Source organism: Lytechinus pictus, chromosome 1 (assembly GCF_037042905.1).
Source record: "Lytechinus pictus isolate F3 Inbred chromosome 1, Lp3.0, whole genome shotgun sequence".
NCBI classification, from domain to species: Eukaryota; Metazoa; Echinodermata; class Echinoidea; order Temnopleuroida; family Toxopneustidae; genus Lytechinus; species Lytechinus pictus.
The window spans coordinates 10429149-10501237 of NC_087245.1; the positions used below are offsets into that span (position 1 = coordinate 10429149).

Here is a 72089-nt window from a genome sequence, read left to right on the forward strand (position 1 = left end):
TTTACTTACCAACATGTTTTTTTTTTATTCAAGGGAATGTTTGACATAACTTGAACAGCAGATCTGGGGATGGTTTTACAAAACTACTTGCTTGCGACTATTATGGGAACGATTGAAAAATCGCTCACAGAATTGTGAATACTGATGATAGGAAATGTCGGTAATAAAGAAAAAAAACAAAAACAATGGTAGAAATTTTCGCTGTAAACCAACATTTTAAGGGGAATGTTTGTTTTGCCTCAGTACTGATAAACTAATCAATCGTCATATCTTGTAAATACATCAGGGAGCTTAAACTTCTGGCTTTCACTTTGGAAACTTCGGCTGTAAAGTCACGAACAGTTTTACGAACAGTTTTATAAAATATTATACGTCTTGGTACGAATCACAGACAGATTGAGAACCCCAGAGGCAGGGCTTTATCATGGAGTTCATTGAACTTGAAGTTGTGTCTGGGAATTCACAGAAAGGTAGGGGTTGTGGATGGGGACTGGAGGTCAAAGAGGAGGAATATGCCTTGCAAATTGTAAGAGTAGAAAAAAGGAAAGAAAGTAGGAATAGAGAGGGGGTGGAAACAGACAAACATTACATAATTATGGGAAAGCAAGAGAAATGAGCCTCCTACAATCGTGTACAGGGGATATGAGGAAGAAAGAAGAATAATGTCTTCGCAGGGGAGTTTATAAGGGAAACAAAGTTCAATATATATATATGTAAATAGAATGTTAGCATTTTAAGAATCGATAGAAAAGAACTTCCATTATTAGGCTAATTGGGAAGATTTGCCAATGGGATTGGCTGGGATGGGGGGGGGGGGAGGAAGAAAAAAAAAGAAATTTATCAGACTTACAGAATATGTATATGAAAATTGGGCAAAATGTAGGAATTTTGAACGAGGAAAAAAAAAGGGGTGAAAGAAGGAGGTGAAGAGAAAATAGGGAGATTGAAGAGAAAGGAAGTTGCGGAAGTTTGGCCCACATGATTGGTATTATTTGAGGATTATGTTTTCATTGCTGATTTCAACCAAGAACCCCCAGGGTTATATACTAAGCGCTCTGCTAATTGAGCCTTGTGAACTGAGCAAACAAAGCGAAGAATGAGCGGGAGTAAAAGCCCAGAAGGGGGTTACTGAAGAACATTCATTATTTTCATATGACATGAAAAGGTTCAATTAATACATAGTTGTTAAGTGTTCATTTTACCCTTAACACATACTTTATATAGGGAATTGTTATGTGTTGATCGTGTGCGCCTATGAACTTACAAACTGATTCAGAAATCCGTGGTTCGAAAAAAAAACACCACCCCTCCCTCAAACAGTCTTATCCCAAACGGATGGGACAAGCCTTGCTAATAATCTTCACTAAAATGTTCGAAAATAATGATGTTAAAATGTATTTCATGGTATTTTGTACGTTGTGTTAGTATCGCACCAATTGTAAACCAGCTACCACTATCCACTATGTCCACCTGTAATCTTCTTCCATATCGACCTGCTTACCACCCAATCAGCTCATCTAAATCCCTACCTATCCCTAGTTCATGATCTACTTCAATCTCCTAATCAAATTTGCAAAGATTGAAAGTATGATATTACATATACCTAGAGAAATCTTCAAATCCCTATGCATTGACATGTTATACTTGAATGTCCACTCACTGAGTATATATCATATCACAACCCGTCTGTATTTCATATTCCACGGGAAGCCGTTTCCAAAATCATGAAAATAAAAGTATCAAATTGTTTAAGCGTGATAAAGACAGGTGAAAACGTTTTAACAGTCAGACCGCAGGTCCCTATGCTAATGAGCAAAAAGGCCAGATTCATCCAAATCATCTCGTGGCTGAATCCTCCTCCTTGCAAAATCTCATGATTCGTGAGATTTACTTTCTCCAAGAATTTACCTGTTTTAACCTCAAGTTAAATGAAATATAATTGCACCATCAGATAGAGTAAAAGTTACTCTTTCATATTGGTCATTTATTTTGTATACAATATTTTGTTAAATAAGTAAATTTCTGGCCTGAAAATGGGCATCAAAAATGAATTTTCTTCTTCTGTTTTCTTTTGCAAATTGTGCAAAACTTATTATTTTGAGCCTCAATTATATTTATATCACCATAAAGCTGAACTTCTGTACTTTCTCACAATGCCACTCTTGATATGCGGCACCTTTTAATCGGGTCAAGATCACACTTTTCCCACCAAGGTACAAGACGAGATTTCTGAAATTTTGTACTTGCATGAAATCCAGAGTTCTGATTGGCTGGATAAGGTTCACAGAACAACAGGCGCGGGGTATTTGAGGAGATTACCACATGGGAAGTGTGACCTTCCCACGAACCCAGGCACTGGAACCGTTGGAATTTGCCATTGTGTGGTCTTTTTGACCAATCAGAGTGCAGTATTCTTGTTTTCAAGCTGCTTTATCTACCTGGCAAATGAAAAGTGTGATCTTGACCTGATTAAACCAATTCTTATTTTGTAACCTATATCATTTCAAAGCATACATATTCAGCTTTATCATGATATAAAAATCATTTGGGCTCAAACAAAAATAAAGTGTGAAAATAGCAGCTTTTGTCAGGTGAAAATATTTATTTTGTAGCATATTTTAGATCAAAATTTTAACCAATATTACAAAATCTTTGAATGAATCCAAACACATGACCTGAAAGAATGATTCTTCTTCTTTACAATGGTACCAAATTCATGAAATTCGATGCACAATTAGAGCAGCAATGACCGAATGAAAAGAGGTGTTTTGGTCCGCATCAAGCTCATTAAATATGCAAAACATCTCAAGTCATGAATATCACTTGGTTGAAAGAAGCCACTTTCTTGGGACCTGCAGTCTGACTGTTAATGTCTCGAATTTTTAGATGCGGGTTTTATTTTTACCGTTTATTTCAGCCCTGAAAAATATAATTCAGATTATAGATATCGGTTGAATTGTTAACTCGAATAAAATTTGTAACGAAAAAGTAAGCGATTGCTTCCACATTATGATTATTATTTTTTAAAGATAACATAGCATGTTATATTTTTTCTTTGTTCCTTCAAATTCAGCTTGATGTTATAACGCCTTAAGAATGTATTGTGGAAATCAAAATGAAAGCGGTTTTGTCCTTTACTAGGAAACTACATTTTTTTCTATTTGCTTTGTTCAGTTGTTGTTTTAGTTGTTTTATAATGTCTCTCTCCGACAAAAATGTGGACCCTGTAACACGAACTTTATCGATTGATAGTAATTGGTTTTGCTAATGATTTCGTTGATAATACAATCAATAGTTCAAATCAACTCCCATGCTTTGTGTTAAGGTACACAGATCTACACAAGATGTGGACTTAGTTATAGTCTCAATTTTTATAAGAGGGTCAAACCGGTCACGATTGGGTTTAAGTCATATAGAAGCGGTCTATTTTTTTAAAATAATTATTTATCATTATGGCAAACAAGTAGAAAATAAGGCAGTTGTATATTTGCAATATAAGAAGAAGTTCTCTGTGCAAAAACGAGTTGGATTTAAGAATTCAATGTGTTCATTCAAAGCGGTTGACTTTCTAACAGGAATTATTTTTGTAGCAAGCCAATGTACAGTCTAAAGGAGGAGAGAGAAATCTTTTTTATCCTCAAGTAATTCATATGTTAAATTAGAAGGACCGTTAGTTATTCATTTTCCAAACAAGAAGAAAATATAAATTTAGTTCTTAAGGAAGTAAACATAATTATTTCATGGATTCTCTTTTCAAGAAAGAGTAGGATTTCACTAGCCGTCATAAGGAATGGTTGAAGATTGCAGGTACCATCATATCTTTTGATGGATTTTTCTCTAAATACGTTGGTATGTTTTTTGTGTGTTTTTCTTCCCTTTTCCCTTTTCATTTAGATTCAGCGCGACTGCAATAGAATAAACCATAATTTCACATCTATTCTACAGTAAGTCTGTAGTCTCAGTTGAATGTATTGAAATAAACTTTTAACATCATAGATATTTGACATCGCTGGAAGATTGAGGAAAAGAATGAAAGATGAGGTGGCAATGAAATGAGGAGGATACTTTTCAACCAAGAATGGGATAGTGACAAAGGAGGGCTGAATAGTGGTAATAAGGGGGTGAGGGGGGGGGGGTAGAGTAGAGAGAATGATAGACAAAGAATGTGAAAGGGTACCCGGGAGATAGATGTGAAAGAATGAAGTATTCGAGCAAAATGAATGAGGAGAAAGATGGAAATATTCAGAAAAAGATGACCAAAATAGCCCATCCGTCTCTGAATAATGCGTCCGACCCCTAAAATATTTGTGAAGATTGTAACCAGTTCTTTGATTGAATTTGACCTTCTTTGGTTTTCTCATTGTCGGAGATATATTCACAATCATGTGTAGGTGGTGTATAAGAGTTAAAAGAGGGGACTGGGAAGAGGAAGGATGGAGGGTGCCAGAAGAGATGAAGGTGGGTGGGGGTATCATAGGCCTATAGCAGAATATGAGAGTGTTGAAATGAATTTGTATACAAACCCATCCAGCGATTCTCTCATCACATATATTGCTTTACCCTGATAGGTGAGTGTATAGTGTAACTGAGATGGAGTCAATGCTATGGTCAATGCACACAAGACATGTATGTCAGTAAGAGGCAATTATCATCATTCACTGCACTCTTAAAAATGTTGGGCAACATACGGTCCACACAACAATTGGTTAAAACTTTATCCAATTCTGGGTAGTTTTACACCAATACTGTGTAGTTTTCACCCAAAGCACACATTATTGGTGTAAAACTACCCAGAATTGGATAAAGTTTTAACCAATTGTTGTGTGGACCGTATGTTGCCCAACATTTTTAAGAGTGTGCTCAGTTTCTTCAGCCATGAAAGACTATATGCAGGAATTTTCTAGCAATAAAAAAAACCATGAAAATTGACCGGACTAAGAGTAAAAGGAACTAGCAAGGGAGCAAATCAACCGAGCGAGCGTTATTATAATTTTTTTTATATCAAAGTCTGGTAAAAAGAAGTTCATTCTCATCGAGTATGTATATGACCGATATAATGAATTACGTTATGTACCGGTATGTGAAGTAAATATAGCCCTATGAGTGTAAAACAGAAATAAAAGCATACCTTGGTTTCCACATGTTCATCGCTATCTATTTATTTTTCAACTTACTTTGGTCCCATCATATGATTCACGAATATGTGCTTTCTAGTGATGTGATATATATCTTGGTGGTATGTCATGGTCTGAGTTGTAGTCTGATATGTGACATGTTTGGACTAATGCACATGATGTTATGTGACATTGAAAACCTGGTACAGGCAAAATAGTGCATGTGGCTATGTCAATTCCTTCCCACTGCCAATATTCACTATCATGACTATATACCATAGTAACGATGTATAGTTAATCCTATTTCACGATACTGTAATGTTTGATACTGAATATTGATAGCCAGCATTATATCAAAAGGATCTTCAAATAATTTATTTGATTCTTGTCATATTTTTACATTACTCAAAATGTATTTATGCATCAATTTATGATTTCTTCGAAACAATTTCTCAAGACCTAATGCCTACATTCCGTACAGGCTCAACGTCATCATTATTACATGGAACAATGGTAATCCTTATCGTGTAGAGTAAACCCGTTTTGTTTTAAATCTACCTTTAAGATCTATTGTTCATATCATTCTTAATCCATTATAATTTTATTTCGGATCGAAACTCATAAAGGATGGTAGCAAACGTTGGAATGAATTATCTTTAGATTAACACCAAATCATGATTACGAGCATAAATTATTATTTAAACCAACAACCGTGCCCTGATATGATTTTACATAAATCTATGTTTTGTGATAGGACTTATACACTACAGAGGACATTTTGGTTGGTGCAATGTGAACAGTACTGATATAGATGAATCCCACAGCCCAGACAGCTGATATGCCAAATGAAATTCAGAGCACATGTTTGCTCTTGTAAATGCTGCTGGAATTCAGGAATGAGATAGGGGATCAAGGAAAAAGAAAATGAGAGACTGGATGAGGAAGAGAGATAGTAAGATAGGAAAAAGGGATGGGTAGATGTGGAGAGAGGAATAAGATAGGAATGGGGTGGGGTCTTGGTGCAGTATATTCGGGAAAAGCGTAATTGACCATTTGAATCCATAGAATAAACGCCTTAACTGTATACGATTCAGTCTCTTTAAAACACAATCATGGTCAATATAATATCAGTGTTTTCAAAAGCGAAAAGCACCTACACGGAATGTAAAGACACGACGTATACGTGACAAAATATTGAAAAATAAACCTAAAGAATAGAAAGAAGAGAGAATCTTATATAGAACGTGGTTATGGTCATCAATGATTAGTAATCATGACTACAATGCTATCATTCAAATGCACGCAAATACCCATTCCTATATAAAAATAAAGTCTTTATCGTCTTTCGACTTAAAGCAAATTTTTGCGATCGGTTCTAACTTCGTAAATAATCTATCATGAAGCTGGCAAATATTTTTCAATTTCTGTACGTATTCTACAGCATTACATCATTACAGTTTGATAATTTGAATTCAATACGTATTGTTGTGATTTAGGTCTACATCGCAAAGAGAAATGTGAATGAAAACGGGCCCTAGGGGCCCGTTTTATTAAGAGTTACAACTGTTGTAACTTTGCCATTATGGCAACTACCATGGCAACCTTGATTCTGATTGGCTGCTGAGTCCCGTTTCCATGGCAGTTGTCATAATGCCAAAGTTACAACAGTTGTAACTCTTTATGAAACGGGCCCCCATCAGAGCTGGAGGGAGGGGTATTGGTTGGTTGATAGATAAAAGGAGAGATGGGTATAGGATGAGAGACGGAATGGTGATAAACAAGAGAAAAAGAGAGAGAATAAGAATAGTAAAATGTCAAAAGGTATAGAGAAAAGGGGCGAGATGGAGAGAGGTGGGGCTAAGAGAGAAGAATAAATGGAGTGAGAGAGAAAGAAACGACGTAAGCAAGCAAGAAAGAAAGAATTTAGAAGGAGAATGGGAGAGAGAAAGAAAGGAAGAAAGAAAGAAAGAAAAAAAGGGAGACTAAAGATGATGGGGGGGGGGGCATTCTCGTACTACATTTATATACCATGCCTCCTCTTCCCAATTACAAAGTCAGCTTTTACCTCCAACAATATTTCCCGCTCGCTGAATGAGGAAATATAAATCCGCTAAAATGGCCAATATTTGCAAACAGATTACAGCTCTTTTAAGCATAGAAATGGGCGAGTATTTGCAGTGTAATTGGAAACCACCCTATTAATATCAATGCAAATCCAGCATACGACGATTAATTGTATTCTATGTTGTAATTACAGGGATAGGCCGTATTTTGATCATCGTTTCTGGCTTCGTTGACTCGGCTTTCATGGATAAGTGTACGAATCGATGACTAGATTGCATTGGGAAAATACCTTCAGATTATGCTTTCAATGCACTTTTTACAACTGCCATTTCCCACTTTAATGAGTTGAGCGAAATCGGGGATATTATACTAATAGAATAATACTAATTGCGGTCGTCGACATTTTCCGCTGGTCTGTTGGGCTGCTTACGTTTTAGTGCTTGGTTTGCGACGATAATTTGATTTCGGTTGATGGTCTCCCTGCCAGTACGAATATAACCGTAACTTCTCTCAACCATGGACCCTATCTCAATTTATTATCGAAAAAAAGTTTCACAATTTATCATCATCATCTTGTCGGAGGCTAATGCTTTCTTGATTTCTCTTTCCTCTTCATTTGCTAATCTTATTTTCGTCGTCATGGCAACTTTGTAAAACAATAATTAAGATCCAAACGAGATCATTCAAGAATTCATACATTTTGCTTTCGACATATAATTAGGGGTAATTTTTACGGATTGTTATTATGATATTTGTAATAAAAAAAATATATTTGTACTTTATATCCCTCACATGGTTACTTTTGCACAATATGAGGTTTTGTTTTGTCACCCGGCGCCCCACTCTCTTGAAATTTTACCCGTCTTCAAACTCTTGCCCCCCCCCCCCCAGCAATGTATTTTTCCCCTCTTCTTTTTTTTCTACTCTCTCTCTCCTCTTCCCTTCTCTTCTTCATGTTCTCACATCGCAATCACTCATTTTCATTATTCCGGTCACTCTCAAAAGACGCTCACAAGACTACTTCGCAGAATTAACCAAAGCTCTCAAATGTCATGCACTGCCTTCGCTTTCATTTCATTGGTCAATATACTCCCCGTGATGGTAAATAGTGCAGAGGCCAAACCTAGGAGAATGGCTACCTTATTTCTATCGTTGGTAAGATCTCCTAACTGCATTCAATCGAAACCAGTGGAATTTACTCTCTCAGATCCAATCACGCTCTTCAAATCTTCTCGATACGCGCGGGCTGCATGCATCACCACCCTCTACCATCACCAGCCTCCCTACCCCTCCCTCTCTCTCCATAATCCCTACCTCGCCCCCTCTCTCTCTCTCTTCCTTACACCCTTCTACAATTTTTTTCAATTTCTCTCTCTCTGTATTCGTTCCATTTGCTACTTTCCTCACATTTTTTCTTCTGTCATTCTTACTAGGGGGGCACATCCGGCCCGTGCCCCTCCCTTTTGAGAGGCATACTTTAAAAAAAATGTAAATACGCCCTTCTTACTCATCATACACATCATATATTTTAATGGGAATTGTCGTTCATACACAAGTGAGGACTTTATTTTTTTTGCTTGTCGTATTTTACGTGACTTTTTGGTGAAAACCTTTTTTTTTGCTTGTCAAATTTTCGGGACAATGTCCCCCCCCTCCTTTGGAAAATCCTTGATCCCCGATATTGGACCAGGGACGTGTGAGTGAGACCCTGATTAGACATAATCATCACTGATTATAGCATGGAATGGGATGAAATTTATTACGATCTTTTTACGTAGCCTTCTGATATCCAAACACGAGATACTCCAGGCTGAAGATATTTATATCGCAATAAATATAGTAAAATTTACAAAGCAAAATGCTGAAAATTTGATCAAAATCGGATAACAAATAACAAAGTTATGGAATATTAAAGATTTGCATTATTCCGGTGAAACAGTTCTAGGCATAATTTCATGAATATTCATTAGGAGGGCTGATGATGTCATATCCCCACTTGTTCTTTTGTATTTTATTATATGAAATCAGGTTTATTCAAATATTTTCTACCAAGAACTAAAACAATTGGATTGACAACTAATTAAGTGCATTAGTTATTTATTGCAGCAACTTATTTCGTCATAATGGAGGCACATCATTTACACATGTATGAAAAAAATGAAACAATTATGATTTCATGTAATAACATAAGAAAACGGTAAATGGGGATGTGACATCATCAGCCCACCTAATGAATATTCATGACGACGTGCATTATGGCTGTTTTTGACAAAATATTGCCAAACTGTCAAATTCAATAACTTTGTTATTTGTTATCGGATTTTGATTTGTGAATTTTACTCTTTTTATTTAGATATACATGCAAATATCTTCAGCCCGAGCATCCCTTTCATTTTGTAAGATAAGTGCTAATCTAAGTATCTAACATTGCCGAGAGGGGGCACTATGGATATTTGTATGGAAACATCAAATTCAAATTTCACAAAGTTAAGCAATGACACTAAAAACGTTATTTACATGTTTATGCAACGCTGATTGTTATATGAACCTTATGCAGGAGTAGTGTTTAAAATCTTAAACAAAAAAATGTAATGTCTAATATTCAATTCTCATTAAATTCAGCGTGGTGGTTTGAACTGTTAAACAACTACTGTAAGGTTCATACAGTAAACAACCGTTGTATACAAATTTAAACAACGTTCCTACCGAGTGGAAATATTAAACGGCCACTACGATTGGAGTGTTAGATGATACCCTAGTATAATTCCTATTATTAACCTATATCAAAGTTATATAGCCGGACTTTAATAAAATGTTGGTAGAAAGGGGATGAAGAAAAAAACAAATCTTTGTGAGGAGAGCCCCTTCCTCGATTTTGGGATGATTTTTAGTAGCCGCCCCCCCCCCCTGAAAAAAATGTGCCCTGAAATTTCGAATGCGCCCGTGGGTCATGACAAACATTGTACATTATGTACCGAATTCAAACTGAATGCCTTTTATACTCGCAACTTGTTGTACAAAATGTTGCAAAAGATACTGAAACCAAATTGAGTTTGATCTGAATAATTGCAACTCTTTGTTAGGTGGGGCCCTGGCTGGAATACTACTTGCAGGAGAATGTTTCCACAGGTTCACCTTTTTAATCGTGCCATCCAGGTACTCAGTAACCCCCGGAGGCTCGTCGTCTTCTTTCATTTTCACGACCCATTTCGCTCCGTTTTTACAAAATATCACTTCCTCTCGACTTACCAAATCATGTTGAGGATACAAACAGTGGCGTCGCAATATAGACAGAAGAAATGGGGGGGGGGGAGGGGCACCTGAACTGCGGTGGAGCGGGTAACAAGGAGATAAACGGAAGAATAATGCTCTATTAAAAAAGTGGAGGCTATGGTTACAGGCATAAAGGCTTTAGTTGGTCTGATTTTTTCCTTGACGTTTTTTTTCCCCAAGCCACCATCACCTTTCTTCTTTTATCATTAAAGGACAAGTCCACCCCAACAAAAAGTTGATTTGAATAAAAAGACAAAAATTCAACAAGCATAACACTGAAAATTTCATCAAAATCGGATGTAAAATAAGAAAGTTATGGCATTTTAAAGTTTCGCTTCATTTCACAAAACAGTTATATGCACATCTCGATCGGTATGCAAATGAGGAACTGATGACATCACCCACTCACTATTTCTTTTGTATTTTATTATATGAAATATGAAATATTTTTATTTTCTCGCATTGTCATGTGAAATGAAGTTTCATTCCTCCCTGAACACGTGGAATTCCATTATTTTAACATTTTGTGCTTCAGGCAAGGAGGTCCTAATCGTCAAATTCATAAAAATTGAAATATTGCATAATTCAAACAATAAAAAACAAAAGAAATAGTGAGTGAGTGACATCATCGACTCTCTCATTTGGATGTAACTGGCTCGTTCATATAACTATTTTGTTAAAAATAAGCGAACCTTTGAAATGTCATAACTTTCTTATTTTACATCCGATTTTGATGAAATTTTCAGCATTGTGCTTGTCTGATTTTTCTCTATTGATTCAAATCAACATTTTTCTGAGGTGGACTTGACCTTTAAGATTAGATATGCACCCTGTTTCTCCTATACCTCCGCCTGTTGGAATGCTCTCTTAGGAAACTGTCCTAGATGTCAATTTTCTCGCTGTATTGGTCTCAAACCCGTCACAAACTTAATCAGTCATTTCCATTAGATGTAACATGAAAAGGGAAACGAAAAGAAGAGAATATGGAGCGGAATTCGAAAGATCAATCTTACAGGTAACTTGATCAAATAAAGTGCTTTATGAAGCGAGATGAAAGATTGATGTTGTTTTTCTGAATTTGCAAAAAAGTGTAAGACATTATCCTTACTTGTTTTGTATTTGTTAAGGTGTGTAGTAAAATAGATGAACATAAACATGGATCTCAATTCATGTCATGCCATTTTTTTGTACAGGAAATAGAATAGAGAAAAGACAATTAGTTTTATTGGTATAAGCAATTTGTTGAACCATCTTTTCAATATCATCTCATCATATTTTCAAGGATTATCATATCATTCGAAAAAAAGTATCTTTGAAAAAATAGTAAAGGCAGACTGACGCAAAGTATCGGATGAGAGTCTTTCTATCGTTTTTCAGCTGGATTTTATAACGTGCATAGGTCTCTATACTTGGGCAATACTTCCAATCAAATTATTTATTTTCAAAACAACACTATGTACCTGTAATGAGGAGATAACTGGTACCCATCTTGTCGGTGAAGTCCTAAAAATCTAATGAAGTAAGCCGCCAATACACACAAGTAATAAATCCATCAAACTCATTTCCAAGTCAGAGTTTTAGGGCGTGCCTCCTTGACCACTCTCTCCCCTCCTTTCTCTCCCCTCTCTCCCCCTCTCTTTCATCCTTCTCTGTCTCTCTCTCTCTCTCCCTCTCTCACCCCTCCCCCTCTTTCTCCATTTGCCCACCCCCCCCCCCTCTTCTCACCTCTCTCTTTCGTGCGCTCTCCCTTCGACCCGTAGGCCTATATACTGCCCTTGACATCGAAGTTGAACCGGGTATAGGACGAAGGAGGCAGGGTTTTGGTAATAAGACTCTATGGAGAGTAATGGCACCATATTTGTTTTTGCACTTGGTACAGTTTTTCATCTGTTTTATTTTCTGGCTTGTGTCCATGGAATCTAGGCAAATGGAACGAGCAAATGAAAACAGAACCGGGGGGGGGGGGGGGGGGGCTGTCAATACTGCGTAGTATATGTTATTCGCTTGTATCGTCAATGCAAGGATATTAATTTACAAGAGCTATATATATACCTCAGAGGTGGATGGTGGAAAATTAAGTAAAAGGACAAAGAATAAAAAAGGAAGAAGCATATAATCATTCATGAGTAACGAAAGAAGTGCGAGTAAATTATCGTTCTTATATCGTACCTTATAATGACACTGGACTTTCAAAAGCATGAAGAAAAGGTGTAAACGGTAGAAACGATGATTGAAATTGGAACGTTGATTTATTTTCATCACGAACCTTGAGATCAAAACACTGGTATTGAAGAGAAATATAGAAAAGGCATTGTCATCTTCATTTCACATCATTCCGAATTAGGTTGAAAAGCGACACTGTCTATACGATATTACCTTTCTCATTTACTCTGTCTGAAAGAAAACGGGATAACATTTAGCTTGCTAATAAAGAAATAAGCTTCGAGTTGTTCATAATTTGTATGCACGTCTGACAGATATACGTTGCTATCAATCAATGTGTCAAACATTAATAGATTTGCACTTTTGTGAGAATAACTATTTCCATTGTTTCTTTTCTTCTTATCCCTTGCGGGTGCCGACACAACATACGTCAATGTCACCATGATGTGGGGCATTAAAATGATCGAAAAAGGAAAATAGAAGTTTACTTGACAGTGTAAGCATCGTTAACTTATGTGAGTTACATGCTACCTTTTGGTAAACGAATTTTAACATTATAATGCCCCGGTATGATGCCCTTTGCGCGCTGATGTTGCAATCTTGCACATTCGTACAATTAAATTCAACAATCGTAATAATTAGTTTCTCCCCTACCTTCAAATTAGATAAGCTAAAGAGGCATATATAATAATAACAAGTAAAAATGGTGCAATATGGAAATCTTGAATTAAAGATAATAACATGGAAACAATTGTCATTATTATACCCCCCCCAAAAAAAAATCATTCAGCGTGCGAAGAGTTAAACGAAATATATAGAGTATATAGGCAAGAATAGTACAATATTAGGTGGCAACCACAATTAAAAAGATTGTTCCGAAACATACACGAAATTACATGATGATATTATGTCACGCTTGTTGTCCGTTTGCTAGCAGCATTTTGGTTACAGGTCATGCCTTCATTTATTTGATTGCTTCAACTATTTTTGCCAATATTGTAGGTATTCCAGATGCATTTTTAAAGTAAAATGGTTAATACAGGTATACGAGTATGGATTTTTTTAGTATATACTGCTTTCCACCTGCATTCAATTCTTCTAAACTCATGCAGCTTTATATTTAAAGGTCAAGTCCTTTTTGATGAAAACTAAGAAAGTTATAACATTTTAAAGTTTCGCTTATTTTTCACAAAACGGTGATATGCACAACTAAGTGAGTCAGTCGATGATGTCAATCACTCACTATTTCTTTTGTTTTTTATTGTTTGAATTATACAATATTTCATTTTTTGTAGATTTGACAATAAGAACCAACTTGACTGAACCATATAGTATCAAACAATGCTAATTCCACATGTTCAGGGAGGAATTAATCGTTGTATCACTTGACAATGAGGATAAAATCAGAATATTTCATATTTCATATAATAAAATACAAAAGAAATAGTGAGTGGATGACGCCATAGTCTCCTCATTTGCATACCAGCCAGGATGTGCATATAACTGTTTTGTGAAATTAAGGGAAACTTTAAAATGTCATAACTTTCTTATTTTACATCCGATTTTGATGAAATTTTCAGAGTTATGCTTGTTGGATTTTTTTTGTTTTATTCAAATCAACTTTTTGTTGGGGTGGACTTGTCCTTTAACAATGATGAGGATTGACGGGTCTTTATCTCTTCTGTTTTCATTATGACAGTCAATCAGAGATGAGCTGTCAATCATCACTATTTATATTATCACAAACTCACATCTACAAAAATAAACAAGATCTAAAAGCAGAGATCAACAAGATGAACATCATTGCATCCGGTCCGGTCAAATCAACTTATCCCGCTCATCGTTATTTGCATAACAATCACCTTGACAACATAATCTTGAAATCTTTAAATAAAAATAACAAATCATTATCTGTTTGTGAGAGTAACATTTGAAGTCAGGTTCCGGTCTGTTATCAGGGTTAGAGAGTTGGATGTTGGTCATTTTCAACAACTATAAAAGCGCGATTGGCAAAAAAAAAAAAAAAAAAAAAAAAAAACGAAAGATAAGAACATTAAAATTACGATTTTCCTTTACATGAAAATCAAGGGATGTCAAAATAGGTTTTTGGAATATAAGCAATAATTTACCTTTTTAAAATCATGATAAAGACACCCCATGATATGTCATTTCTCTTTATTGTCCCAGACAAAAAAGAGGCGGGAAACACAAGAAAAACCAGTAATGGATTTGATGTTAATTTTCATTTGAAATAAGATTTCACAAAACCTTCTCCACCCTTCCCGTTTTGAATGAAGAAATCAATAGCAGCCAGTATATGCACATCTGTCAGTCATCTTTCTGAAATGTTATCTGACCGCCCACAAAATGTAATCTAGAAAATAAACACAAGTCCATCAAACCAGGCTGGCCAATAGCTAAGAAATCAAACGATTGAATTGAGCCTGGCACAAAGAGGATGGGGATGAGAGAGATAGTGTGAGAGAGGGGGAAAAGGCAGAGAGAGAGAGAGAGAGAGAGAGAGAGGGGGGGGGGGGGAGAGGAGAGGGAGAGGGGGGGGGGGTGATGGAAAGTATAATTATGACAAATAAAGAAAGAGGGGATAGTGAGATGGAGGAGGGCAATTATGGAAGAAAATTGAAGGGAGAGGGTGAGGAGGCATGGGGTGAGAGAATTAATGTCAGACAAAGGATTATCGGTGGAATTGTGGATATGGATGAATTATAGGGACAGAATAAAAAAGAAGAGTTAATGAGTAGATTGGCTGAATAAGAGGATTAACACTGGAAGATAGAATGGGCGTAACGAGGAGCCCAAAAACAAAAAACAAAAAAACAAACAAAAAACACCAAAGATATTGTGGACATGGCGGAAGCATGGGGAGGGGTATAGGTTTTTTTTATGCAGATGTGATAATTCCTGGAATACTTTTTTTCATGAATATATTATTCTTTGTTCGTTGTCAATCTCGTACACCAGTCTCCTATATCCTTCATTATTTACAAAGTCCTCCCCTTCATATTGCTTACATATAAATCATTTTAAATGCGTAAATCTAAAGTCAGTTCCCATAGAGACTTGACATCGAGAAACTTATCAGCTATCTATTGCCTCTTTGACGCAATCAAAATCATGTCAGGTCGAAAAATCAGTAATTGGATATAGCGTAATGGTTAGATTTTAGTTTAGTTTCTGTATTTCTAGAAGAAAGAAGAACTTTGTATACAATCATGGAGGGCTATAGTTACAAAAACTGAAAGGTGTGTATCTACTGTTTCCATTCTCTCTTTGTTAATTGATAGAGTTTTGGATTTATGAGGTCGTAAAATATCGTGACAGACTGAGGAAGAATGGAATGCATTGAGATCAGTAGATGACAATGAACCTATAAATCATAACAATCTAGATAAGCCAACGATGCGGATGGAAGCGATCATGACTGTTTCCGATATATTGTATGAGGGCGCCAAAGTCCATTTCTGCGCGTGAAGTCTGTGGAGGTGCCGTGGCCGAGTGGTCTAAGGCGCCTGGCTATACATAGAAAGTCCGGGGTTCGATCCTCGGCCGCGGCACCTATGCCCGTGAGCAAAGCAATTAATGTACAATGCTCTTTTATCCTGCTTTCAAATAAATGGAAATGATATATGCATTATTGGCAACTTGGTGTGCACTTGTTATTAAAAAAAAAAGAAAGTCCAATGAATTTGATACAAATTTGACGGAATGCACATATAGAATTATGTAGGTACTATCAAGAGCCTATAAGTTTCATTATCTCCAAAAAAATAGCAAAACAAAAAGAATAAATTAATTGAAGAAAATAATAAACTGTAATTTGAGCATAATAGTTGTAGGATAATGAAAAGAATAGATAATAATTTCTATTTTTACCTTCTTAATTGTCCCTGGTAAGCCCAGTAAATAAAAAAAGGGAAGAAGAAAAGAATGAGAATAAAGCGCATTTGTGCCTCTTTCACATCTAATTCCCTATAAATTACACAAAATCTAGAAAACTTGACTCTTTTTATAACGGCAGAGGCCATGGACTAACATGGCTGTCGTTTTACCGATACCTGCAAAAGATGAATACGCTCAGTCATAAGGCGTTGGCCAAAGGAACAGCCCATTTATTGAGATCTCATAATAATGTGTAGACTACCAGTTTATTTGAACCAAACGCTCTGTTTTATATCATAATTTTTAAATAAAATAATTCAAAGAAAGACTGGCAACATATCCATTATCTGGATCTCAAATCGAGTAATTAATCCAATATTTTGAGTGATCAACCAACTTTTTATTTTGTTTCGCCGAATGACTATTAGCAGTAGAGTCAGAGATAAAAACATATAGAATTATTACGAATACGTGAAAATCAGTAAGCCTAGGTTTTCCTTGATTATGATTGAGCTAAGCACCTTACTGTTGCGCTTTCTCAATTCAAGTGCTGAATTCTCAATCTTTGCTCAGCAATCTAGTCAAAATGCGCCATCTATCGACTATAACTATGCATTTTTTTTCTGGATCGGGACGCCGCGCCGGTCGATTGAACTAGTAGTAGGCAGTGGCGTACGCAGGGTGTGTGTGTGTGGGGGGGGGGGGGGGGGAGGGGTGTTACAGGGGTTCAACCCCCCTTTAACTAAAAAAAAAAAACCATTTTGTACGCAGGGAGGCGTACCACCCCCTAATATTTTTTTTGGGTACAAAACGACTTCCAATTTTTGTTGAAGACCTTTTTTCTTCTTTTTTTTTGCTTGTCAACTCTTTATTCAGCTTGAACCACCTCCCTTTCAAAAATCCCAAGTACACGTACTGTGCAATCGGGTGGAAGTAATTCCTTTTTTATCAAGGACAGATCCAGGATTTTCCAAGGGGGGCATATTTTTCCGAGGAAAATTCGACAAGAAAAAAAGAAAGAAAATAAAGAAAGAAAGCTGTGACTTTAATGAAGGGGGAAGGGGCACACTAATAAGAAGGGCATATTCACATTAAAAATTGATTATGGCTCTCAAGGAGGGGGGGGGGGGGGGGCACGGGCCAGATGTGCCCCCTGGATCCACCACTGATTTTGACGATGGGGGCACAAACCACCGACAACCCCTCATCGCCGCTAAATCCAAATGTACACCTTCGTTGTTATTGAACTCATCTTGGTCTAACTTAATTTTGTGTTCGATCATTTCTTTTACTTATTATAATTCTGTCAACTATTTTCTTGGACAAATGACCAGTTTAGCTCATAACCAGATTGGCGAACCCCATTCATTCCTGAATGTTGCCCTAATGTTCACTCTGGTTTAGACCAAACAACATTGGAACAGACATAGTAATTAGATAAGATGAAAATTAAGTTACATCAAGTGACTTTTGACCAAGCAAATAAACCTGCACACAAACCCTTTCGAATATCTGGCTGGTTTTCTTTCTGACGAACATAACACCATTACCCTTTTCATGAGACTGGTTTATCTTGTTGGTTTACCCCGTACAAATGAATATACATTTTATGCAAAGTTGACACTTTTCTTTTTAGAGTAAGTTATAGAAACAAATATACCACCCTGTTAGGATTACATGATCATTTTTTTAAACCTCATCCCCTCCCCCTCTCTCTCCCCCTCTCTCTCCCTTCCTTTTATCCTCTCCTGTTCTCCTGGTTATATTGTATTTTCTCTATCTTATCTCTTTCTGTCTACGACCAATGTCATTTTCCACCATCACTCTTGAAAAAGCAACTACAAATACTAATTAAAAAAATCCTGCATAAAAGCCATGTCATCAAAGTTTGTTCAATTTTATTTTACAAATGCAAAATAGAAATATACACAATGTCCGAGACATTTTTAAAAATCAATAGTAAGATATCATCTTAAAACATCCTACAGCCTGCTAAGGCATAACTTAAAAATCATTAATGCTCAGACTAGTAAAAGCAATGGCAAATACACTGTAAACGGAGGAAATGTGTGGGGGGAAATGGGCATGTGCTCTTGGGGCTAGTTTTTAAGAGGAAAAAAAAAGAAGAAGAAAGAACACCTAATTCAATTTTTTTTTCAATTCTTGAAAAGTGTAATCTGATGAACAAAAAATGAAGTAATTATGGCTAAGTTAAGTTTGAGCACCTAGGTAAAAAAATGTAATGGGGGGGGGGGAATGATTTCAAGCACTTGCCCCAAGAGCTGATAAAGTTCCTCTTAACCTGCTCATTACCAAATTCTGTCTTTCCCACAGACTTTGAACAAGGATCATCCAGTTCCAAAAGTCAAAGGGTTAAAGGATTAAAGTGTAACAAACATGGAACTGCATGGAACTCTAGTTTCATTTAAGACTCGTATTTTTCTCTAATTTTCTTCATATCCATTATCTATTAGCTCATATACAGCTGCATCAGTTTTATTAAATTTGATTCTCTTCACTGAAAATATACACATATATATATTTATCAATGATTGGTACACTTTAATCTAGTAATATGTTTATGTAGGTGGGTTTACAAGTCTCTCCTCATTTACAAAATTAAAGAGCATAAAAACGAAAAAGGAAAGCAAAATGTGAAAACAAATCATTTGAAATATTAGAAAAAACACAGTACTGTTTAAGAGTTGAAAAATCATCTCTGGATTTTGCTGAATTAATATGAAACTAAAAAAAAAAAAAATGTTTATGATAGAAGATGAGATAAAAAAAAAGAAGGAAAACTAAAGGAAAACAAAACAAAACATAAATACATGAGATGCCCAGCATCTCGATTCAATAACATACTATTGCACTTATCCTTAGAATTAATTTTTATATACATAAATATAAATAATCATTTAATTTCAAAACAATTAAAACCAATTATTAAACAGAATTACATCAAATATGAATGTCATATTTAGTAATCCTTCACAATGTATGATCTGATCAAAAGTTTGTTTTGGAGTTGTTATTTGTGTATAATTTTTCACTTTTTTTTTAATTCATACAGTGTAAATAGATAAAATTGTGGGTGTATTCACAAAAAATTCCCTATAAACATGATAAATCAGATAGTTTCAGTGGGATTAATTACTTTGGTAGCTGCAAATTTAAACAGAGGTTATTCAAGCAAAATATTACAAATGACATGATATAAATTGTCAATCCCATCCTAGACTCCAAGCCAAAGTTTAAACTCTAGATAATTACATGTATTGTCACAAAATCACCATCATCATATAAAAATATCTTCATATTCAAATGGCACTAGTTTCTATTTGTGTGGAAGTTTGCTCAGGCCTAGTTGACACAAAGTACTGCTAATGAAATACTATCTCTTGGGACTATGAGCAAACAATATATTTATAATCATCATTCCATCAGAACTAATCCTGTCTTCTAATCATGTACCTACGTAGCAACGAGATTCATATATCATGATTAAATTTAATGAATATCATATAAATTATTTTAGATAAGGCTATTTACAACAAAAATAAAGAGATGCGTTTGATCATTGGTTTTGCATTACAAATATCTTTGTTTGTCATTTTGGCTCTCTAAAAGGCCACTTTGTAGAAGTCAATAAAAAATCAACATATTCATTACACAAAAATTTGGTAAAATATCAACTTTTCTAAAGAGGTATGGTATATTACAATTGCTAAACTGACTATTTCAGTGGTCAATAATGCCAAATACCAAAAATCTATGATTATGCAAAGTTAGACTAAACACCAACTTTTTGTTCATTTCTGTAATGTTCCCAATTTCTGAAAAACCTCAATGCACACATTCTTCTTTCAGAGCAATACGAACTCTAGTATTCAGATCAAAGTCAACCTTGTGATTGCAAATAATTAATGCAATCAATGTAATTATCATAGCAAATGCTTCACTTACATGAGCAAACTTCAAATTATTGCCAAAAATGAATTGTGCTTACAGGCAAGAAATATGAAAAAAAAAAGGATTAGAATTTATATCATTATTACTATCATCTTTTTTTTTTTTTTGGGGGGGGGTGGGCTTTGTTTTATATATGCCTGTGAGGAGTTGTGTAATTGTTAAGTTTAATCTTAAAAAGGTACATTCTTGAAACTTCCTATCTTCTATTAGGTAGTCATCTATTCTGAGTTAGATGAAATAAAATTGAATTTTGATTGTACTTTATGTATTACAATCAGATTCTCTCTGTTCAATTAACAGAGAATGGATTTAGGCTTCCATGTTTGCATGAATGACCTAAAATAACTTCAGAGAAATGCTTATATCAGTCAAGATGGAAGTGAGATGTTTGCTCTTCAACAAAGATGTTGTTGCAATTAATTCCATCCAATCCTGACAAGCCTCTCTTGTGGCTTGGGACCTCTATTGTCCAATGACAGATGGCCTTACAATACAAAGCTTCTTAGCCTACGTCACATATACCACCACCAATATTGCCTCAACCACTGGGTATGTGAAAGCACATTTAACAGCCAATCAGTATGCTTCTTGCATTGGCCTCTTCTGTCTTGCCTCAAATGACATCATGTGGCATTCTATCTCGGTGATAAAAGCTGCCCTCTGATTGGTCCAAGATTATCTCTGGATTGAGATTTATTTGGGATATCTGTTCTACCGCTCACTTGGAAACTGTGTTCTTCTCTGGCTCTAGTTTTATTCCAGGCACATTGAAAACAGAAGCACCTGTACATGAACGATAATGAACAAAAAAATGTATCAGTCCATTAATAATATACATGTACATGTACAGCAGTCACCAAAATTACCATCATTTCCACAATGACCATCATCACTACCACTACAATCATCACTACTACCAATGACCCACACCACCACCACCATCCTCACCTTCATCAAAACCATCACCACCACCACCACACACTCATCATCACCACCACCATGGCCATAACCACCAAATTATCATCTTCATATTTTTCTAATACATCATCATCATCATCACCACCATCACTATCACCATCATCATCATCATCATCATCACCACCATAAACACCACCACCACCATCATCATCATCATCATCATCAGCAGCATACATATCATCATCATCACCATCACCATCACCATCACCATCATCATCATCATCATCATCACAACCACCACCACATCCATTGTCAACAGCATTCCTTCCAACACTGCCAAACCAATCCTACCATTAAAAAACTAAATCTTACCATGAGGGAGGTCAAAGATCTTTGGTGGAAGATCTTTGAAGTATTGGCTACTCATTGCTTGCACTGTTGATATCCTTTTCCTTGGTTCTAACTGCAAAAATCACAAAAATGTAAAAACATATATGAGTTTAGTACTCAATGGCTGCAATCACTCAATGATATGCACAAATTCTACCTTATAATAGATTGTTAGAGTATACTTGAAACCCTTAAGAAATTAACAGACTCATCTTTGATGATATCTGAAGTCTTTGACATCCACTAATCTATAGAATATAATGTTATTACCTTTCCTAAACAAGCCCGAAGAAACGTAAACCGCCAGTGGATTTAGTAAATTGGAAAACAATATACCTATGACCTAACTATATGTTTTGCTCAGTTTTTACATATTTCTTTCAGACACCTGAAGGATGAATGAATGTTATATGCAATCAAAAGTAAAGTAAAGGCTGTATTTCATGTACAAATTGAGAATCAAATGAAAAGAGAAAGAAAAACATTTGCATCGGAAAAATGCCAAAACCCACCTGTAACATATCAGTAAGAAGGCTTTCTGCACCAGGTACAAGGAGTATGCTGTAACAGAAAGAAAGAAAGAAATACATCATTTCAATAATTCCATATTACTGTAAATATTTGATGAAATTTTGTCAATTTCTAAAGGGGTCAATGTCACTTTGCTTTGTTACTGATGTATTCATGTACAACACCTATTTAAGCATGCCTGTAATTAAACAACAGTTAGTATTTTGATGCAAGTTTAGTCATCTCTAAAAAGAAAAAAAATGTTGGCTTTCTGATGAATTACTTATATGTTAATGTTCATGTATAGAAGGATAATAAATGTTTACCTTATGAAAAATACAGATTTTTGAATTATGATACAATAATATTTTATTAGGAGAAATCCTGATTAAGTTCAACAAGTAGTGCTTGAAACAAGGTTACTTACTTTGGTACAACTTCACATAAGAGCTTTGGTTTGTAGAATCTACCCGCTGTAACAACCTTGCTGTAGTTTGGTAGTTTTGATACTCCATGCCATGTCTGTTCTGTTGGTGTTCCTAAAACCTGATTAGATAGAGAAAAACATTATAAATGAAGGAAGTCTGACATAATTGCAGATGTAGTGAAGGATATATGAAAAATGTTATTCAATGTTATACAATGAGATGACTGTTTTAGAGCTTTTTGTGTCAATTCTTTACATTTAATGGTATTGATACATAAATAACATATTGTTACATTGAACTTGAAAAGGATATGATTTAATGATAACCTTGAAGTCAAGGGAAAGATATTGGTAAATAAAAAACAGATCAATGTTGGCCAGTTTACTGATGTTTGTTTTCAATTGTAACATGGCAACAGCCAGTCATGATCATTGCTGCATGCATTTTGTTTAACATAACCGCTATTATACACCTATCAGACACATTGTATATAGGAAATAAGCAACTTAATGCAATTCTTTGTTTTACAAGGACCTTGGTCTTTTATTTTTTTTGTGGTAGATGATGTAATTACAGATAAACTGGATATTTGATTCTCTATAAGTTTGCCTATGTTTGCATGCACATATGTTTATTAAATGGGACATATATAAACTTATTCACAAGCAATTTTATTTATTGATCTTTAGAAACACAACATTAGCTCACCAAAGTCACTAATTAGCATCATAATTATACATATGATCACATCGAGTTGCAATTAGTCAGACAAGTCAAGAGTTAATGAAGGATATTTACCTTGAAGATCTTTTCTAGCTGATCATTTGAATCCTTGAGACCAGGAAAGGCTGGTTGACCCCACATCATCTCAAGAAAGATACATCCAACACCCCTGGAAATAAAATAGACAACATTCTAAAATTATCTAAAGATTGACATTCCTATAGTATGTTCTACCATACACACATAATACATAAATATGAAGATTGAAGTTATAAACCAGGGATTGGCATAGCATAATGTCAGAATGTTATTTTTAAATGTTAACAATATAAAATAATATGCAAATTATGCATATCTTATCATTGATCAAGAGCCTTAATGTGAAATCTAAATTCTTAAACCCCAACACTCTTCGGATTTCATGATCTTTTGTGCCTAGCAGATCACAGGAAGCAAGGCAGGAAAATAATAACCAAATCCATTGACCAACAGTCAATAACTTCCACAAGAACTTCCCCAAAAGGACGAACAAAAGATATCATACATCCTGGCATGCCACAGAGAGGTGTTCTTATGATAAAATCTATGCAAGTCTAGCCACTTCCTCAAGAAAGTTTTCAACAACAGGGTCATTAGAGGGAAGTAAGGAGAATAAACATCCCCAAAACACCAGACACAAAAGCACTGTTGGTAGTAGTCATCATCATGGCTAAAAGTTACTCAATAGGAGTATAGTGTTCACATTTGTCAGATCAAGAAAATACCTGTGTAAAGGGACCCTAAACCTGATAAAATATCCATGCAATAGTTATACTAATACTACACAACTTCTTCTTAAAATAAATACTTCAAAAATGAACATCACATTATCCCCTCCCCTTCCCTACTTTTTATCTAACAACCAGACAATGCTAAACAAACTTTCCAAAGTCAATATATATTTTGTCATCCTTCTAAACCAGGTCATAAACCTGTCAGAACTACATGCAAATGTTCAATTACATTGTACTATGGTGAGAACAGTAAAGATGAATTCACTTTTTAATGTCAAACTTCAAACACTAATCTTCATGCTTGTCAACCGATACCATTTAGCAGACTAACAACACAGCCACGTACATTAGACAGCTGGGTATCTTTAAAAGGGCAAATCCATTATGATATCAAATAAACATCAAAAGTACAGTGAAGTACATTCATGGATGCCTCCTTACCTACTTCAGTTACATGTACATTATTTTTTTGCTTTTGAGCCATCATAAAGAGGAGAGAGGGGACAGAGGTGATTACTAAACTTATGGTAAGGTGCAAACACATTGCTAGGGCCTCCAATAACAATCTTTTTAACAATGATATGACTAAAGGACATTGGCAGTTAACGAGGGCAATGAAGCATGGGTATTAATTATGCCAGACAAGTACACAGTTAGGAGACAAGAGATGATAATGAAAGTTGATAGAGAGGGACATTCACGCTTGAAAATAAAAATTATACATTATACAAATGTAACTTGTTTTATGGCAAAAGGCGCCTAGATTATCCAGATACTTTTAATATTTACCGGTATTTGAAATCATCAGAATCTGATAAGGAAATGTCTTTGGGAAGTTCTACTTCTATTATCACGTTTAGTTTCAAAGCTTCTGCTTTGCACATCATCTTTTGTGGTTTCCATTAAAATAGTGGTCAAACCTCTATTTTACTTTCAGTATCATTCCTCAGATACATGAGAAATGCAGCCTAATTCTTAGCCAAGCTCAAATTAGAAGAAAAATTTTGAAGAAAAGTTCATGCCCATTTTGATGGGATTTATAATTGGGAAGATGTAGAAGATTGACGAGGTATCTTGTATCTTTCCCACAAATACTGAGAAACTTATAAACAGGAGTTTACTCTTTAGACTTAAGGCCCTACCCATGAAACGTTTGGCTATCATTCATGGTTGTGTGACTAAAGCGATGGTGACAAGGGTAAGAAAAAAGGAGGAAACTATCATTCTCCAGGTGATATTACTCTTAAAGGTTTCCTAACAGGGCCTCTTGAAAAGTGCATCACTTTTGTCTTTAGGGATTGTCTCATATTGACCACATAGCATAGTCATCCAACTTCATGATTTTCCTATATATCTCTTATCACTTCTTTTAGTTTTGTCCTTTTGTATGACTCCGATGTACATTATTCATGCAAATCAGTGTTTTAAACAGGCCATGCTATAAGTCTATAGGTAAATGTCTAGGTGTCAGGTCTTTATTTCAGCGTGATCATGATAGTGTACTTGCCTAACACATTTCTTAAATTTCTGGATATTGCCAATAAAATCTATGATATACATTCCAATACATAAAACAGAAATTTCTCTTTTGAAGGAGATATAATCGGCTCATTAACATTTGTCTCTTTTGAATTGTCTTCCTCCGTCAAATCGATTTCCAAGAGTATGTCATATAATGTAATTCCGTGGTCATATCATACTACAGGAAATATATCCTTCTGGGTTTCAAGAGCTGGCGTGCAATGTAGGCCAAAGTTTAAGGGAGAGATGACATGAAGGATAGTATTTTACATCCACAATGGGGTGTCAAGATGGGTGCCAAGAAGTCAGACCAATGATATTGTGAGAAATAGTCCCCAAAGTGCTGATGACTAAAACGCTGGATAGGAAGGGATTTCCCGAACCCTCCTCCCAACCAGGTACTAACAAGACAGGAGACTCTCCTTGTCCTTGCATGGATCTTATTAACGTATCCATGCTCCTTGTATCATGATTGTGGCTCTAGGTAGTGTAAGGTGTTATCTGCTAGCAAGCCTTTCGGGGGGGTCCTCTGTCTCCTTTAATTTGAAGTTGATATGCCAAACATCCCTGAAGCAATGATCTCACTCAGTACTTTTCCACAGAATTTAGATTTTTACTACACACCAGGAATTTTAAAAGAAAGGCATTTCACTTTTTGAAAGATCTCCAATTGCTCCCATGCACTGAAAATTTGTGTTTATGCAGCTTAAACATTTCTTTTAATTCTTGAATTGAATTGAAATATGCTAAAACTTGTAGAACATACAGTCATTAATTTTCTGTTGATATTCACACAAAATCATTTTTGGGTTAAAGTCACCCTTAGAAGTGGAGGTCTTTGTTAAGAGAAGCGTTCATTTTTCCTTTTCCCATTTGTGTTGGATCACTATACTATTGAACAACTTATTCGACTTGGCAATAAGCCTAAAGATGAATTGATATAAAACAATTAAAATGGAAGTTGTAAAAGTATGACATGAATCTGTCTTCTAAACAAGAAAACAAATATAATATAGAATAACCACTACAGGATGCTCTGGAACCAATCTTATGTTTAGATTTGAGATCTAGTTCATGCATCAGAATCAAGCTCCTTAAAAATAGCCCAAAATGATCTTAAAATGAACATTCCTAGGCCATTACCCTCCCCTTTCTCTGTAATCTTCACAAATCCATGACTTCCAGTCAGGAAAGTCAGTTTTAATCCTGATAATACGCCTCCGGGCAAACTGACATTACCGTTGCAAGATCCCTAGAGCTTTAAGGTTGTGTAAATTTGATCATCCTTAAACCCCTTACACCTAACTACAGAATTTATGAAATATGACTTAATAAATATAATACTGGTTTACTTTCTATCAAATCTCTGGTGCTTTTAGCAGAACATGGGCCTACCTCCCGCTTTAATTGGTTATTTCCATCGTGGGAAGAACATTATGCTAACTTATGCTCCCAGGCATGTAAAGAAAAACCACACCGAACTTCCTCAATGCGACGACTTAGTTTGGGAAATTTAATGATTGGAGATTTTGTGTCCAGAAAAGGCCTGTTGCTGCCAAGAAAATGTTATGAGAGAGTTAAGGGTGTTCTAAATCATGTTCCTGTCATGTGCTTTATATTCAATATATCCATTCAATTTCTCTCTCTCTCTCTCTCACCAGGTTACGATGTAATTTTATACCGGCATGGTGAAAGTCATCAAGTGCCAACTTTAATTGATAAGGCGTCTAATACAGGGCATAGCTTTTGATTGATGATTAGAATTAATTTCCTAAAATCCTTATCATTGAACCCCACTGGTTTCAGATAGTCAGTCCATCGTTATTACTTCTATGAAGCAAAATGATAAATACTCACTGCAAAGATTTTAATGAATGTTTTCAGAGGCAAGTATGAAAGTTAAAACAAAACAAAAAATGGCCCAAATAGATACTGAACATGATTTATCATTTCAAGAATGAGTCCACTAAACATCTTTAAACATAATGACTAAAAGGTCTGAGAAACCTTGCTCTGACAAAACACAGTTTTTAATGAAATACTAATTTGATTTTTCTAATCATATTTGAATCATCTTGATATCAGGGTGGACTTGGTCTACCATACACTGTAACTTATGTTTTCTAAACCTATCTGTAAAGCTCAAAATAGGGTTGGAAATATCAATTTTGGACTCAATGCAGTTTTATATTTTGAATGTGGCTAACACATACCTGCCATGATAAACAGAAAAGGTATTAATTTTCAATCCTATTTTAAAGGAAGTAAAAGTACACTCTAAATCCCACTCTCTCCTGCTTATGTTCAACGTAACCTGAACCACAGTCATGCATTAATCCTGACAAAACAATTTATGTTTTTATCCGAGATTGTAACTTGATCCATAAAATGATCACTTTCGCTTGCTGTATTTCCGGAATGTTGAGAAAACCAGGTATGGAATATCCTTTGAAAGCGATCAGTATTCTGCAACATGGATTTCCTTGTTTGTGTTAAACATATACGTGTGACTAGAACATGTTCTTGGATGTTTAATAGGTTTCTCAATCATTTAAATTTTGAGCAGCTCAAGTTCAATATGATCTCTTGACATGAGCTTTAATTTCTATTACCTTGGTATACTGAGTAGAGTAACCACTCTTACTTGGACTTGGAATGTTTTTTTCTTACAGTTTTTAAGAAAATAGCTCGCTAACAATTGGTTAGTGAGATTCTTAACATGCGGATGAACAGGAGCACAAAAATCAAGCTGTTTCATCAAACTTTGCCTGAATGTTAGGCAAAATTTCAAACAAGAATAGAAATATTTATTTTTCTTACCAGATATCTAGTTGTGTTGAGTAGTCTGTTGAGCCCATTAGAACATCGGGTGGTCTGTACCATAGCGTCACCACTTCATGTGAGTAAGTCCTGCTTGGTATTGACTTGGCTCGAGCAAGGCCTACAAGGTGATAAGAATTCATCAGATGAATCAACACAAAATGTAATTTTTGGTGAAAAGAGTTAAAAGCATTCAGGATGGTTTTAATTTAATTCTCAAAATGACTGATAATATAATACATGAGTTTGACCTTTACTAGTGATTTTCAGCAAGTTTCAACTTGAAGGTTTCATTCAAGTCAAGGTTTTAATAAACTCAACAAGTTTGATCATGTTGGAATGTTTCATTAACCAACATTATCAATTCAACTCATTATTCTTGGTTGCTGCTCTGAAAACTAATTCTTGCCCTTTTCTTCCCAAGTTGATCTTGTCTAACTGATCTCTGACTTGGTTCACATTTTTTTTTTGTCAGTCTATTGAACTTTTATTGTGAATATTTGTCTTACTATCCATGTTTCTTCAAGAACAATCACAAAGTCTTCACCAATCACTGTCTCTAACTGTTTTCTCTCTCTCTCTCTCTCTAACAAAAAGGAAAAAAGTCAACATTGATGAAAAATCTCCTGTAGTACACAGGTAACTTCTGTTTTGACATCTGATTCATGTTTGTAATTCAAAATCATTTGAACACACTCTGCAAGCTTACCAAAATCAGCCAGTTTGAGTTCCCCTGCTTCGCTGATGAGAAGGTTCTGTGGCTTGAGGTCTCGGTGGAGAATCTTTCTCTTGTGACAGTAGGACAGCCCTCTGATGAGTTGATATAGAAACAGCTTCACGTTTGATGGGTTCAAGCCTCCAGGGTGTCTCTCTAGATATGTACTCAGGTCCGTATGCTAGAGAAATGACACAAAACATAACAATATGTTATAGGACAGTTAGTATGTCCCAAATTCAATAAAACTAAGAATTTACTCAACTTCTTTAAAAGAAAATCCATCCCTGACACATGAGGCAGTTTTATTGTCACTGTAACTTAACAATGTTTACACGAAACTGACTAATCATAAACCATTGGATTTTTAATGTTTGTTAAATGTCAAAGTTAGAACAAGTGATACCATTATTCAATTACACAACTCACTCTATTTATAGTTTAGAATTGTAAACTGGTCAAGCAGTTCTCCTACTGTTATCATAAGGAACTCTTAAAATATCATTCATTTGTATCAGGCATATTTTATTTTTATTGCTCCGTGAAGAGTCTATAACCTTGAGATAATGTAATTGATCCAAATTAACATCAAGCAATGGACTGGCATGTGGACCTGACTTGAAACAGACAGCATGTCTCGTCATGCTAAATGACGTCAATTGGGCAATTCATCTAAAGGAGTGGGAGGAGTGAGCAAACAATGCATTAATCAACTCTCATAACATTACGGACATTAATGTCTCCCCACTGAATACAATGCTAGAGTATGCATTGGATCTGAGCATGTTTGTACTCATGTGTAGTTCCCTTCTCTCCTAACGCTACAAGTACTGTATCAAGAATTAATTCAACATATCACATAGAAATACTGCTTAGACCACTATGGCACACTTTAATTCCATGGTTAATTGGAAGTGAGTGGAAGATATTTTTGATCTGAAATTGAAAAAAAAATTAAAAGTGAAACTCCAAAGGCTAACGATACAAAGACTTGGAATATATCCTGCTTACAATAGATACTGCAAGTCTTTTATATCTAAAATAGAAATATAATGTATTCATTACCACTAATTATGAACAGGGAATACCACATGACTTATTTAGAGAACATTATTGTCACTTCTAATAAATGAATGTGAAAATGTGATAATTTCATTAGTTAGGTAGGAATCTATTCTTGTTCACATAAATCAAAGTTGTGTCTAAGGAAAGACAAGTGTCTCTAACATTACGTCACAGCAACATGTGATATTCTCTTTTCCTTCTCATCTATATGTGCATGTACGTCAACTTCAAGAATTGTACAAGTTTATGACAATCTTTAACAACTTGTGAAAGAAAAGAAGTTGTGTTTTGAACTAATAAGATTTCCATAATGTACACCTGTGCATGGAGTTGCAAACTGAGTGTAGCCATAGTGACTAATAAAACAAAATAAAATTATTGGTTGATAAATATATAATTTGAGTTACTTTACTTAAACTTCACCAAGAAAACAGTATGGAATATCAGCTGATCTTTCACACAAGACTTTTCTCAATCAGTTCTATGCCAATATTCCCAACTAATTATCCTGATTGAGTATGCCTGTTCAACTCCATTCCTTCAATGTGCCATCTGCACGTTTAACAAACTGGTATTCCAATTAAGCATCATTGATTTTAAATCAATCTGCTAATTGGAAGAACACACATTCCATAAGGCAGAGGGATATCTCTTTTGTTCTTTAAAGAGGATACTTCCTCCCACCGGTAGCTCAATAATGCTAATTTAAACCCAGTGAATACATCCTGATTTTGCATGTTATGCAGCCCCTCTACTGAGAATATAACAATTAGTTGTCTACTCCTACTGGGTGATCCATGAGCAATGTCTATAGGCGGTGCTGCACCATCCCGAGTTTGCTCAATCTCGAGATATTAGCCCGATCGGCCCTCTTCGCGATTAATTTCGAGATTCAAGAAACCCCGTCTCCACCATCGCAAGAAGAGCGATTCCTGCTCGAGCGAGGCATCGATGCATTATGGTCTGACGCCGTGAATAAATAAGCCCGAGTGCGTCTGCACCTGCGAATTAGCGCGATAATTCGTAAAATAGCGCGCTATTTTGCAAATAATCCCAAGTTGACTTGGGATTGCAATCTCAAGATTAATCCTATGAACTAGCGCGATAATTGCATCTCCATTACAAATAATCTCGAGATTGTTCAGATCGGGATAATTTGCCGGATCAGAAATAGCGCGCTAATTTGAAAACTCGGGATGGTGCAGACGGCCCTTATGGGACCCACAGAATAACTTGTCAGTAAGTATACCTCTCACTGCTTTTAAAGGAAACCACGCAAAAGGTATCATCAAACAAGAAACAATAGTCTAGTACCTGACAAAATATCACTGCAACAAACTTAAGAGAAAATTTAAACCAAAGATCATTATCTCACTTTTTCTTCATGCAGCAAGCATTCAATACTAAGAACATATTATGATGTGAAGGGCCTGCTAGATAGAAGACCAGTAAATAACGCTGAAGTGGAAATTTTTATTATTACTATGAAAAAATGCATGCATCCTCACTTTATCAGCAGGGTTAATATGAATCAAACACCCCCCCCCTTCATCCCAGAATGATGATTGGAGTATTACCTACCACATACTCAAAGACAAATGATAGCGTCGTCTTTGTGTGAATGATATCATGAAGACAAACTATATTAGCGTGTTTAAGATCCTTGAGGAGCGATGCTTCACGTATAGCAGTGAATGGTGTTCCCTCATCCTGCTGTAGTCTGATCTCTTTCAATGCAACCACTTGCTGATTTACACTGAAATATGAATCAAAATAAGAAGTTATGATACAAACTAATTATTCGCTGTATTTTATCATATGATGTAAATTCCATTCAATTCAGCTTTGGGCTGCCATGTGGTATTTTTAAGAAATACCCTTTAAAATCAAATAAAAAAATCAAAGTTATAACAAGTTCCTGAAGAAGAAATATTTTAAGTCTAGGAAGATATCGTAAATTCCACGATTCACTCACTGGTAATCAAGTTCATCTTTATTCATGTTTAAATTTTGGAAGGACTCACATTCACTTAAGCAGAGGCTTAACCCTTTCAAATAATATATTACAGATATTTTGGCCTTTTGTGACACATTTTGAGAAAATAGTAACACTACGAACATTACGTACATAAATATGAGGTCATTTGTTCATGTATGTAAGTTAAGTCATAAATATGAAGTATCTTTCCCACAAATAAATATTGCCATTCCCCTGAAATCCTCTACAGACTTGAATCAATTTGCCTGTGTTACCTGCTAACAGCTTTGTAAACTTTGGCATATGAGCCTTCTCCCAGCGGACAGATCTTCTTGTATGTCTCCGCTTTGCCAAAGGGTGAGCAAGACTGCACAAACAAAAAAGGAAAATAATATGATTAGAATTCAGATACAATATCTTACCAAATTATTCATGGCAAATCTTTCAAGTGATATAAGATCACACATTTGAAATGAAATATAATTTACATGTATCGAGGATTACAAAAATATATATATTCAGAGGTACAGAAAAATTTAATTTATAAATTTGTATTACTTTACAATAATTCATTCTGAACTACTATCAACAATTTTCCTCTTCAGATGCAATATCATTGACATTAATGCCTTTAAATGACTACATAATAGAATCTCAATTATACTAATTGAAAAATAACTATTATCACATGATTACAGATAAGCCATTAATATGGCAAGCAACTTTTTTTCTTCAAAATAGGGACCTTCGCACTATTTAATTGCTCAAGTACTTTTGTTTCGATCCTGAAGTATATCCTGATTGATAATCTTCAAATGAATCTCTGAAGTGGGTTTTACTCTTTGGCTTTCTTTGGGTAGTTTCAAATAAAAAAAAATGACCAAGGTATAGGCATTATGCTATTATAAATGAAGTAGCTTTCACAATCATGTGATTAAAAGAAAAAGTAATGAATTGGGGGTAGAAATGTTGCATTACATTGATAGGAAGTAGCCTGTTATGAAATCTTAGCATCATTTGAATCCCATAATTTGACCCATCGGTCCCTATGCACTAGGCTCAATGGAAATGACTTATAATGGAATCAAATTGTATTAAATAGGTTAAACAATCTTGAATCATTCGCAAGAACAGGGAGGTCTTGAACAAAAAGAAAACACACATTCAAACCGAAAATACATATTATATAGTACATACTTTCATACATCTCATCAGAGAGAAATAATGAAACATGCTGTATCACAACATGTGAGCACCCTTGACAAACTCATATTGCAATAATTAGTCCATGACATCACAAATAATACTTTCCCTTTCATTTCCTTTGTAATCCATGCAATCAATCTTCAGCTCATGGCCGTTATTTTCATCTAAAGTTGCTTCTTATATGCTATAAAAACTAGCTACTTTCATATCACAGCACAATTAATTGCCTGAAAAGAATAGTGGTTTTATTTTCCCTTTTATTCTGCACCCTTTAGGGAACTTTTAACAATTTTTACTCATCATCCCCACCAGACACTTTTAACAAAAAATCTTTATGCAATAAAGTTGGATATATAAGTAAATGTCCCCTCTTTCTCGCATTTATGGAGTTAATGCCATGTATTTGCTCCTTATTAAGAAATAATAATTTGTATATCATTGATAGATGGCAATAATTTCAAGTGCTTACTTTACAGAAAGCAATTTTGCTTTTTCAAAATCTTAAACCTCAATATTTTTTTAATGCCTCTGAAGAGCAACATGAGCATTTTCTGAATGTTGTTTTAAATAGTGAGATACTGTAAGTTTCAAGAGAGAAAAATAAATACCTATCTCATATGCTAAAATCTCAAATACCCTTTTTACACACGCTAAAATTTCCTTAACCCCGTACTATAGGTGGGGCTAAATTGCCATTTAGCCCCACCTATAGTACGGGGTTAAGCTTAGCCCACTTTCTTTTTACACAGCATTTTTGCAAAGTGGGCTAACCCCACCTTTAGTACGGGATTATTTGGCCCTGCAAAAAAGCAGGGTTATCCCAGCAATTGCGGTGCTAAGAGCGATAGTACGGGGTTAAGATCGCTAGTGTAAAACGAAAGTGGGCTAAGCTTAACCCCGTACTATAGGTGGGGCTAAATGGCAATTTGGCCCCACCTATAGTACGGGTTAAGGAAATTGTAGCGTGTGTAAAATGGTACGAGTGAAGTACTTGTACTACAAATGATCGACAAAAACCACTAGTCCGGGGTTAGCGAGTTTCGTGTGTGAAAAGCAAGCATTCCTTATCCGGGGTTAGCAATAACAATTTGGCATGTGTAAAAAGGAAAAAAAATAGTACGGGGTTAAGGATAGTACGGGGTTAGCGATAGTCCGGGGTTAAGAAAACCCTGTGTAAAAAGGGTATTAGATATGCTTCTGGCATACTAAAGGAAACACAGTTAAGTATACTAGTATTCCCTTTGTATTTTGAAATGGTTTAGTGAAGAAACATAAAACCATTCTTGACATTTCTAGAGGAAATTCAAACGTTAGGACGTCCAGACAGAAAACCTTCAGAGTTATCAAATCAATCTCAAGACAATTTCCATTTCCACGTTTCATTCCTATTATTGAAATGCTAAGGCCAACTAGTGATGCTGTGCACTACAGGTATAGTTGCTCAATATGAAGTTCAAAGCTTGCACTTTCAGGTGAACCTGCATTTTTTTCTCAATTCAAATTAATCTATCCTTGTAATGCAGAAGTAGAATGTTTAATAATTTGAAAATAACCACAATGATTTTTAACTACCAATATCTGAAAATCAACAGACCAACTCCTACATTAAATAATATTTTCTTTATATTTAGATCAGCCGGCCAAAATTTGTAAAGATTTAATTAAAATACATTACAAGAACAAACTGATCGATTTACCAGGAACTGTCACTTCCCTGGATTAACTGTGTCCATTTCTAAACCATGACTCGATAACTATTAAATCTAGTTACAAATCAAATATCATGGGAACAATTTGATTATTGATAGGAAATTAGGAATAAGAGGAGGGAAATCATTCCACAGAGAATCTTGTAATCAGAACGCAGCATGTGTTAATTATGAGAGAACAGAACCAAAATTGATATTTCTAATTTGTGCCCGAGGGGACCAGGCCTTGCATTTATTGATGTAAAAGAAACCTGCTGCTACCAACTATCCGGTTCTTAATCTCAATCATTGATTTCAAAATATGACTTCAAAGGGATGTTTGATTAGGAGAGGGCATAGGAGGAAATAACTACTTGTTCACAAGGTATGGGGGGGGGGGGAGGAAATATTGTATTGTTCTTTGAGATTAGAACACAAGACAGGACGAAAATAAACAAAATCAATATCCAAAATTTGACTCAGTTACTCTTTTTTTTCCAGAAATAGTAGTGAGCCAGAACTTTTAATCCAGTGGTTTTCTGATAGGTTTTTTTGCTTGCCCTTGGCTATGAAAGCAAAGATCTACATCAAACCTCCCCTATAATGACTCATGTGTTTTTATAATTGTTCTTTTGTAATAATCACCCCCAAAGAATAAATTATTTTGACAAATCAAGTAACACGTGATGTGTTTCTATGATAAATGTGATCAGCAAATCATATATCTGCGTTTGAGCAGCTAACAACATTATCTCCAATATAACATGGTTTAGATCTGTGAATTCAAAACAGGGAAATAAAAATGAAACAAACAAATGAACCGGCCAAATAGAAATGTTGTTAGTACTTAACAATGAGCTAACAGATGCTTTGCTACTACCAGTAATATCACAACTCTGCATAATGTCACTCTTAACAACACGTTTTTACATCTTGGATCAACATAAGACATCACAATCCGAAAAATGTTAGTGCTCGTTTAGGCTAAAGTTTCTGTGCGGCCGGTCTGGATCAACTGACTACACAAGAAATCCCAGGAATTAGCCTATGAAAGGTATTTTTTGTAGATTAACAACAGTGGAAATGAAATAATAATCAATGTTCCTATATTTTTTTCTTTCAAGGACGATTTGTAAAAATCATACATGTGAAGAATGCAAGCATATATACAATTACCACTTAATAGTATTATGCATTTGGTTCATTTTCATCTGATACATAAAACAGACTTTCTTGACAAGTCTAACCTGTTGAATTCCAATGAATCAACATTGGACGGAAGAGAAAAGCAGGTTTCAACAGTTTGATGAAACAACGAACAACTCATTATCCCTTCTTGAAGAGAGAAGACCCCTCATTCTGTGCCAAGAAAATCAACTTCTACTAGGGAGTGTTAACCCCAGGTCTTAATCTGTGCCATGATATGACATAGTAAATTACAATCAAATTGTATTCAGTGACTTTGGTATGGATGCGATGCCATAAAAACAATACAAATTACGTATAAAGCAAATAATTTTGCTAGCTACAATGAATTCATCACTACAGCTGGTCATCCTTCTGTCACTTTCAACAATCATATCAGAAAGATTTCTGGTTGAGTCATAACTCCAAGATAACTAATCATTTTTGGAGCCAGAAAGGCTTAAACAAGTTGTACTTCATCACAGCTAAAGGTACTATCCTTCTTGCATATAATTAGACTTATTGTTAATAGCATTGACCTTTTGTCTCAGAATGAACAATTTTCATATGGGAATAAGCTGATCGCTCAACAATGGGGCTGATTTCATATTGGTCTCTCTCTACAAAAAAAGTATCGAATTTGAACTTTTAGAAATTTGAAATTTGAACCGTTTTGGTGGAACATGATTCTCAGGTGCTGAAGGGTCTCTTTCACTACATGAATAAGACAGATGTTAAATATAGCTGCTGAATTAGGACAGAATCTGAAAGGTTTGAACTCCATGGGGATTTTGGATGTTCAGAGGGCTGCAAGGAGATTGGATAAAGATTGCAAAGATGATAGGATTTTATACAAAAGAAGATGACTCGTAACCGGATCAAAATGAACTTAAGTTAAATAGATAGAAAGATGATGACTATAGTCTTAGTAACAATCACAATATGAGAAAAGAAACAGGAATTGAAACATTGGCAGAGTTTATAATGTCCTATTACATATGAAAATAAGGAAAAATCTACAGTTCTGTGTATCATATTTCACATAGGGAATAAGGAAAAGAAATAAAAAGGAGTTGTTTATCAAATTATGAACTACAGATGCTAATGATATGAAGCGAGTTAAACGCGACCAAAAATTAGCTTAAACATAAGAAGATCCTGTATTAAAAATCTCATGAGTTACCTTTGCCTTCAAATGCATTCAATACAAGAGCACAAAGGAATTAATAAAACAAAAATGATATCCTGGATGGGAGTTCATTAGCCAGAGATCATATGAAATTCAAAGAATTCATATTGGTAAAATTACAATATAATGATAAGTAAATTCACCCACATCAACAGGAAAGAAACAAACATTTGACAAGAATTGCATGTTTTCCGGGTTCTTAAATCACAAGCAGCGTTTCCTTCCAAAAAGTCTTGAACTTTAACAACATGGTTATCTGTCGTATTGGTAAAAAGGACTATTGTATTAAAGTTATATGTGTGCGTATTCAGAATATAAATAAAAATAGTTCATATAAAATAATAAAAAGGAATATGAAAAAGATTTTTTTTTTATTAAAAAGAAAAAATAGTGTACTTTAATGTGATCATGCCTTGTTTACACTCTTTCATATATAATACTCTCCTCTTAATTAATAGAACATTATCATATTGTTTATATAATTATCTTACTTAATGAGAATGATCTCACATGAACCAATCAAATGTCATCTTCATAAATGTTATTGAACACTAAATAATTTCAGTTGGATTCATCAATGTAATACCATGGAGCTCAGTAGCTCCATGGTAATATCAATGTAGAATGATGAGATCCAAGGGTCTTAGTTATAAAATTTATGTTATAAGGAAATGATGACCTCCAGTCTCATGTTGACAAGGCAGTATGAATCTCAAACTCTGACATTTACTTGTCATGTAACAATCATCCATCATCATACCATGTCTTATTCATTGAAACTTCAGAATCTTTGCCAAGGAATGTTAAGCCTTGCTGATCAATTGATCATCTCTGTTAGTACATATTTGTCTTTATCATTTCATTGCCATTAACATTCAATTTCCTCCTGAAAACTTTTCACTCATAATTCTGACATTTTATCACTGATGATTAAGATCTGTAATAAATGAAAATTCAAACTGATGCACTATCATGATGCTAAGAAGATGAAAGGGTTAAAAGACGCAGCCACTATACTTTCAAAGGAAAAATAATAACATTTGTTAATAATGTTTTAATTCAAGATATATATTGGTTCACATGAATTCAAGTTGAAATAAAATACTTGGAATGAAAATGGAGGAAGATGAAAAAAAGTAAGACTGATTATGTTATTGAAGATTATAGAGAAATAGAAAGCATCATGTAAATGCCAAGGTAAAAATATCTATCAAGAATGAAAATAAAAGTCAAGGTTTAGGCTCATATTGAGCTTTCCTGGGTTTGTCATAATGTCTTTCTGATATAACATAGAGAACAATCCTTGACATTTATGAATAATGAGCATTTAATATTATCGAACAATGTTTTTGACGAAATTTCCAAGTGATATGTTAGGATCACAATAAATCATAATATTCCTTGACAAACATCCAATTATTACTTTGTAGAGCTGTGAATTAAATCTTAAGTGGAAGTCAAACTTAATTAGCAATTACCTCCTTAATAAGTTTCAACAAAAATCATTCCCAGAAGTGCTGTTACTCCATCTCAAGCGGATGGCATCATCTATGTCTATTGGGAGTATTTGACATGAGTTTTCCTGTTTTTCAAAACAGTCAATCATAACTTAAAGCATCAAGCACACCTTGAGAGAACAATGTTAATACCTCCTTCACCATGTTAATAAAATGTTTTACTTTTAAATTTCAAGATAATTTGAATTATGCATTTTGAACTCTAAGTCAATGGGCACACAATCATTTCATCATTCATCACTATCTCCATCAGTGGACAAGGAAACAAGATACTAAATGGATTCCTTGATTACATTGTAATCTACTAAACAAATACATGTTGCTATGGATCCCATAGAGATGGGGGATGCTGTCCATTAAGGGGAATGGGATGTGGAGAAACAGGGGAGGGTATAATTAACTATTTATAGATCATGAGAAAGATGTAATGAAAGGATTGATCATTGAAAGAAATACCAATAGAAGAGAATGCTGAAATCAATTATTTCAAGTAGATGAAGATAGAAATTAAAGATGAAGACATGGTGATATGCTTACATGTTCATGAAGCATGTATTTATATGATATGGAAAGCCAATAAGTGGCACTATGAAACTTCAACATGTGAATAGTATAAACCAGTCAGTCATTTGATTTATTTTTATAACCTAAGGAATTATTTTCAAATCTCAAAGGATTTAATTAAAAGAATTTAGTATTCAATTCAATATTGTTCAGCTGGTAAATCTTCACTGGATCTATTTAAGATAGAAATTTATTTTGTAATGTAAAACAAAATTATGAATGCAGGTTCTTACGACCCCAAAAAACTTATTGTACACTCTAAATTTCAAGGGGTTGAAATAAAGACAGATTAGAGACCACTTAAAAGATTTGAATGAAATCTTTTGAGATACAAAATTAATACTCAAGATTTAAAAATCCAATATTTTGCTGGACCCTATTCACAGCTAATCTGAATTTATTTAAATCCTTAAAACTTACAAATCACACCACCAATGAGGAGAATTTATCAATATACCATGCAAGGAAGATGAAGAGGGTAGATCTATACACACTATTAGCAGATAATCTGCATCTTAAACACATAAGCAACAAGATTACAATGACTTAAAAACTTAAAAAATCAGGTATGAATGAAATAGGTAGAGCTACAGATTGATATGACATACCTTACAGTAGGGCAATTTGCCAAGATGTTTGTGATTACACGTAGGTCCATCTATCTGGACTGGAAGAGGTTTAATAAACCTGCCTCGTCTGGTAGACTTGGGCATCGTCAAGATTGTCGGGATAAGGATTGGCATGGTGATTATAGAAAAGCCTCAAAACTCCAAGAAAATTGATAAAAGTAACAGATCCTCAATCAAGAAATCTTTTCCTTTTGATTGGCAGTCTACACCTAAATCACAAAGAGCTGACCATTGAGTTGCTAAGAGCAGAAAAGTTGTATGTTCCACCAGTCAGGGATGTGTAGCAGACTGATAAGGTCTGCAGGAGAGTTGATGACTATATACTCAAACAAGATCAACCGCCAAAACGAGCGTGCTGTACAAACGACTTCCTCTTGGGCTGTCCTGGTGCAAGAGTTGTGATTGGTTAATGTTGGCGTGTCTAAATCATGTTTGGTTTCAAAACTGGTTCCTGTAGTCTTTACCTACGAAACACCAGGTGATCGGAGACTTCCTATCTCTTTCACAAAAAGAAGGTTACTACAGAACATTAAGTCTGTGGCAGGAGACAAGACTATTTATCTCTTATATGTGCAATATCATTTTTAAAACTATACAGAAGAGTCTGTCAAATTTTCACCCATATATTGCACAATTGTCCATAATCAATATCTATCAATCCAATTGGTAAGATCATGTTTACAGCCAACCTATCAAAATATCTGTCTTCTCATACATATTCACAGGGAGAAGGCTTGTTGGACCAATGAGGTTTCTCAATCCCTGAGAAAAGTTCTATGACATCACAGCATTATCCAATCAAATCACTCCACATGAATAATGCATGCTTCCTTCATTCATTGTGACATGCACTGCATCAGTCTACATGAATAGTCACCTGATGAATATTCATGATCTTCTCACAGGAAATCCAGTGGTAGGAGAGGAAGGAACATGGTACTGACCTCCCCAAAACGACAGTTACACGTTGGAGTAGTCCACATTTAAACCAAAACAATTTTCAAACTATTACAGGACGGCAGATCTATAAAAAGCTCTTACAAAAACAATCGGTATTTAGCAATACATGCCGAGTCTAGATCAAACAGGTGACAGAACCTTGACGTATAGGAGATGTTGCACAATGTATGGTCAATTTATCATTTTCCATTTTGAAAAGTAAAAACACCATTCAGGAAACAATTTATTATTGTATCAGCTGTTGTCATGGTAAAGGGTAGATCAACAATAACTAAACTGACACATTAATTGTAAGCCAGTGTCACATTAAATATATGCAAGAATAAGAGACGAAATTGGACTTGACACAGTTTTCAAAGTGCATAAAATATTGGCCCAACATCCACCTTTAACCTCTTCACATAATATCAGCTTTAGACATGTCAGTAATCTTCTGTAAGTGCTACATAATATGTTACATGTTATAGAGTATGTTATGATTGTTATCATACTGGATCATTGAATAACAATTTTCATTTTTAATACACAACTGATGTTTGAAGAAAAAACTGTTTTTAAAAGTTATTCTAATAAATGTACCTGCATTTTGTTTTTTTATTTATTAATTTATTCATTCATTTTTCTGTAATAGGGTGGATAGCCTTAATGGTTCTTCCACAATCTATTTTAAATACATTCAAAGGTTAATGTACATAATCTATTTATGACAATGTAAAATATTTTTTCATAATCATTAATAAACAAATAATCATCAATAATTGTTCCTTGAAAGGGAAAGAATGGTTAAAGTTTGTTTCCTGAGTATTAAAATTTTGCAAATATTAAGACAGTGCACATACCAGGGACCTGTTTTGCAACAATTTAAAAACAAAGCTACAGCTATTGATTGGTTGACAATGGGATAGAATGTTACACATTATTTTTTTGTGTGTTACAGGGTAGGTCATGACAGGTCATTATGCTTTTAGTGTTTCCTATTTCTGCAAGCATAGTGTTGCAATGGAATGAAAGAGTATTGGAGAAGTTTGGGGGTGTTTAAATAGCCAATGATGTAATGTTTTGGTCTGCCAATGGGCCAATCACAGACAGACTTCTAGAGTTGGCCAAATGCCAACAAAGTTTTAGACCACATGCTAGGAAAAGACTGGTCCAGACTTGTATTTTGTAATTATCACATGAAAAAAAATAATTGCATCAAAACAAAATTTGATTTTCTAACCTCACCCAACTAGTAGAAAAATAAAAACACACAAAATATACATCAGATTATTTTGAATATCACAAAGATGTATTAAAGTTTAAGGTTAACACTTAAAAATCAAACAGGAAAGAAAAAAAATAAATTCAACATTCATATTCAAATCAGAAAGAAGGACCCCAAATAGCCCATATAAAAATATGATTTTATGAAACAAACTGATTTTGATTTGTATGGATCGACTGAACACACAATCTGTAAAATCTAAATACATGTATCTTCATAAAATTTAATGATTGATTTGAATATTTTCACATCCTGCTAAACTACTATGCTATATTATCCATTCATTATCAGTCAAATTTACTAACATTTTACATTAGATTCTGAAATGTAACTCAAACAACTAAACACAGCCATGCATGCTCACATCTAAGTACTATCTTAATAGCATGCCCTACATGGCAACTTATATCTACCAATGTTTGGTTTTATACAAACAGATGGTCACATCAGAAAAACCCAAAACAAACATTTCTCCAGGCTCAATAATCATGATAATGATTGACATAAATTGTGTCATCAAAAGAAATTTTAATTTGGGGACAACTTTTGGATGAAATTTTTTAAGTAATAATATTCTTACAGAAAATTTAATATTGGAGGATCATATCACATGCTGCAATTACTAAATTTACAATTTTACCAAATAATAAAAGGTGTAAAGAATTTCTAAACAATCTTTCAAAACAGTGGGTGAATTCAGACCTGGTTAAAACCTTGTCCTGGGGAAGTACCTCATTGCTCTGATTGCACAAGATATTGGTTAATTTGGTAAGAACAAAAAGCGTATGGGGATATAAAAGGTAATCATAGTTTGACTGTGGTTTGGGTTTTAATCTTTGGGTTATGGGCTGAGTAAGAGAGGCAATCTAGCTCACCATAATGGGGAATGCCCAAATATCATGTTGAAATTATACACGTGGTTGACTACATGTTGTCATCATGTGATTAGTGGGTGATGACAAGTTTCATTTTAACAAAATATGCTAGAGAAATACACTTTCTATGATTATGACGATGAAATTTCATACAGATATCTGTGAAGAAAGGTCGAGTAGGATGATAAATCATGGTAGGTGAGTGGAGTGGGGTGGGAAGGTGATTAAAGTAACACAGCCTTACCACCAAAGGACCAAACAAATTGAATTAAAACAGACAGATTCAAGCAAACATACCCTTAAAGGAGTTCTACAGACATACAGTTAAACCAACCACTCAAGGGGAACACCACAGCAGTGTTTCACAACATGCTGATATGTTGTGTACGGTTAGCCAAAGTGTTAAACAACACAGAAATGTGGTTTTCCATAGTCCCATTTGAAGGTTGTAGTGTTTGAGCATCCCCCAGGAAATTACACCATTTCAATATTCAAGATGTTGGATATATATGTGCCAATAAATCAGTGAGCAAAATATGCAAATTCCCCCATCACAAGACTATTAATGAAAGTTGCATCATATTGGAACTTATTTTTCAATTTTTGTTTTTTTGCTAAAAATATTCCTGATGCCTACCTTGTCACGGCTGAACAGAGAGTTGCATAATCATACTGTTCACTCCCTGTGCATGCCCTAGCCATGTATGGGGCGGCTACTAGTTATATGCAGGGAGTTGCGAAGCCGTACATGCATCTCTCGGATGCGGTGCTCACCCTTGACAATTTTGGCAGGGCTTGGGAACTGAGATGTCTCGTAACAGGAGTATTGCGAGCGGGGCTGTGCAGCTTCTGAACTGAAATTTTGTCATTCGGAGTATCTAGAGAACTGAAAATTAGGTCTGAAAAAGGGGATCATCAATTGGCACGTCCTCGTACCACCAATATATGTGAGTACCCCGGGGGGGCCACTTCCATTGACGAGTGGATACCATGCGCGACCACGGGGTCTTGAAAAGCACCCTAAACATGTATTTTCCATATTCTGAAAATGCACCCCTTAACAAGTATTGGCGTGTGAAACCCTACCCTTAACAAGTATTGGAAACAAATACTATTGGCAAGTATTCCCAGAACTGAGCCCCTAAACAAGTACAGCGATGTATTTTCCATATTCTGAAAATGCACCCCTTAACAAGTATTGGAAACAAAACGATACTCTTAGCAAGTATTCCCTGAAATGAACCCCTAAACAAGTGCAGAGATATTTTGTTATGTCACGCGTCCCTCGGTCGTCGGTTTTACCTTTAGACACCATTATTTTGGTTTAGTACGGCCCCACCTTCCACACCTCGCGCAAATCGGACTCTAAACACGTAGTGTTGGGGCAAAAAGGACATCCTTTATAAAACATTTTGATTTTGTTTTATCATCCCCGCATATTTGACCCTAAACACGTATATTTTTCCGAGCGAAATAGATACCCTTTTTTCAATATTTTTGTGTTTTTGACACCCTTTTCACGTTACGTACGTAACGTGCCCTATCTTGAAAAAGACATCCTTTTTACGTGTTTTTTTGATCGCGCATGGTATCCACTCGTCAATGTAAGTGGCCCCCCCGGGGTGAGTACCACCAATATATGTGAGTGCCCCCCACCCCCCAGGTCACACCCTTCATATAATCATCATCTCCTTCTGTAATGTTGAGCTATTGCTCAGGGCGCATATTCCTCCGCCAACTTCTTTTCTCCTTTGTTCCTCAAATGTGATGTTTATTCTTAATGTAAAGCATATAAAATGACTACTTCTGAATAAATCATCTAATATGTTAAATCATAAGTCATAGATATATAGGTCATAGCAAAAAGGAAATCATGATCTAAACCACTTATTCTAAAACGTTAGTGTTCAGGAAAATTGTGATATCATTTATTGGTGCTGACTAAAGGGAAGCCCTGTGCCCCTGGGTTACCAAGAGGGGTTTACAGGGCACCCCAGGGCAGTCCAGAGGGGTAACATGGCACCCCATCTCTTCCTCTTTAGCTAAAGGTTTGTGAATCACCATTATCTGTCACAGGTATCTCGGAGAGCTATCGAGTGTCTTGCTTATTGTTTTTGTGTTGACTTCCATCAATCTATAACAAGATGCTACATAGAAAATACAAACTGAATGTGCACACCTCAGCTTCACTTTGGAAGATAACGTCAATCAAATCACCATAAAAGAGATAGTTTTTACCATTACCGTTGCCAATGGTAATTACAATTGCTTACTGTAATTCTGATATTTTAATCTAAACCTGTGTGGTGTCCATTACATATTGTTTGACTGATTCTTTGTGACATAGATGAATTTGACCAATTAATTAGATTTTACAAGGTCTCTCTGTAATGTTGATTGTAAGATTGATTTTAAGATTGTAAGATTTTATTGACTCTATCAACCCCCTCTTGAAGTATGAGAGTACAAACATATTTACAATAAATGAAAACAAAAAACATAAAAGATAATATATATGTACCTGTACGTGTGAAAATAACAGATAACATTTACAAGCCAAGGCATTTGGAACATTTGCCTACTCTACCACTACGTGTACACACATTCTCATCTACTTACTTTCTATAAAACTATGAATGTTGCTATTCTTCTTATAATGATAGGAGTTTTGACATCCTATTAATTACATAATACTAAATGATATACAAAAAGGTTACAAATCGTCGGGAAAATCCTCACATATCTCAGAAACTAAAACAAATTGCTGCCTAGAAATTTAGTTCTGAATATAATAGGACTTGTACTTTCATTTTCTGTAAAAATCTCAAAATCAATTTTTTTTTAAACCAAAATTGACTGATACCACGGTGCAGATGAACGCCGACGAACATAACCTAAAATTTACTTTCTTCCCATTCTCGTATGGAGGGGCTCAACACCAGAAATATTTTGAAAGCTAATTATCAGGGACTAAACTTTTTTTTTTTTTAATTATTATTGTAAAGTTTACCAAAATCAGTTTAAGGTCACACCCACAATGTGTTTTATGATGTAGTCTGACATTTTATGAGCAAAATAATGATCACTTTCCTAAAACCTAAGCCAATCTTGAAGTCCATAATTTTCAATCATTAATGAGTAAATAGTTTGATCCATTCATTATTGCCAAAATAGCTTACTTTACATTTTCAATATGAATTGACTTCATCAATACATATTTTCTACAAACTCTCACATGATTTATCTGTAGCTTAGGATTAAATTAAGTATTTATTGTTTTGACATTTTTTGCATTTTCTTTGTGTGGCATATAAAAACAATTACCACCCTTATCCCAAAACATTGCTTTTTGAATGAAAGTTGTACAATAAAAACTTTAATTAAAGACACGTGGACAAATATAATTGATTTTCACTTTTCCCAAGAATTCAAAATATTGTTTTGGTGCGTCATATCAAAAACATCAAAATCTGACATAGCACTTTCAGTTTTCTTTGTAATCATCACATGATATTAATGATCAGGTGACAGTCAGAGGTATAGAAATTATACCAAGTCATCATCTTGATGGGGCACCTTGCCAAAATTTGGGAAGTGAGAGGGTGGAAAATTTATGATATATTATACTTCAAGCCTTTTTCATACAAGAGGAAATACATATAAAGCAACATTAGGAAAATTATATGTGTTCATACTGAAGGGATTAAACTTGTGACGCACATGCATTTCATCTGGAAGCAATACTGTGATTACTGATTAATTAGAAAGTGTGTTGTTGTGTGATATGATTATTATTATGATAGTATTGTTTGCCTTCATTTTTTTTCTCTGCATGTTCTTTCCAGAAGGCTAATACTGCCAGGTTCTCACAAAGAATGTTTGATAAGCAAATAGTGCAATACTTGCATTTACCCTGCTTCTGTTGTCGTGATTTTGATTCTAATAAATATAAGATTTGCTTCAAAATTAACATGGGATTATTTAATTTATTTACCATTGCTAAGAATTATTTTCTTGATTTCATTCATGAGAAATATTTTCAGTTGATTTTTCTGTGAGATATTATCCCACTGCATACAAATTGTTGGCAAGTTATCAGCAATTTAATTTCTTTTCTTAATGTTTCTTCATTCTAAAGGGAATAGCAGGCAGGGGAACAAACAAATGACTTACCTGGAAAATACAACTCATTCACATGTAATCTACATCAGTAATATGCTCTTATTTGAGGATGAAGACCTACAGACTGAGATATGTATCATACACACGTAACAATTCGAGGTCAAAACTGAGATTTGGGATTGAGCAAGAGAGGAAATCAGCATAGCGTCAATATGACGTCAAAGTGTTGGTACCATTTTTTACAAAGAATAAATGATTGGGAAAAGCGTACAGCTAGTACAAGCCTTTTTTATTTGATCTCTGAAACCAGCCAACTGTTTTTATATATTTTTGGTACTTATTCACTCTTAATTTCAAGGATTTAAGATAAATGCAGAGCGGTTATGAATAGTGACCAGCCAAACATTAGATTTACATTTGAACCTTGTGGATTCATATTTAAAAGTACAAGATTTGAATTTAGATCCATTGGGATTTGAAAATAAATATTTAGGATTCAAAATAAATCCAAAGTTCTGCTGCATGGTTATTATTCACAACCAATCCTCACTTATTGTAAATCCTTGAAATTTAGAGTATACAATCCTGCCACTCAATCATATTCTTCTGCTTTGTAGTTCAAATCCTGTCCTACCCCTTTGGACAAGACTTCAATCTATATTTGTTGTTCTTGATGCTGCAGTCACATTTCCCCTACGGTGGCTCTATGGCGAGTCACAAACAACCGTTTCATTCATTTTTATTTAAACCACCATTATAAAGCTGGTACAAAACATGTAAAACAGCTATTTTCGACTCGCTGTACAGCGGACGTAGGGAAGATGTGACTGCGACATTACTGAGGTGTAAATGGACATCTATAAGCTTCAAATAAAGAAGTGCTATGAAGAACTGAAGCCAAGACTGTAAATGCTTGGACCCGAATTCACATAACATAATTAAGTGCGTATCGGGCGCGCATATAAAAAATGTCCAATGTTGAAGCGCGCTTTTGTCACAGTGCAAATTGACGCCTGTTACCATGGTAAGATACACTATTCAATTCATGAGTCCACTGTTTGAACAGTGGACTCATGAATAAAATAGTGTGGATAACCACGGCAACAGGCGTAAATTTGGTGCACTGTGATAAAAGGGTGCATTAGCATTGGACTTTATACGCAGTAAAATAAGTATAATTTATACAGGAAATCTGCATAAACCATGGATTCAACCATGGGTTTTCAAAACCACCTTTGTGAATTCGGGCCTTGAAGTCCCCATACTTTGCTATTATCATTTGAAAAATTTGAAATATTTCTCATACTAAAATACAATAAGATGAATGATGTAAATGGTGCCCTTATTTGCACAATGCCTGTGTATCCTGTGTTGTACACATATTTTTTTCAATGAAAATTAAAGCTAAATTTTGAAAACTTACGGTGGGGGTGGACTTGCCTTTAAAATGATATGACTGGTTGGTTTACAAAACCCCACAAAAGTACAGCTTCAACTTTTAAACTTGTATAGAGGAAACAGACAGAGGAAATAATTTTCATATATCCGTATCCAAAATTAAGATTAATGATAAAAATGATTTAATTCAATATCACTACAAAACAGTAGTGGTTGAGATTTATTACTGCCTAAACTTAAGTCTCATATTTCTACTTCCTATCTGATGGTACCTCTTGTACTCCCCAGCCACTTCCTATATACCATTAATTGTTCTATAAGCCCCAGTCACATATAAAAGCAGACCAACCAGGATCAGATCCGGGTTGGTCAAGGGACAGACCTGTGTCGACACCTTGGGCATCCTTGGAAGTCCGTGGAGGTCGTGAACATCAGGGAGGCCAACACGGCAGTTTTGGGGAGGTCAAAAACATCCCGCGTCATCTGTGGACTACCGTGATGGCACAGCAATCCGGGGTGATCCATGTAGCTACCCTGTTGGTCCCTGCAGCTTCTGTATTCGTCCGTGTAGCTGCCGTGTTGGTCCGTGCAGACGTCATGCGCTGCCAGCATGGTCCGTGTAGACCCATGTGTAGATGCCATGTGTACAGTCATCAACGCTAGTCAATGCGCTATCCAGTGGCAAAACTATCCCAGACCTCCCCGAATCATGCCATCATTCATTGCAGTGTAGATCCTTGAGGATCTACGTTTATATGCGACTGGGGCTATAGGTAAAAGTGTCAGGATGACCACTACCGGTTTTAAGAATTCTATGGTGTTGGAAAAAACAACAAATATATACCAGCTCTCTTATAGCTATCCCTGTGCCACTGGTTGGTGGTATTTATTATCATTTATTTGTATTTAAGTTGCTCTAAGCTGAAAATGAATCAAAATTTAAATGAAAAAACAGAAAATTGCTTTGGGGCATTATCATACAAAGTCTGCATTCAATCAAAACTGCTTTACAGAAAAAAAAGAAAACTACATTAAAACAAAAATTACAGTAAAAGAGAAAAAGGTAACAGTAATAAAATGTATTTTCTTTGAAATTAAAAGAAAAATGTAACAAGCTAACACTTTTCTCAACAATGAATGAAGTGATTATATGCATGCAAAGAAAGACAATCGTTTTTCCAATGCCATTTCCCTTAGGAGGTTGATGGTCATTTCAGTGAAAATGACTGATTTTGGGCATTTCCTTGGTTTCATATTCACCAGGACCTATCTTACGTGTGATTTTAACATCACGCAATCCTGCTTGCTTCAAATGCATTATAATTACAACCACCCCAACATTGTTCTATTTCCTGAATAAAACCAATTAGCAAAAATTGGAAGACAACCCTATTCTCCCTTTCCTGAGTACATACTGATCAACTTTATTCATTCAACCTTATTTCTCTCAAGATATCACAAATGCTAGAATGATATGGCTCTTATCATTATGATGGTTTCCTATGTAAATTTATAACTTTATTATGCTTATGATGGAAAACCAATATGAATATCAATCTACAAGTCTGATAGCTACACCTGGCTACAGGAGGGGGAGTAAGTAAATGTGTAATTTAAAAATCAGAAAAACTGAATTGATATTTGAAACAGAACAGTTATAGCACCTCTTTCAGTTTCCTATAAGATTTTTTTTTTAAATCTAGGTTTCTTCCTTGAAATAATATGGATCAAACAGACAAATATCAAAGGTGTAAAATTGTGATATCTATCAAATATCTCCATATAGCGAACAAAGCGTTAACCAATTGTTGAAACTATATTAAGATATATCAATAATTTGGTTCTCATAACAGTCGCCTTTGAATATATATATATATCTCCTGGAGAGAAGAATATGATACTTGTGAATATTATCATTTCTTTGCCATTCCTGGTGAGAAGACATTTTTGTGACCTATATAACTATAATTTATTTGCTGCTGTTTATTTTTTTTTCTTTTCATTATTTGATTCATTGTTTACACTAGTCAGCCCACCTGTGCTCTTCAAAACACCCATGTAAAGTGCCCTACAAATGTTACTATTCTTATTATTCCTAATTTTATTATTATTATTATTTCATATTTAATTCATTATGTTTGCTTGTTTCTGGATATGTGGACAGACATTAGAGCGATTGATAAAATTATTCTTTTTCTGCAAAAGACAGACCTTTTTGTCATACAGTTGTCCACGAATAAAAGAGTGATTGTCCTTACAGAAACTTCAATACAAAGTAGATATTCTCTTCTGAGAATAAAACTAAAAGATGAAATTGCAGACAATAGTCATTTCATATCTTCATGAGAATGGGATACAGCCCAGCCACTTGCAGGTGAACATATCTTTATTTTCTCTTGTCTCTGTCAGAGCTAATAATATCCCAATCCAATACCCAAATCATCTCTTTTCTGTCTGGTAACTTCATCATGTCTTTCCTATTGGGTGGGGTTGTATCAGTGAGAGTGCTGTCAAGTCTATTTTGTGGTAAATTCTTCCATGAAGATGCTGTTTCATTCCATTATTGGTCAGGGTTCTTGATATTTGCTCATCCACCCACTCACACGCCTCTTATGAGGGAAAATCATGCTCATGCGACAATGTTTCAATGGAAAATGTGAGAAAATGAATTTGAATCGAATGAAGTCTTAAAAAAGTGTTATATCATTCAACACAATTAAATTCAAACACATATATAAATGTGATATTAATCTTGATAGTTTGCATATTGATAATTAACTGACACTCATGTATATTTCTTAATTTTGCTCAATCAAGGAATATCAATCCTATCAATAGTTTTCTCATAAAAATACATTTTTCAATGATTTTTATGTGGTTCCATTTTCAAACATTCTTCTGAAATTAGTCAAAATGGAAACAATTGCAGATTCAACAATTTCATTCTTAATATCTCAAGATGAACACATTGTTTAAACATAGATAATATACCAACAAATCACTGGTTTAATTTATAAGCATATTCTAAATTCAAATACTATTTTTAAATTTCAATGTAGATAGTGATTGATTTCAACTTTCTTAGAAAATGTTGACTTCAAGATCTTAAAATTTGAACTGTGATGCTTATAACGAGCCAGCAAGTATAGTTATCAAAGACTTGCAACTTTGGATGAATTTCTATAATTCTTTAATATTCAATCACTCCAAATAGGAGATGTTCTATATCTCCCTATTGAAATAAATACACAGGATGTCAATATCATCAACTTGTTCAATTTTCTGCCACTATCCTATGCTCATTTTTTTTTCATCTGCTATGCACATGTGTATTGATACTCTCTATCCTGTGAATGAAGAAAACAATACTGAATTTCATCAGCAGATGAGTCAAAATTCTGATCTTCTAAGGTCCAAATACAATAATTCTCTGAAACAATATGATTAAAATCCTTAACACTAGGGTCATTTGATGCCCAGTATATAACCACCTTTTTCTTATAACAGGAAGGTGAAACTTGAAATATGCAAAGAAATCCCTAATTGATATTTTTTTTCTTCTATTCAGGATGTGTACAAGTCAGATTTCCGTAGAGGAAATGGTTACAGTTGGTGGGAGGGATCAGCGTTAGTACCTTACTCTATCTTCTTTGCAGCACTCTTTTGTTCACCCAAGGAGTGAGAGAATGATTTGTAGGGTGTGTTTATAGTTATACTTCTTTTGCAAATATAGAATTGAGTGTTTAGACATGCTCATCGTAAATGTATTTCTACAGAACACTGTTTAAGCATCGATTTTCGCTTATGCTACATCGACATGGGAAGAAAGTCAAATTGAATAGCACCCTTTTTATGAAAATTCTATTGTGCTTTTTTAATATCAAACAAGAAACACATTTATGAATTAGGTCAAATCAGGAAAGCATAAAGAAAACATTAAATGTTTTGGACACTTGAATGATCAAAATAACATCACCATTATCAAGTTAATGCTCTTTTCTAATGTTATTTTCAAAATATCCTATTATATGAATGATGATGATGGTGATGATCTATTATCATTATTACTGTTATCACAATTATTAGTACTTATATTATCCTTTCATCATAATTATTATTATTATTATTATTATTATCATAATAGAATGGTTCATTATTATTACTATACCATCATTATTATCAAAAGTAGTAATAGTATATGGTATCATCAACATTACCATCATCATCATCATTTTCATTATTATGATCATTATCACCACAGTCATCATGAAACCTGTGATTCTTTTGTGTCTGTGTTTTACATTTCACTTATACAAGGAACTTAAAACCAAATGGTAATAACAGAGTCTGCAATTTCATTTTGATAATCCAATTGGACATATATGCAAAGGATGCATTCATAAATACATTCTCATTATCATTTTAAAATAATAACAACCCGTAAATAACTTCACCTGTTTTGGAGACCAAAACCAGACGGCATACCCTGAGCTCCAATCGATTGACCAGAGTCTGATCTTTTAATCAGGGTTTGGTTTCTGCAGGCACTCAGGAAATAAGACAGTGGCTAGATGTTTGGCCTACTTTAAACTTCCTACCCCAACAACCTCCACAATTCTTCATCAACAAATGAAATGCAGGGAATTCACAGAGTTGATGGAGATCAGGGACCCATCTTACAACAAGTTCTGATCGATCCGATCAATCGCAACTATGGAAAGCCAGCAAAGTCAACATATAAAATGCATGTTTGCTCAAATTTTTTTCTAGATATGAATGTATATCCATAACTACATTAATTTCTTGACAATTTGGTGTATTTACCTTTATTTGCAAAGCACATTTTGGAAATTTTGTGTAGAATAAATTATGACATTGATAGATTTCCACAGAGTTACTATATTTATTGGATCAATCGTAGCTCTTTGAGTTGCTGGAGAAAAATAGGTTCCATGACAATTTCTCAAAAAAACTTCAAACCTGACTTTAAAATGAAATCTTAATCCTAAACCTCATCTCATTCTGAACCACAAAAACTAGCAAAATCCACACCTTCACATTATACTGTATATCTTCAAAGTATTAGCAAATGGAGCGATACTGTACAGTAGCAAATGTCTCCTCATCAAAAAGATATGATTTTTAATTTCCTTCACAATAAAATAGCTTGGTTTGTATTAAAGCCCTGCCTATACCTGTATATGTGCAAATGTTTTTCTTTAAAATTTGGTTTTATTTTCTTTGTATTCCCAGGTGCAATGGAATGGTTTTGAAGGGGGGGGGGCTGAGTTGAAAATAAGGGAGGAGGCTGACCATGCAAAAGATAACAATCAGATGCTTATTTCTAGGTTATTGTAGACACTTTTGAATGCCCACCCCCAAGCTGCAACCCCTGTGTGACACTGACTTAGATAAATGATATTGTTTGTTCCCATTACGATCTACACATATCATTCAACGTGCCCTCTTATAAAAAAAATACAAAATAAAACAAAACACAAAAGGATGAAATATCCTTGCAGATAAGTACCAACATACTCTACATCACTCATCAATATGAGAATATATTTCCTGTTTACGTTATATAAATGGCAATGTAATTTTTGTGAGACACTTCCTTTGTTTGGCCTGGACGGATCATATATACTTCCCTAGAATAAAACAAGGGTGGATATATGCCAGCCATATCAAAATTTCTTGTACTTGCATCGATATTAAAAGCTTAAATAAAAAACTCATACATCCACAGTAATTACCATCACTCATCTATAAAATGTGCTTTACTCATTTAAAAAATAATTTAACAGGTTTTTAAGGGGTTTTAAAACCCACAGATGAATGTGTTTTTTTTTTCGATGAAACCAGCAAAATATTTGGAAAATTATATATTATCCTTGAATTATTCAGATAAAAAGTATGTCATCACACTTGACATAAACTCCAAGCATAATTGTAGTACGATGAGCATTGTCTGCAAATCTATCTCTAAGAACCAAACAGGAAGAAGATGATCTCTTTGCTACTTGAAGACATCCTTTCACAACATTCTTGTGATTAACTAGAAGTAGGACTGTAAAATACCTTTAGGTACAGTATATGCCAAGTTGAACCTTGACTTGACATTTCTACAATGAAGGCTTAGGGCCTTTTCACACGTGACTCTTGAATCATCATTGTAATGATGATTGCAATTCGTCTTTAGAATCATCGGACCTTTCACACGCTCACTCGAAAACTGCAATTTGAATTCTTGAATTCAAATTCCGAGCAAAGGCAGTATGTGTCCTTGGTGACTTGTCAATCAAAGCACTGCATCGCAAATACAAACTACAATGAGTGCATGACAATTGTATTATCTATGGAAGTGCTTGAAGGGTCACATAAGCTCAGCCCCCAAAAGATGTGTTGGAGGTCAAGCCTTTCACATGCAAATTCGTACCGTAATTTGAGTGAAACTTAATTGGAATTCACCTCCGGAGTAGAATTTGATTTCATGATTGTGATTAGCGTTTGTGATTCTCATCATGTTCTAGTTTGGTTTCACACGTGCTCAAAATTTGTCATTAGCCTTATTTTTCACTGGAATCATTCAAATTACAATTTTTTTACCGTGTGAAAGGGCGGTTAGTCACACAAAAATAAGAATTGGATCATCATTTTGAATATCACTCTTGGGCATCAATTCATGTTTCGATAATGTCTAAAGTTTTGCCACTTAGAACTTGATGGCCAAGTACATTTTCATAACATTGTCGCATATGGTGTGTGTATAGTCATGGTTAAGTACATGTGAGGCGACTATACCTAACATCTTTCTTCCTCATGATATTGATAATCATTACTTCAATCATGATTAGGAAAAAGAATATTGGTCATGATTCAAATCATCTCTGCATTGTCAATAATTCTATGAGCTGTCATAAAACGCACGCTTTTGAGATTTCATGTTAAAAAACCGCAGCCATTACTTATACAAATTTGAAGAACAAATTATTTTATAATATAAAAAAAATTGTTCCAAATTTTGAATTTATTAAATAAGTGATTGAAATGATACTCAGCGAAGCATTCAGAAAATGAAATATTTATTAAAAAAAGGGACCTCTGGTCACTTTCTAAAATGATGTATACATGTATATCATGCACATAATTATAATTGTCTTAAGCCTTGATTCATGATGGATTCTAAAATCATGAAATGCACACGTGCAACATCTAGGTCAGGTTTTTTCACCCCTATGCAATAAACTACTACATGTATAGTGTAGAAAAAATGGTTTAGGTCACTTCAAAATATCACCGGAAAGCATATGATATTTTGAATGAAATTGGAATCATACCTAATTAATAAAATAATAGGAATTCAGATTTAGAATAGGAGATGAAATTTAACCAAACAGCAGGTTGATGATGGTTCATAAATCACCAACGATATGAACAAGAATTTGAATTGTATCAATACTTATGCTATAATTAAAAAACAGCTATTTGGGATTTATATAGTGCCAATTCCCATTAGGTTAAGATTTGAAATTTCGTCAAGCAATTATTATGCTCTGCTTGTGAACATCCCTCATGGTGGAAGTTCAATGACAAATTACACCCTCACTTGAAAGGAATGAAAGGAAACCACCATTGATAAAATGAATGTCATTTCCAAGACATCAACACAATTCATTGTGTTTCATTATTTGGACTGAAAACAATAAGTCTCTGTCCCATCAGCTGCTTGTATCTACTGTTATGTTATTGTTATGACTCAGCTGTGTTTCACAGCTTACATGTATAAATCAGTCAGTCGTTTCTTAGCAACTTCTGGGTCACACATACAAATAATCTTTAATCTAAAAAATAATGTCTGAAAGGTTTTTAATAGACAATCAATCAAGAGGTGTCATAATCAAGTGACTTCCTTTATTTACAAGGTACATGTATCACCACATTACATGTTATTACAATACTTATGAAAATTGTACTGCAGAACTGGAAAAATAGGTACTAGTAATACTTTAAAATAGCTCTGAAATAGATTTCATATGGGAGATTGTTCTGAAACAGTACATGCATTATAGAAATAATTTGTTTTTTAATTTTGAAAACAAATATCACTACTTGCATGGTATAAATATCAGATTGAAGATACACGCCCATATTTGATCTTTGAAAATCTATATTCATGGAAATAATACACTATGAGTTGACATGTTTAATTTGAGCAAGGTAAAATTCAAGCCAAATGTTTGCATTTCAAAATTACTCATATAATAGAATCTCAACTCATATGGTTTGGATATTTCTTGGAAATTTCTATAACTGAGAGAGCACTAATATCTGATCATAAAGGTAAGCCTGACAGGCTTTCATTCAAGTTAGGAAAATAACAGGAAGATAGACAAGACATGAACAAGGAAATAATACGAACTTCAAGTGCTAAAATTACTACCCAAAAGAGGAAACTTTCACTCCTGAAAGTATGCTGTTCTTAATCAACATCACATGGGCATGAACGAAGTTTGAAGCTTGAAGACTTTTTTTTTCTGATTAATTTCATGATCAAAACCTAGTATATCACTATCTTACAATCAAGCATTGCTGTACAGTGCCAGAAATGTTAGATACACAAAATATCTGGGTGCAATAATAAGGTAAGAAACATTAAAAAAAAGTTTTACCCGATTTTAGATCCTTTTCCAACTTGAAATTGCTCCCCATGTGTGATCAAAATTATTAACTTTTGTTACATGATATTTGTCTAAAAAAGTTTGTCATGATTTTCTGGTGTAATTTACAGAAAATATCTGAGCAAAGCCAATTTTCACACGTCATCAATATGGCATCCACAAGACCCTCTCTGGAAGTGAATGAAAGTCAAAGGTAGTGAAATTAAAATCAAACAAGAACAAAACAAACTTTGTGGCACATACTGTAAGTCCTAAAGAGTACAGAAGCTGTTATGATGACAACAATGCACCATTCTATTTCCAGTGAATGTGAATTCAGTGACAATTCCAATGAAAAGACAGGTAGAATGATATCAAACTTGTTCAGACAAGCTTTTCATATTTTGAAACAGTAGATAGGTATATATTTATTGGTTCATTATCAATTCAAATGATTAAAAAAACAGGATGTAAAAATAAATCAGAATTGCGCGCAACAACATTGTACATGAATACCACAGCATTATTTTCTGTCACCCACCCCACCTCCAGTATAAGACCTGGACAATGTTAAACTAGGATAATCATCATCAAAACCATTGATTTGTTATACATATACTTTATATTAAAAGTTCACACTGGTTAATTCAGATAATTTTGGTCGGCACAAAAATATGTTAAAAGTGGGGGGGGGGGGTGGTATCTTGACTGTCAACCAGATGATATAAAGATATACACTTTATTGGTTCAATGTGATTTCAAATTTATCCTTATACAATGGAAATGGTCAGTATTTCATAAATACTTCCTTCCTGCTATGTACTTGTTTGAAGTATAAAATGCTTTTTTGATAACACTGTTGTTCACCTTGCACTGTACATGACTAATCAGAGACTGATTTCAGGTAGTAGTTGCAAAGGGTTATACAAATATTATGCCCAAATACTGCCCAATACGCAAGGTTATTTTCACCACATTACAATAGATCATCATCATATCAATGATTGTAACCAGGTTATGGATAAGTCATGATATCATAAAGACACCTTGTACCATTCTAATCACAAGAGCTTGAAACCTTCCTAATAATGGTCAATGGTAGGGCATGATTTGTAAACAAACTTGGTACAATTTATAGTATCCTCTGGACCTACACGATGGGTACTTTCGATTTGTTCACTAGTGGACTGATACATAAGTACATCATAATTGTTTTGTGTTCATGGCGGACAAGCTGGTGGAGTAAAACAATCAGAGTCAGTGACAATGACTACACTTGACTAACCTTGCCTTTGCCTGACATATCGACTGTTAATGACAATGACAAGGATTTCTCCCCAATCGAATCTTTCACCAGGATAGTGGACAGTGTCCTTACGCATGCTCCGAGTCTCATGCTTCTTTACTCCACTGACTCCGTAAGCTGTGAACATATTATCAGATTATTATGAAATCCTTTTTTTCTATTTGTTTTGTATTGATTTGTATTGTATCATGGTGGTGCCCCACCTACAAGTTTTTTTTAAAACTTCTTGGGGCTCCTGATCCCATGTTTCTATATAAATCTGTGTATTTATGTAGGATGGGGGGAGGCAGGTCAGTTTTTTGTCTTTTGATTACACTAAAATATGAATTCAATGGTTGTAATCATCTTCTATTTTGTTCTCTATAATATTTCCTAATATTTTGTACTAACATGGTAAACGCCAAGCGTTATCTCGCCTGTATATTGCAGTCATGAAGAGACTGCATGTCAAAACTACATGTATGCTATATATGACTTAGATGGACCTCCGTTACGAGTTTGGCGATCCCACCTCGAAGCTATAGAAAGTTATTGTGTGTACAACACAGCACAGTGCCAGTCATGGAAAGTTCATTGACCTTAATCAAATTTAACTCACATTCAAACTAGACCTGCACCTTCAAGAGATGGACCTCTTGTATGAATTTGGCAATCCTACCTCGAAGATATCAAAAGTTATTATGTGTACAACACAGCACAGTGCCAGTCATGGAAAGTTCATTGACCTTTGACCTTAATCAAATTCAACTCACATTTGAACTTGACCTGCACCTTCAAAAGATGGACCTCTTGTATGAATTTGGCAATCCAACTCGAAGATATAGAAATTTATTGTGTACAGCACAGCACAGTGCCAGTCATGGAAAGTTCTTTGACCTTTGACCTTATTCAAATTCGGCTCACATTTGAACTTGACCTGCACCTTCAAGAGATGGACCTCTGTTATGAATTTGGCAATCTCACCTCGAAGCTATAGAAAGTTATTGCGTGTACAACACAGCACAGTGCCAGTCATGGAAAGTTCATTGACCTTTGACCTTATTCAAATTCATCTCATATTCGAACTTGACCTGTGCCTTTAGAAGATGGACCTCTGGTATGAATTTGGTGATCCCACCTCGAAGATATAGAAAGTTATTATGTGTACAACAGAGCACAGTGCCAGTCATAAAAAGTTCATTGACCTTTGACCTTATTCAAATTCGACTCATATTCGAACTTGACCTGTGCCTTCAGGAGTTGGACCTCTGGTATGAATTTGGAGATCCCACCTCGAAGCTATAGAAAGTTATTGGGTGTACAACACAATTGTTGACGACGCCGACACCAGAAATAGTGATACCTATGTCTCGCTCCGCTACGCAGGCGAGACAAAAAATGATGAAACTTTGCTTGTAAGTTTTCCAAATGACTTTCTAAAATTGATCATCCGGACATACAACAACTGGGTATACTTTAAGACTGATTAAAATAAACCGAATTGAAAATGAAAATCAGAACAGGATTAGAGAAAAAATATTTTGTAAAATATTTTGTAAAACAGATATTACTTTTTAAACTGTTTTGCTTTCATTAAACCATTGAGCATGTAAGATGTCAAATAACACGCAATAATCCAACATACAAGGTCAGAAAACATCATGTGAAATATCTTTCAAATTTTGATTTTCAGTTTCACTTTTGCTCATCTCATAGTCATGTTTATGACACAGTAATACTTTTAGTCCATAAGTTGTTTAACATCGAGGGTTGGGTTTCCTGAACTTCTACTGGATAAAACATTAAAAATTTTATTTATCTATTCAAGGCTAAGCATAAGCCCATTTCAGGATTCGCAGCAAAATAAATATTGATTTAAAAAACAAATAGTTCCTATATTTCAGATTGTCTGCCTCCAATGTAAAGATCATTTGATGTTCCACTCATGACTTTTGAAGAGTTTTGTTTATTTCTGAAATGTGTGTTTAGTCTAACCATCTTATACACAGGGCAAATTAACTTCAGTCTTCTAGTCATGCAATATATGCATGGCACTCATTGTCAATGTTTACCGAAGAGAGATGTCTCTTTTTTTGTTTTAGATGTACCGTAAATGTAAATTACATCCTGAGAGTGCAGGGTCATTCAAGCATGGACACTCAAGACAGGCCCATTTCAGCTCTTGATTTGTTCATTTTCATCTTCAAGAGCAGAAAAGAAAATCCTTTACACTATTCTAGTTATTCCCTATTCTTGCTACTCAATTAGTAAGTGGTTAAAAACAAAAAGAAATGTCCCTCTTTGGGTTATTATAACCCATACTTGCACCTCTTTATACAGGTGTATGAACAGAATCCTCACTGATGTGTTAACAGACTAGAAGAAAGTAGTATCATACACATTAAAAAATTATATTCATGCAGTTGGGGGTAGCTTATGTATGGTATCATAAAAATAAAAACTTAAAAAATCATGTACTTGTTTTTCTTTGATGGATTTTTCCAACTCTTAATTCATAATTTCAATATCATTTTCTGCTTTCAACAAAAATACAACTTGATGTCAGGGTGGACTTCCCTTAAAAGAGAGTGAGAAAAACAAATCCTAGGTGTCTTTTTAATGAGTATCAAATATGATTTCACTAGTTTATTTCAGGTAGTGCTTAATTGCATGTACATAGAAGCAGCTGTGTAACAATAAGCTTTAATTGCCATAAAAAGACAATACATCAGACTTACTCATAGATTACATAATCCTTACAATTGTTGGTGCAATTATTCAATACCAATGCAGTATAATCTGACCCCTTTGTTTATTTTACACCTGTCCAGATATAGAAAAAAATCTAGGATTTTCTAATCCAGTATGTTCTACCCTGATTGGCAAATTCCTAATAACTGCCATTGTGAAATTACTTACAACGTCGCCAAGAGAAAATATCTTTAAATGACAAGATATTTAAAAAAATGAAAATGTCACCAGTCACAAGAAATGTTACCAGTCATGCGTAAAGTCTTGAGTAACTTAATGAACAGCTTTATGAAACATCCACCTAAAGAATTACATAATCCTTACAATCTTGAGAAATCATGATTTGTCAAGGTTGTAAGGATTATGTAATCTTTGAGTAATAATATATTATTATATAGTACATGTACCTTTGTAAATTCTATGGGTGGATGTTTCATAAAGCTGTTCGTAAAGTTACTGAAGGCTTTACGCACGACTGGTGACATTTCTTGTGCCACACTATCCCTATGTAGCTCACTTAGCACCTAAGATCATGTTCCAGTCGGACGTAAAGTTGTGCGTAACTTTACGAACAGCTTTATGAAACATCCACCTGAAATTTCATATCTTTGCAAATGTTTGTTCCTCAATTGGTTCTCTGTTCAAGGTAGAGGAAAAATGAAAGGAGTAGCCTACATTGCAACTTGCAGTATACTCTGTAGCATTAAACATGTGAAAAATAGTAAAATAAAGAAAGGGGTATTGACTGGTGGCTCATTTGGCATATTTGTTTCCTCTGTTTCAGGATTTCCTGTGAGGGGAATCCCTGTGTGGGTAATCCCAAGGTATAATAATTTTTTTTTTTACAGAGCCCGAGGGCTAAAGAAGAGAGATTTCAGAGAATCACTTTTTAAATCTGCATTCGCAGTATTCATTCATTTGGTCAAAAGGTGCAGTACTCTTGGTGAATACAACTCACTGGCCCGTATTCTGAAGTCGGGTTTAACTTAAACTCAGGTTTAAAGTTATGGTTTAAGTATGGGAAGCCATAAGTATCAACATTTTTATTAAGTTGTATGTTTCCTATGTTTAATGTGCTCTTTCCTGATTCATCGATGGTGAAGACAAAAATATATTTATACTTCCTAGACAATTATGAATGATTTGAGAGCCAAATGAGCTGAAGTATGATATCTCTACTGTTAGTGATTTATGTAACAATTGGCTATCCATACTTAAACCTGCTATCAGAATACGGGCCACTCAATATAGGTCCATGCTATATGCGAATTATAGACCTACAGGTTATAAGTACTTGATTTTCTTCCACTCTGCCCACAAGGTGGCAGTGTTTACTTTAATTGAAATACAATCTGTTTTCTACTGAGTTCAATGTATGCAGGTGAAAGGGCCTCCTTGATTTCCCAGGTTGGGATATGCCAAACAAACACAAATAAATCTACGATAACGTGCATACGAGTCTGCCATTGACCAAAAAAGGCGAGATTTTCATGATTCTATTTTTTTATGAAGTGGGGAAGGGGGGATGAGTTTTTTATGTACTGAATGATGATTTATGCTTGTAAAATTATGATTCAATTTATAATAAAAATTTTGTCATGATTTAACTATTCTAAGTTTAGACATTTTAAAATGCTGGAGTACTACGTGTTTACTCAGCATTATTTAGAATGAAATATGTAGCAGCTCTTTTACAATATATTTAAAAGATGAAAATTATAATACATATTATATATACTGTATATATACAAATTTTCTTTTGAATGTATGGTCATTGGCTTCATACAATAGCACATATATGATTTTCTAAGATCAGAAATAATTCAAAATTTTCTTTACCATCAACTGTTGATGAGTTTAGTTCAGGCTTTATTCAACCAATGGTAAAATAATACACTAAAGGATGCATGTATAAGGAGAAATAAAATTTCCAAAATAACACTCATTTTATACAAACATAAAAATAGTCTCCAACTTTCTCTCTTAGCTGTAAAGATCTATGTTACAGATCAACAGGTACTTAATTCACGATTTTGAGTGAATTTCAGAGTAATTCTGATCTTCACTACTGGCCCTAAGATCATTTAGATCGGCTGTGGTGAGTATCACAGACCAGAAATCCATTTTCAAGTCTCAAAGGATCTAAATTAAAATCTTTAAACTTTAAGTCAAAATTCAATCTAAATCAGCTGGTCTCTAGAATGCTACAGGCCTACATGATGATTGAATTCACAAATGGCATTTACAAAAAGAAAGGAAAAGGAACAGGCCATTTTTTGAATCATCATTATTATTATTACTTTTTTTTTTTGGGGGGGGGGCTATTTTTCACAACTTACTGCCTAAAATTTAGTAAATCTGCAACATTGGATAAGCTTTTAAACTGCAATGAATAAGGATGGCCCCACCCCTGTGTAATTTTTTCGTTATCCCTAGAAAGGCATCATTGGACTTCAGTGTGTTCAATATACACCTCAATGAGAAACAAAGCACAAGCATCTTATTTTTTATCTTTATTCTGCTCCAGAGAAGTTATATAATTATATTTAGTGTCTCATCTACATCAAAATTAGCTCAGATTTAAAATTAACAATGTTCAATAAAAAAGAGTTAGAAAAAGAAAGAAAAGCTGATTCATTGCCCCAGTGCATTCTCAACTATTGACTCTCCCATTACTGTAATTGGCGTAGAGTGATTGCTATCACGCAACCCAAGTTCACATCATTTACCCCTGACAACCAGATGGATGGTATCCTCAAGTAAGCTTGCTCAAATGAAAAAATGGCATAGGTTAAACTTGACCAGAGGCAAAATTCAGGATTCTTTATGCTTGCATGCATCTTCTAGATATTTTCCTTCTTATGTTTATGTATAATTCTTGTCAACAGATGAAATAAAAGTAATTATTCATCACACCTATTAACTCATTGAGTGCTTCGTGCACGCTACATATCCTACTATAACATGCCACACTCGTGCTCGCACGCCTACTATTGATTGCTTTGTGCTTGCATTGTTTCCTACCCTCGCCTGCTTCGTGCATGACTGCATGCGCACATTCGGAATTACAATCATTGTTACGCCGTTTTGCATTGTATTGCGCATCGCATGCACGTCGTAATTAGCACTATTGTGTGCAGTGCGAACTCTGCTTTCTGACAGATCAACTTACTCACGCGGTTTACATTCGACTTTTTCGAGTATTTCTAAATTTTTTACAAGATATGGCTCCGCCTCCGAGAGGGAAGAGACCTAGGTTTTTTGATCCATACAAAACACTCCACAAAATGGAACTACTTGATACAACTCATATTTTAGTGGTAAAGATAATAACCAATCGATATAATGAGGACACCATTATAAGAAGTATGAAATTTCCTACAACTTTACTAAACAATATTTTGTGGATAAACTAATCGTTAGAGAGTTACAAGCAATTGTAATCATGACTATTGAAAGGAGTGAATACGACTCGCGATCCCAAAATCAATGTGGCACAGGGGGGTTTTGTGGCTGGCACAGGTGATTAGCATCGGATTAGCACTGTGGCGTTGGGTTAGTAGTGTGTATGGCATGTTAAGAGTTAAAGGCTGCAATCAATTGGTTTTTAGATAAATTTCTCTCCAAGTTCAAAGAAGGATGATAATGATGGCAATGCTAATTAAAATGTAAGAGACAGAAATGTCAGATGAATATTACACCCCTCTCCAATTAGGATCTTGAAATAATAATTCTTAAGGTGCCAGTGTCAGAAATTTTGAAACTTTCCCTTAGAAAAGGGGAAGTGGAAGAGATTGGAATAAGAACAGAACAGAAGAGTTAATGAAGAAAGTTTCCAAATACTCAAACAGAAATCTTACCAAAACTGATTGTAAGTTCATTAAAGGGGTAATTATTCGGTGAAAGAATTAGTAAGGACTATAATTGTCTTGCAGATATCTCAGTAAAAAACCCTTGCAACTCATTAAACAGGCAATTATTAATGAAAGATAAAGGACTTAGCATTTCAAAAACTATCTTTTTGCAACCATAATGCATGTCCTCCTGCTTTTTACATATTGCACCACTTTCATTGTACATGCGCTTTTGATCATATACATGTACTGTATCATAATATAATAATTATGAATTTAAACAAATTTCAAAATAAATTCAAGAAAAAGTCATTTGAAACGTAAGGAGTAAATTAAAAAGAGTGAAAATGAATTATGGAGTATAGATAATGAGATCGAACCAATGGACAATGAAATCACACATTCTTGTTAAGCTTCACTTTAACATATCTTAAAGGAAAATCAAGATGAAACTGCTTTATCCATGAAAAATGATCAAATCACATGTAGATCAAGCACACTGTAATGTGGATAGTGTGCAGACTGGAATTATGTTAAATCCACTGCCAATCTACATCTAACTAGCAACATAGCAGTAGCATTTTCAGAATACCACTTTATTTTTTTATCCCTCTCACGTGGATATGTCATAGACTGTTGGTATTGAGTATGGTTTAATCAAGCAACAACTAATGAAGGAAAAACCAATAACATCACATTGAATTTATCTCAGGTGGAAATCATCGCTTCAAACAGGAAATTAAAAGGAGAGACGAGAATCTTGGCTTTTGCATTGGTAAGATTTCTTCCATTCTTTTCAAAGTCTGGTCCCTTTTAAGGTCAAGGAGATTTTAAAAGTAACAAAAGACTTGGTAAGTGATATTGAGTGTAAAATGAACAGATTGTACCAGGCAGAGCAGTGGGGGAGTAGAATATAGATAGAAGGGGGGGGGGGGGAAGAAGTGAAAGATAGGGGAGGGGAGCTGGTAGACAGGGTGGGGGGTACATATAGATATAGAGGGAGAGACAGAAGAAGAATGGATGATTCATAGAAGGAATTTCTTTTCAAATAATGCTGAAAAAATATCATTTATCTCAGGTAGATGGTAACATACTTTAATACACGGGCCAAAGTGCATAAAGGTCAGCAAGGGCCTTCATAATGCCATGCCCTCTCTGTTCTGATCCTGAACATGCAATTAAGCTCCTTTTCAACAAACCAATCAAGATTTAAGCACTTCATTGTGTTTGTTTGAAATGTTATTTGAGAGTGAAAAGGGCTCCCATTTCAATGATTGTTCCTCTAGGCATTTTTAACTTGCATGGTACACTCATTTTTAATGGATATAAGTGAAATTTCAAATTACTTCACCATGGCACCTCGCACTGAAACACAGAAATTTTTTCATCCCAGGATAGCTTTGAATCTGCTGAAAGGGAACACTCTTCAAGGTTCAAGGTCCACTTAATCTCTTATTGCTTTACTCATCAATTACAATGATGTGATTACATGAAATTAATGTTAATGTAGTATATTTTTATGTGAAGTTTGTTCATACAATGATCATGCAATAAACAAGTTCCACAAGTTAGAACTTTTTGAGGAAGACAATAGAATTTAGTCTTTAATAATGTTTGACATCTTTTCTAGTATTTCTACCATTTCGAACTTGGATGATGTCAGAAAAACAGAAAATCTACGAGGTAACAGCTCAAGAAAATCTAAATTACAGTTACACCAGTCTAACTGAACATAAGATAATTTACCAGACAGAGTATTGGGTTAAGAGTGTGAGGGTTACTCTCGTCACAGACAAAAGGCCGATCACGACACTGCAAACAGATTGCGATAACATAAGTGAAAATTGCTGATATCAATAATCATTGCTGGGAAGAGAATTCGTAGTGAGAATCAGTTCATTTATAAATGAGCTGGAAACCCCAAACCCTAAAACCATTCAATATATCTGTAATGTGGCTGGATGTAGAAGAGCAAGGGTTTACACAATGCACTAGACTAATATCAGTAATCTTAGGTAGATGATAACATACTTCATTTCACCGAGTTAAGTTCTAAAAGGTCATCAAAGGTGTTTATGATGTAGAGGCTTGATTATACACTGTCTGTTCATAAAAAAATTGTATTTGCTGTTACTTAATCATAAAAAGTGCATCCAGAGAAGCCTACACACTAATTACTGATTTAAAAGCTACAATTTACCACAAACTTTGAACCATTTTAATTCCCAGTATTCCAGTATGATTATTTCAATGTATATACACTTTTTTCATCACATATTTAGAATTTTTCGAGCAAAATAAAGAGGCATTTACATCCGTTGAAACTTACAAAGGGTACTTCCAAAAGCATACAACAAATTTTTACTTTCATTTTTTCAAATGAATGTATATTTAAACATTTTAGCAAGTTTGTTTGAATATTTAAGGGAAGAAATAATAAAAGTAATAATAATTAATTATGATATTCAGGGTTGTTAGTATAAAGCAACCCTAAATATTTCAGATTTTGGTCCTCATTTTGTAAGTATTTTTCTTTTGTTTAGAGGAGGGGGGGGGGGGGTTAGGCTTCAGGCTTCTGAAGAAAATGAAATTAGCAGATCGAAGAAGGCACTATCAAGTTTAAGTATCTACATGTATCTGCTAAAAAATTCAACTTACCCTGATGCCAGCATGACTTAAAGGACGCCTTCTGATATAGTCATCCTTACTCCTTCTACGATCAAGCTCTTCTATGATGTCATTGGACGGCATGATGTCATTGGCCGAAGATAACCTCTTGACCTGTGGATGTGGGCGTGGCTCTTTGGATGATTTGTTTGATTTGTTCAGAAGTAGGTTGACTGTGTCTGGTGAGAGGGGGAGTGCTGCTGGGCTGGGCAGGGAGGAATCTGATCTCTGTAAAAGAGAAAGGAGAGAAGAAAAGAAATGATTCAAAAGAGGGAAATACAAAGGAACAGAATTAAAAGTACTTTCCTCTGTTTCTGTTTAATCTATGAAGGGTTTAAATCATCGTGTACCTGAATGTAATTACAGTTAGGAGAAAATATATTTCATTCATTTTAGATGTGGGGTTAAATCATACAAGATGCACAGCCACTCTCCCCCACAAAGAAAAATACACCCCCAAAACAACAACAACAAATTAGCTTCTACATTAAAACACCCTGAAGCAGATTTAAGTTAAAGAAATTACCCACAATTTTAGCAGGGCAATGGCAGTTTCTCTGTCTGAGCTTTAGACCAAAACCTTTTTTGCAAAGTGAGTGGAATATTCCTGAGCGAAAAGCTTGATGGATTATTCACTTTAACAGGGAAAATAAAATAGTAATAAACAAAGAAAAAATATCTGTACTTCAAAGATTGGGTTGGAACTTCATAAATATTTCATTTCCTGATTGGAAAGTATAATGGATAATGCTGATTAAAAGGATAACACTGCCAGATTGCTCCTGATGAGATCTGATTCAATTTCCTAGAATTATCATGAGAATTCTTAAAACAAAATCCCATGAGTATAATGGGGAAAGGAGAGCAATCCATCCTACAAGTCAACCCCCCCCCCCAAAAAAAAAGAATAAAAAAACCAAGACAATTATTTTGAAATGAATCATGCCGCTAAAAGCTATCAATTCTGACACTGAACTTTACTCAAGAGCTGAGGATGCTTAAAGTTTCAGGTTACTGTGAACAAAGTGATTCACAACAATTTTTGTGACAACCCCACTCTACTTTATAGAAATACATCAGGTATATCTCTGTATAATCCCTTTTATTATTTTACAGGTATCCTTTACAGCTAAATTATTACATATTTTATATCACTTCTTTAATAATATCTCTCTGTTGCAAAGAAAAACATGTTAATATTGATTTCCTTTGCAGTATATCACACAGGATATCATTTGACATACATGGTAAAGCAGCAATTGTTGCAATTGATTGACAGTGTCATAGTTTTTTTTTTCTATTACATACATGTACCAGTTGTGCGTGAAGTCATTCGTATCTTACAGACAGCTTTAAGAAACACCCACCTAGGTCCTGTAACACAAAGATTAGCGATTAATCCTACATTTTTCATGATTGATTGTACATTGTAGTCAATGCAATCAATTGTAGAACAATTTTCTACGATCATTGCTAAGCTTTGTATTACGGCCCCCAGGTATGTAATAGAAAAAAAAACCTATGACGCTTTCAATCTAACAATTGCTGCTTTACCATTATGTAAAATGAAATCCTTTAAATCAGCATTATCCATTTAATTTCCAATCAGGAAATTGAATATTTATGAAGTTCCAACCCAATTTTCGAAGTACAGATATTTTTCATTATTTATTACGATTTTCATTTTCTCTGTGAAATTGAATAATCCATCAAGCTTTAAACCCACATAACTATCAAATACATTTTTACAACAGCTTACCTTTCTACATTTATAAACAGAAATTATGTGCTGTAAATTATATCTTCCTCTCAATGAATCATTCAATATCATACTAAATCATCATCTACATGTATATACTACAGCACTGATTCCACAGTCATAATAATCGAGAGACATCTTACATGAATTCAATTACTCTGACAGCATTTCAAATCTCCTGGGAGATTGGCACTTCCATATCTCCAAGCTCAAACATATCTATTGCGTTTTCCTTCAGAAATGTTCCCTACAAGACCATTCAGATAGATGGCAAGATTCAGCTGATGACTCTGTTTACGCCTGTGACAGGCGGTCGGTTGGAATCCGCCAGATATTGGAGAAATGTCTACCAAGTCAATGAATACAGCGGGAGGGAAGATAATGGGAGAGAGGCATGAAGCAGAGCGTGATAAGTCTGGTTATGGATGGCAGGGTTAAGCTATGCTGCAGGCTGCTCCAATCTGGGCTGTATTCAAGTAACAAACTTTTCACCCTACAGCCACGTTCATCAAAGATGTTAAAACCATTAAGGCTGAAGCTAATTTTCATTCATCATAAAAATGCCACTGTTTTCAACACAATCATAAACTGCAAAAAATGTGCATTCTGCTGCAAAATCATGACTAAAAATCACTCTAATAGAACAGATATCTCCATCATGGTTTCTATGATATTACAGTGGTCATCCAGTAATATTTCCATGTTGATCTATATTCAATAATTCTGTAGAATATGGAATGCAGTGTGTGGACTTGAAATGAGAGAGAATCAGCTTTGAATTTTGAATACATTATGACTTTCCTTATTTGTGATTCTGGCGAGAGAAAACAACTAGAACACACCCATGAACGCATCCAAAACTACATTTTCCCATTTTACGGCATCGTTAAAATTTAATGTCCTTCAGAACGCTATTAGATAGCACTTAGCACCTACATCAGCATGGAATACTTACTAAGCTTTCATAGGCAATTGAGTTTCATACACGTAAGTACCTACTCGCCCTCACATTAAGAAACAAAGATGTATTTGGTTGAAAAGAAAGCGATCAATCGTTTTATCCTTTTTTTATTATTCGTGGAGTGTTCTACATGTACATGGAAAAGTATTAATGGTAATTTGGTGCTCGTGGAACAAAATATGTACATGTAATCAATAACAATTGCACAAATCACTTAGAAAATAATAATTTACATAAATGATGTTAATTTGCAGATGCAGGAGTACAGGTTGGCCAAGTAAAACTGTAATTATAAGAATGGAACAGCAAAAATATATTGCTATGAAGGCAAATGCAAAAAAAAGTAATGTACATCTGGCATAAATTGTCCATATAATGTTTTCTACTCACTGCCAAGCATGTGAACTGTTCTCACTTCCTGAAAAAAGTCAATTGACCACTACAAAATAATGCTTGCCAGTACAATAATCAGAAAATTCTCCTTAGCAAAGAGACGTTGAGACAAAGTTAATGTATCTGTATGTATGACATATTGCAGAGAAAGACAATTAGTGCAGCACTTAGCATGATTCTCTTTCAGGGGCTGTGGAGATTTTGAAATGGCGTGTGCATGGGGGGGGGGGGGGGGGTGCATGATCATGCAAAAAAACAAACCAACACAAGCAGAGGGTAATTTATATATATTTGTACACATTTCAGCCCCCCCTTCTGCAGCCCCTTTTTTGGCGCTAATAGTAATAGGAAAAAGAATTTCCCTTCACATTTGCAATGCTATAAGCAATTACAGCAATGCGTTTACCATGGATGTACTGTACTATACTTTTCCCTTGGTAAACCATGATGGATCTAGGAAAGGACTTATCACGGGTCCGAGTGAAGCAAACAAAACATGCTTTTAATTCTCTAACCTTCATATTACTAATTGCATATTGTTAGAAAAGGGGGTGAGGTCAAGACATAAGAGCAGATGTTCAATAGATACATATGTACGTAATTACAACTTGCGAAGATTAATTATAAATATTTGACACCAATTATGTTTTAGATGAAAAGAGGGAGAGAGAGAGAGAGAGAGAGATGATTCATTACATGTCATACAAAAGTATGATAAAAATCATATTTCTATCTTTGGTCTGTTGATATTCAAATTGCTTTCTGCAAGATGACAGAGATGCATTGATGTAAAAAACAATCCGAAAATGTCAAACCCCAAATTATCTTCCTTGCCTAT

At 34.7% G+C, this 72089-nt stretch overlaps 1 protein-coding gene across 1 annotated transcript; it reads right to left on the reverse strand.

Annotated features, from left to right (window-relative positions):
* Window positions 1-18392: 18392 nt before the first annotated feature.
* LOC129257222 (cyclin-dependent kinase 14-like) lies at window positions 18393-41276 on the reverse strand. The gene is made up of 10 exons (XM_064095872.1): window positions 40282-41276; window positions 32600-32691; window positions 31928-32102; window positions 29276-29462; window positions 28567-28687; window positions 23528-23621; window positions 22729-22847; window positions 22304-22352; window positions 21774-21864; window positions 18393-21266 (listed from the first exon to the last, which is right to left on the reverse strand). Exons 1-10 carry the CDS (start codon window positions 40414-40416, stop codon window positions 21202-21204), a joined length of 1128 nt encoding a protein of 375 aa, XP_063951942.1. The 5' UTR covers window positions 40417-41276; the 3' UTR covers window positions 18393-21201.
* Window positions 41277-72089: the final 30813 nt, after the last annotated feature.

Excerpts from the sequence above, each read along its gene's own strand:
- LOC129257222 (XM_064095872.1), bottom strand. The coding sequence starts at position 40,416 with ATGCCAATCCTTATCCCGACAATCTTGACGATGCCCAAGTCTACCAGA. Across the intron at positions 28,688-29,275 it reads ACTCAAACTGGCTGATTTTG|GCCTTGCTCGAGCCAAGTCA; the intron begins GTAAGCTTGCAG and ends ATCACCTTGTAG. Across the intron at positions 22,848-23,527 it reads AGCTAGAAAAGATCTTCAAG|GTTTTAGGAACACCAACAGA; the intron begins GTAAATATCCTT and ends CTATCTAATCAG.